The sequence below is a fragment of the Gymnogyps californianus genome, chromosome 1, assembly GCF_018139145.2.
Source record: "Gymnogyps californianus isolate 813 chromosome 1, ASM1813914v2, whole genome shotgun sequence".
Classification (NCBI taxonomy): domain Eukaryota; kingdom Metazoa; phylum Chordata; class Aves; order Accipitriformes; family Cathartidae; genus Gymnogyps; species Gymnogyps californianus.
The window spans coordinates 203931345-203987555 of record NC_059471.1 but is presented as its reverse complement, the minus strand read 5'-3'; the positions used below and the strand labels follow the sequence as shown (position 1 = coordinate 203987555).

General features: G+C 39.7%; 3 protein-coding genes across 8 annotated transcripts; 2 read left to right on the top strand and 1 right to left on the bottom strand.

Annotated features, from left to right (window-relative positions):
• The first annotated feature begins 17656 nt into the window (after positions 1-17656).
• Positions 17657-40632, top strand: PUS7 (pseudouridine synthase 7). Of its 4 annotated transcripts, none has more exons than XM_050901461.1 (17): positions 17657-17751; positions 19450-19528; positions 20174-20567; positions 22436-22532; positions 22642-22743; positions 23651-23795; positions 28184-28295; positions 29618-29695; positions 31406-31534; positions 31782-31907; positions 32211-32272; positions 32692-32852; positions 33725-33851; positions 34591-34692; positions 37830-37959; positions 39059-39150; positions 39887-40632. In XM_050901461.1, exons 3-17 carry the CDS (start codon positions 20203-20205, stop codon positions 40021-40023), a joined length of 1965 nt encoding a protein of 654 aa, XP_050757418.1. In that variant the 5' UTR covers positions 17657-17751; positions 19450-19528; positions 20174-20202; the 3' UTR covers positions 40024-40632. The 4 variants fall into 4 exon arrangements, with proteins under 4 accessions (XP_050757418.1, XP_050757424.1, XP_050757399.1 ...); XM_050901467.1 differs by having other exon boundaries at positions 20089-20567; positions 22436-22520; XM_050901442.1 differs by having other exon boundaries at positions 20089-20567.
• A 754-nt stretch (positions 40633-41386) lies between these two features.
• Positions 41387-53451, top strand: RINT1 (RAD50 interactor 1). Of its 3 annotated transcripts, none has more exons than XM_050899599.1 (15): positions 41387-41737; positions 42236-42429; positions 42851-43046; positions 43206-43447; positions 43618-43791; positions 43870-44019; positions 45178-45334; positions 47205-47315; positions 47510-47735; positions 48331-48468; positions 49209-49408; positions 50224-50438; positions 51101-51281; positions 51370-51488; positions 52723-53451. In XM_050899599.1, the coding sequence occupies exons 2-15, from the start codon at positions 42422-42424 to the stop codon at positions 52937-52939; spliced, it is 2334 nt and encodes a 777-aa protein (XP_050755556.1). In that variant the 5' UTR covers positions 41387-41737; positions 42236-42421; the 3' UTR covers positions 52940-53451. The 3 variants fall into 3 exon arrangements, with proteins under 3 accessions (XP_050755556.1, XP_050755563.1, XP_050755572.1); XM_050899606.1 differs by having other exon boundaries at positions 41387-41742; XM_050899615.1 differs by lacking the exon at positions 41387-41737 and adding an exon at positions 41839-41860.
• On the bottom strand, positions 51226-55400 carry EFCAB10 (EF-hand calcium binding domain 10). The gene is made up of 4 exons (XM_050899629.1): positions 55301-55400; positions 54956-55120; positions 54608-54692; positions 51226-51271 (listed from the first exon to the last, which is right to left on the bottom strand). Exons 1-4 carry the CDS (start codon positions 55398-55400, stop codon positions 51226-51228), a joined length of 396 nt encoding a protein of 131 aa, XP_050755586.1.
• Positions 55401-56211: the final 811 nt, after the last annotated feature.

The following is a 56211-nucleotide window of genomic DNA, read 5'->3' as shown; positions in this document are numbered from 1 at the left end:
GAACTAGCCATTCAGTTTCATTCTATCTGGATATGTCTATACCATATCTATACCATGTAAAACAGCCAAATGATTTTTTTAAAAGCAGAAAATGTTACAGCTAATCATTAAAATAAAAGCAGAAGTGGCTTGGCTTGTTAGCCAACCAGTATTTCTTTCCAGCCTTCACAAAGAACACTCATAAATGAACTCTGTTACTTTCAAAGAACTGAATAAAGACTGATTATCCACCTCTAGGCACGTGAAATTCCCTGCGCTCCTACTATAAGATGTGTGACATCAAATAACAGTGAAAATATTATAAACAGTCAGCTATGTTCATTCAAAGCAGAGAGAATTAATCCATTGCAATTTGGCCTTGTGCATTGTTTCTTAGAAATGAATTCAGTGGGCTTGATTTTTTGGGTTTGATTTAATCATGTTTTACACCCACTTTGCCATTCATTGTAGTAACACAAATGACTGCGGTAGGAAATATTCACATGCTTTTGCCTTCAGAGCTGCAAAATATAATAAACATTAAGAATGTAAATATTGTCACCAAAGAGTACGTCTTCATTGTAGTATTTACTGAAGCCAGGCCTTTAAAATCACTACACTGTAAAACTGCATTCACACAATATGTCCATCTATTTACAGTAACTTCTAAGTATCAGGATTTTTACCCACCTTCCAGAGCACTCAGTACTTTACTAGCTGGGCTGCCCTGATACAGAGAGGGATTAAGCACAAAACTAAAGGATTATGGTTATTTGAATTCCTAGTGAGGAAGAAATCCAGTGTAGGACAATGATTTCTTCTTTGTCCAGATACCTGACTTTAACCTGTTTTGAAAATAAGGGCTTTTATTCCCTTCAAACACTAGTTACAATAGGCATATAAATCCATTTCCTAAAATCTCCTCCTCTGTCCTAACTTATGCATTATTCTTAAAGTAAGAACACATTTGCAGAAAACAGCAGAAAAAGCAGAATGGCAAGAACCAATTGCAAAATGGTAATAGAATGCACATCTGATTAGTTGATGGTAGGATACATCCAAATCTATTTGTTTACCAATATGCTCGGTGCTATTTTCATTCAATGGAACAATGCACTGTACCATTTCTGAATGCACAGTACCATTTCTATGGGGACAGAAGCAAGAAATGATACTGTGAACTCAATACACTGCTAAATCTAGCGCATACACTCACAGCATGCCTCATCACTGAAAATTCAGGAGAACAGAGTGTGCATTTTCTGTCTCTTCCTTTGAATTGGAAATCCATGTGGAAATGTGATGGTGTCAATGGTTTTGTCCATGTACCGATTTATCTAATACTATTCTGGTTATAGCATCTTTGTCTGCCCTGTGCAAAACTTTGAATAAGGTTCCCTGTCTCTTCTTTCTTTCCCTAAAATAATACATAGTTCAAGATCAAGAATTCTGTTACAAACTAAAGTACTGTATGAAATAGTACTGGGAATCTACCTGCAAATAAGAAAAATATGCCAAAATCTTATTTGCAGTGAAATTAACAATAATCTCAATTGTAACGGAAATCTGCATTGCCAGCATACCATTCTCCTTTTCTCTAGAGCCAGCCTGGTCCTCATGTAAAAGAAGTACATCTGTCCAGGTGGTCTTCCATTTCAGAAGTTTGTGGTTGGGTATTATGCCTTAAAATCTGGAATTGCTTAGACAGCTGAAGAACCTGATGATGTGAAATATGCATCCCCTGTATATCATATACAGCCTGGTAAAGATGTGGGGGCTGCAGCTTACTGGACGTGAGGGGAAAGAGCAACTCAAGAAACTATACTTGATTTTGTAACTTGTGTATTCTAACTTTCCAGTTGTTCTCTAAATTATTGGCAACCACTTTTTCCTTCTTCCCAGCTCCTTTTTCAGTAGAACTCAAGATGCACATTACGCCTGTGTCCAAGGCTTATTTGCAGCAGGTTATCCTTGAATCTTTGTTGTTTTGGTTTTGTTTTTGTTGAGTTCTTTTAATCTTTGCTGGATCAGGGTCCTTTTCACCAAATATATATCCGATTTTGCCCACATAAAGAAAAGAAAAAAAAGGATCACCCCTGTAACACTTTGTATCATATTAAGCCTTAAATTAATATTTTATGTGCTTACTGTGCTTTCATTTCATCTCTCTCTTCTGTTTAGAAACAGTTATATCCCATGCTGCCAGTCTACAGAGCCTATAGTATTTCATGTTAATGCATTCTTACACAGAAATTGTGATGGTTGGGAGGCCCTTGCTGAGGGACTGGGATTGTCAGGTAAAAGGGATGTTTACCAGCTATGGTTTCAAACAGCAGTGCCATGATAATATATTCATCAGTTGGAGGTCCCAGATTGGAAGAAGAAACAATTTTTCCCGGCATCTGGTAGAAGACTATTATAATCTGGTGACCGATTAGCAAACCACTGAATGGAGAGAGCCAATAAGCTGTCGAACAGATACAGGAAGTTAGCGCTCTCCAGCAATTTCACTGACCACTGTGATTTTCTCATATTTCAGTCATTTGTAAGACTCATCAAGCAGGAACTGGGAAAATATACAGTTGAACATTAAAAGGATACTGAATTAGGATGCCAAGGCTAGCTAAAAATAAATCTGATTCTTATCTTTTTGGCTGGAAAGCATACTGTGAACTAAAAGTGACAGGAGACCAAATACTGCAAGCACAAAATTAATTCTTCACTTAATACAAGTGGGACTTGCCATGGACACTCCCTGGAACAGTGCTTTAATGCTAGTACCTGTATAACACTCACAGAATTCAGTAAGTATAGGTAAAAAGATAGGCACTTGATTCTCGCTAAGCACCTAATTCCAGCTTTGAATAAATTTAATAGTTACCAGTTAAACCATGGCTAGAGTAAATCATTAATTGCATAGGTAAATTTTCCCCAGTTGGAATTTATATTGGATCATATGTGCACATACCCACTAGAATAAGGGGCCCAAGGGGGAAAAGGAGACAAGGGAGCCATACAACTCCTGTCCTTGACCAAAGGAAGGGTCATACTATGCCATCTGCTATCCCCCACATTAATATCTGCTGTCCTGGTTTTGGCTAGGGTAGAGTTAATTTTCTTCCTAGTAGCTGGTATAGTGCAGTGTTTTGGATTTAGTAGGAAAATAATGTTGATAACACACTGATGTTTTTAGTTGTTGCTAAGTAGTGTTTATACTAAGTCAAGGGTTTTTCAGCTTCTCATGCCCAGCCAGCAAGAAGGCTGGAGGGGCACAAGAAGCTGGGAGGGGACACCGCCAGGACAGCTGACCCGAACTGGCCAAAGGGATATTCCATACCATATGACATCATGCCCAGTATATAAACTGGGGGGAGTTGGCTGGGAGGGGTGGATTGCTGCTCAGGAACTGACTGGGCATCAGTTGGTGAGTGGTGAGCACTTGCATTATGCATCACTTGTTTTGTATAGTCTAATTCTTTTAGTAGTATTATTGTCATATTATTATTATCATTATCATTATTTTTCATTCCTTTCTGTCCTATTAAACTGTCTTTATCTCAACCCACGAGATTTTTTTTTTCTATTCTCTCCCCCGTCCCACTGGGTGGGGGGGAGTGAGCGAGCAGCTGCGTGGTGCTTAGTTGCCAGCTGGGGTTAAACCACGACACCTGCATAGGTTATACTGTGGTGATGCTGTAATTCTATCCGTAACAAAGAACAGACCTTTTACCTGGTGGCTCTGTCATCAGTTCTGTTTCTACGTGAGTCCGTCCTTTGATAAATCCATGGTCTCTGTCCATTTCGTTGTTTTTGAGGTCTGCTCTGTATCTAGGTTACCACTTCACTACCTCTGCTGCACGAATTTCCTACAGTACAGCCCTTTTTGCCCCAATCTAAAATCTGAGACAAACTGTTCTGCCTCAAAAGCTGTTCAGTGTGAATGTGCCAGTAGATACATTTTATTTTCTTTTTCTGGCATTGAATTACGCCCTGCTTGATCCTTTCCTCCTCAAACTTACAAATAGTAATCATCTGTAAGAGTGTGCCATCCAAAATTATCTTCTTTGCTGTGCTAACCCCAGAGGACCGCTAGAAGGTTGTGCAAGTCTCCAGGTAGCTCACAGCATGCCTGGAACACAGTTGTCCCAGAGAGTCTCTTTTTGCATTGCTTGAATGAAACAGCTGTACAGAAATGGAGAAAGTAATGTGAAAACAGGGGCTTAAACTGCCATATGGTCCCTCATACTCAGGAGGTAAATGGAAAATGAATAAGTAGACAGACGAAAATAAAAGTTGTACTGAATTGTGCAGGCCCCCAGAATAATATCACAGTGCACATGCCGTAATTCATGTTCACACCGCAAAATAGGTGGGATGGATACCAAGTAAGCAAAACATGACTTTAATTTATCCCCTTAGCTATGCAGGTAAGACTAGACGCAGAGGACTTCAAGAACATTTCCTAATACGACTTTTTCAGGAAGAGATCACAAGGTATAAAAGTATAAGCCATGTTTCTTCTCCTGTCCTGTTTTTGGACATCAGTGGCCTTGTGTAACTCTTGACTTTTCCTCTCTCTGAGAAGAAATGGTTCATCTTTTCATCATAGCCTAGTAATTTTACTTTTTTGTTGTCAGGATCAAACATGCCTTCCTGAATTTTTTGTTAAATGCCCATTGCAGACAAAGATACAGGTGCAACTTGCATAAGCAGGTCTGTGTTAGCTTTAAATGAGCCAGCTTGGGTACTATAGCAGCAGCCTGTTATTGGTGACCTGTGGTTACTCTGCACTAAATTACTGAATTAATTAATTAGTAACCTAGAAAATTAGCAGGCTACACTGCTGGATAAACGCAAGCTAACTAGTTAAAGTTAGCTTAAATTTTTTGATCCTTAGTTACACAGGATCTGCAGAGCTGATAACTATTTCTGTGATCTTAGACCCTAAATTACAGTCTGTCATGTAGCAATACATTGCAGTCTCATTGGCCGGTAGATCACTGAGTTGATCTGAAATTAAGGACCCAGAATCCCCAGCTATTTCTCAGCCTTACATTGAAATGAAATCCAGTCACACTCAGCCTTCTCCACCACCTGGTTTTGATGGGTGGAATAAGAATTGGGCATGAGGCCAGAAAGCAGCTGTATTGCACTCTGGTCTGGTCTCCAATCTGGAGGAACTAAGGGACCAGGGTCAGGGTATATTGTGCAGTACAACACTTCTGCAGTTTAGACAGGACTTCAGAAAGTTTAGACCATTTTAGATTAATAATGAATTTGTTATAATAACAAAAATTCTTTTTTTCTGAATTTAATCACTGCTTAACCATGCCTCCCCAGCAGACAGTAAAAGAGCATAGATATTTCAGATTCTGTCCCTGTTTTTCTTAAAGTAGCATATAATTAATTTCCTGTTCCTTAAGAGTTACTTTTATGGGGGCTTTCTAGGCTTGACCTCTGGCTAAAGGAATAATCCCTAGTTGTATATAGCAACAATTCACCCCATATATTTAAGCACTTAGAATTTAAAAACATCTCTATTTTTACTACATTCATCCTTTAAGGAAGGTTTAATTTAATTAATGAGGTCATGGTACCCTAACTCTCAACTTCTGTTTGCAATGCCTGAAAATTTTGCAAAACAGCTATCTTAAAAGTTTCATGTTTGTTATCATGCTGCATTTCTGTTTGTTTTCTAAGTAATAAAACAAAGACATCTATTAAGGAAGACCAGACACTCAGTTAACCTCAGACATAGTTTTTTATTCAAGCAGTATTTAATTAAATTGGAAAATCATCCTTTTGTAGGGCCAAAAGTGTTGAATCTAGACAGAAATATATGTCAAATTGCTCTCCCCTGCCTAAGTACTACAGCTCGCAACACAGTCATTTTAAAATGCCAAGAAATGCTAGCACCAGAACATTTGCAAATGTCAGAAATTTTTGGTTAGGTTCTTAAATTTTAACTCTAAGTAACTTATCTCATAACTTATTTAACCTCTTTCTAAATGATAATCAAGCTTTTTTTTCTGAAGTGGAAAATTATTTATTTGTACTGAGTGCAAGCAATCTAATACTCTAAATGGATTAAAATATCTAAGTGAATCATCCCTAAAGCTACTTTAATTGCTATTTTACTCCTGTTTTAATTTTTTATATGATTCGTATTAATATTTTCTTAGCATATTTTCTAAGAAAACAAGGTTTGTATGAAGAGTTGGTCCCCATCTGATATTTTTTTAATTCATTGTCCAATTTCAAATGAAGCTAGCAGAATATTAGAAGTCTCAGAGTTACTATGAGGATACTAAGGATAGACACTATTAATGTCTCCATTGACATCAAGGGAAGGAGAACTCAGGAGCCTTCTACTCTATTTGGCAGGAGTTGCTGCATCCTCACCAATGAGTCAACCCATTCTCCTACTGTGGTCCAGGCAACAAGTTGGAAAAGGGCAAGCAGAAGGCAAAGGTGGCATCCAGAACGATGTACAAATGAACTAGAAATATTACAAGGTGGGGGGAAGTCATTTGAGATATAGAAGGGAGCTGAGGCTATTGGAAGGAAGTGCAGGAGGCAAAGAGAAAGACGGAGAATATTTTGATGGCATCATGGTGGGAAGATGTAGGGAACACAGGATACAAATTTATCAAAAAACAACCTTCATTGGTTTTACTACTCATGCAACAAAGTAGTAGTTTCATAGGCCAGCATCTTCTTAGTACTTTTTAATGGAACCTATCTGCATCTTAATTGCCAAAGTTGTTTGAAAATGGGACTTCTGGCTGGGGTTTCTACATCTTTTCTTTAAAATGTACCTGCTGAACTTAGAATCATAGAATGTCTCAAGGTGGAAGGGACCCATAAGGATTATTGAGTCCAACTCCCTGCTCCTCGCAGGACTAACTAAAACTAAATCATATGACTAAGAGCATCATCCAGACGCTCCTTGAACTCTGATAGGGTTGGTGCCGTGACCACTTCCCTGGGGAGCCTGTTCCAGTGACCAACCACCCTCTCGGTGAAGAACCTTTTCCAGTCTGAACTTGAATCAGTATTTAAAATTAGAAGAGTTTGGTATAAATGATTGTGTAATTTGGACATGTCTTGGGATTTCCATATCTTTTTCAAACTTGAGAAAATATGGTTTGAAAATCAGAGAGTTCTGGCTTTACAAATTTGATAAGTTGAGTGATCAGAAATTGGTTCAATTGCTGTCACATTTATTTTCAGCTAATGAACATGTTGTGATTTATAAGTAAGAGAGGTTTTAAAATGGACATTGAACCTTACACCTTGATTCTGATTGAGGGATGCAAGAGGAATTGCAGGGTTATGATTCTAAGATAATACTTTCTCATTTGCACCAAGTTTAGATCTTCTCATTTATTCTTTTGTGGACTAGTTGAACTGCATTCTTCCCAATGTCTAAATTCTGTTCACATTTTTACCAGTGTGTCTCAAATATACTTGAAGTCAAATAAATACAGATCTTTTGTGGGTATTCTTAGCTTGGAAAGTACAACTGTCTCTATGTCAGTATTGTGAACTGTCTACTCTTGCAATGGAATATCAGAATTTGGCATCTTGTTCTTTAAAGCAAATCATGGGTTTGTTAGTCTGAGCCGCAACTTTGCTTAAGGTGCATTGTTTCAATTGCAGCCATGCAATCAGTCAAGCTGCCTGAGTGTGTATTTATATGGCAAGTCTTGCTGAGAAAAACTAAGCGTGCATTTATCAATAAGCAGTTATTGAGCAGGGTGGTATTCATGTGACTTGCCCTTGTCATGTCTGCAGTTTTTGTAAAAGTTATGAAAAATCCTGAACCTAAATTCTTTTAACTTGGATACAGCACTGTGAGCTGGCTACCTTGAACTACCTGGAGCCGACTCAGTTTTCCTCAACCTACCTGGAGCAGAACCCTTCTAAAGATCTGTCTGCGGAGTGTTGTAGGGCATTTTTTCTCAGTATCATATCCATGGCAAATACTGTACACTGCTAGAGAATGCAGCTGCTGCTCACACACTACGTAAATGCATTTTGTAGAAATACACACTTACTATGGATTTTTTTTTTAAGGGATCTCTTCTGATTGTATCCTAAGTGAGTATGTGATAGAACAGCTGTGTAGAGGGATGCTTCAAGATGCAGGAAGAAGCTTTTGTTGTTTATTAGACTATATGGTTGTCAGCAAGAGAGAAAGCATTGGAAATACAATGCATTTGTATGAGATAATCCATGTTGTAATTGCCACTCTATCCTCAACTGTATTTCTGTAGCAGGAAAACGAACACCAAGAAGATGAGTGGAATTATTATTTGTAGACCAGTGATGACTAACAGTGGTACGAAAACTTAATGGACCTATGCAAAGAACAGACTATCCACAGAGGAGTGTGTTGTGCATAGGAAAGTCACTGTATAGAAATGGGCCACCTATGGCTGCTATGTGATGTTGCAGTGCAGCAGTGAGCCACAGTGTTTCTGTGAAGGTTGTTTACTTAGCATGGCTATCATGATTTTCGAATGGGACTTTCATACTGCACTGGAAAGAGCTTTTCACACTTTCTCAGTTTGTAAAGGGCAGTTTCAGACCCTATTGTAGGGAGGAGTGTACAGCCAAATAGCTGCTGATTAATGCCTTCTGTTTTATGCCTGATGAATTTTATGGATTACAGTGAATAAAAGGCTAATTTGTCTCCTAAAGCATATATTGATATAAATGTGATCACTTTTCTGCACTGCCTAACCTGGGTTAATGGAGTGTTGCTTCAATGTATTGTGTTTCTGGCATGTTCTGACTGTATCAATAATGTCTTTGTGTGCCCTGAACTTCCTATTCATTACAAATGGGTGAACAGCAATAAGCATTTCAACAAACCGATATTTCTTAAGCTGTCAAACTCAAAGCCTGAATAACCTAAAGAGGAGTGCAGTCAGACCTGCCAACTGTAAACAATAAACACTTTTCTAAAATGTAGAATGGCTTACAAATCAAATAAAAAAACTGCAACTCAGTTGTAGTTTATGAAAACATTAATACACAAAAGAATGAAGGCAGCACCAGTGCCTGATACCAACTGCCTGCTTTTCTGCTTTTTTCTCTTTTCCCTTCCTGCTGCTTTCATGCACAGCGCAACACACTACAGGCATATAAAGGGAAAGGGCTGCAGGGTTCCCTGAATTGTTCCAGTTAGCTCTCTTCATGTTTGACTGCTAACTCCTGTGCATAGAGATTAGAGAGAGACTTGAAGACATTTTAATGTCTTACTAAGAAGCTGAAGCAGCAGCTGAGCAAGAAGCAGGTGTTCATTGCTCCATGCAGAGGCCTGAACATGCACAGCTACTGTCCCTGTGAGTTTGGCCCCTCCCTTTAGCTTCTACCTGTGAGAAATTCTTCTGAAATTCTTGGGTCTGCGCACACTTATATCTGAATTTGAAAAGATAATGTCATTTCCTTCGTTACTTTTCCCCTGTAATCTCCTTTCTTGCAAGCTGCTTTTTCTGTTCCTTCCTCTTTTCCTGCAGTAATTCAGAATTCTCTACTGAACTTTGGACATAATGTTACGTGCCGCACATGTCCATTTGGTCTTCTGTGGCAGCATGTGCGTACTGAGGCTAGACAGGAAAATGCCCAGGCTCTCCAACCTGGAGCCTCAGATCACAATGACAGTCCGGTCATGTTTTGTGTGTATGTGGTAGAAACAGACCCCCCCACCACCTTCTACTTCTACAGAATAAGGCCATCAATCACAACTGTATCATGTTAGAATTTTTACCCTGAGCTACATCCACAGGTAGCAGGCAAATATTGTTTAACAATAGAAAAAATTCACAATATATTCTTTTGTTAATTTAGATACTATTTTTAAGAAAGGTGCCTTACTCTAGGAGAAAGCAATATGACTGTCAGTGAAACAGTTATCAGGGAACAGCAAATAAAAAGCTGAGTTTATTAGTCAAGGCTGTCTGTCTTTCATAGCAATTAATCAAAACCATGCGTATTTTGGAAGCCCCAGAATGATAAAAACGTGTCTTTTCAGTCTTGGAAGAGGAGAGTGTCCTTTCATGGATACAATGGTGCTTTTCAGAAGACCAGTGACTGTGCAACATGTCAATGGAAGGCTCATTTCAGGGCAAACCTTGCTCTACCACTTTAGGTAGCTATTGACTAACATTACTGATTGACTAAAATTCTTGTTGCATAAAAAAATCTGTAAATATCACCTCTTTAATATGAGTAAAAATCAGGGGAAAACCCAGATAAATTGCTTAAGCAACCACTTTTTGAATGGTGTCTGTTGAACCAGACTCCTCCCTCACCACAAGTTAAGGGGAGGAGAGAAGAAAACTGTCTGGACTTCAGCATTGAGGGCTTGCTTGTCTGACATACCCCAGCGGAAACTGTGACTGGCCAATGGGACTTTGGCCAAAAACACTTCACCTCTCCTTCTCTCCCCCGTTTTTCCTATTCCACGCCAACACACAGTTTCCACAGAAACAGAGTAGCACGAACAGTATGGGTTTTGGGTGCCTTTCTGCAGAAGTAAATGGTTTTTTAACAAAAGAGTCGGCATATAGTGTTGACTAATTAACATCTCATTTTGGTGAAAAGCTTTATTAAAGTTTAGATTCAGAGGTTATCTGGATACTAAAAGTCATATTTGGAATGTCTCTCTCAACATTTTAAACCTTGTGTAGTAATTCCATGGATTGCCTGGCTATCTGGCAGCAGAAATACGAAACTAATATTCTATTTTATCACTTGGTTTAGGGCTTTTTCAGATTTCTTTTCCCCCTACTATTCATCAGCAACATTGGCAAGTGTCTGACACAAGAAACAGAATCAAGCAAACCACTATGTCAGCCCACTGTATGGCTTCCACCATGCCCCACAGCCAAGCTTAGACTCAAAGCAAAATCCTCCCTAACATTGCACTAATTTCATAATTACAAGGTAATTTTGTACACGGAAAAATACAGTGAAGGTGGTTGCTCTTAGGACATACTCCATGTTCCCAGCTGACCACCAAGCAGGTACTTGAGAGACTGGGTTCACCGACAGGCATACTCTAAGTTTTCCACTGAGCCAGCCTCCTGACCTCCTTACAGACCTTCCAACTGCCTGTAAATAATTTCTCTGACAGAAAAATGTTGTCGTGCCAGTCACTAAGCTCAATGATTAATAATTGGCAAGTACCTCTCGCTCCATATAACAGGCAAACTTTGCTGGGATATTTTCAGGATTCTGGTCCTCATCCTCAGCTGCATAGGAGAGCTTATTTGTGTGCTCCCAGTACGGATGCACTGGCCCAGTGAACACCTAGCTAAACAAGCTGCTGTGAAATGACACTGTGGTGGAATATGTTCCTATTTACCTATTTTCTATTTGAAATCATTTTTACTATACTCCTTCTAGACAGTAGCCTTAAGTCACTTGTGCTCCTTTTGTGAAGTAGCCAGGAGGACCCAGGGATTACTTTTGCCAGTGCTAATCAGTTTGGACAACTCCGTAAGTGAATGAAGGATCAATAGTATTTCCAGACAGCAGGAAAGAGAAGGGTGATAGAAAGGTGGAGGATTGCCTGTATTCTGGATTTTGTCATCCACAAACTACATGAAGAATGAGGCATGTAAAGAGGGAATACTATGATGGGGCTACAGCCTAGAAGTTAACCAAACACAGGTATCAGGATTTTCTGTATGGATGATGGGGAATGAGATTTTAAAGTCATTCACAGCTATGAGTAAAAAAATACCCCAGGTATTGCCATAATCCATTTTAGTTTCATGTCTTTGACATGAAATGCTGTGACTTCTGAAGCATTTTTAGTGACCAGATCCAGTCGTACTGATCTGGCACAGGCATTTTCCCAGGAGCTTAACAGGGGACAAAGTTTCACACCAGTAACAGTGATCAAAGGCAGCCAAAAAAATTCATGGAAAACCCAGTGTGACAGCAGGCACAAGCAAGGCAGGCAGGCATATAAAGAGCACACTCTGCTACCCTGCAGGCCAGTGCTTGAGCAGCATGAGCTGCCAGGATAGCTCATTTTCTCCCTCCACCTTTGCAGCCTTCCACCTTTCCTGCTGCGTGTGAGGCAGCAGCTTTGCTGCAGGAGACGGTCCCACCCAGCACCGCTCAGCATTCTCGCCCTTCCGCGGCCCTCGTGAGAGCAGCAGGAGCAGCCAGCACTGCTGGCAGCTCACACTTCAGGCTCTGCGTCCTGTCTCAGGTGTTTTCCTCCTCCCATGCACGTGGCACTAGCCCAAATACACAGAAAGGTCTTTCAGCCCTTGGAGGTGAAAGGCGTTCCGAAATAATTGGGGGGGGGGGGGGGGGGGGGGGGGGGGGGGGGGGCAGAAATATATAATTATTCCCCCAGCTCAGATTCCTATTTCTTGTAATACTTGCTCTTCACTGTCTTTGCGAAAATTCAACGCTGCCACTCAAAGACACTTGATCTGTGGGCGATAACATCCTGTTTTGTCTACACTGCTGCAAAGCTTTACAACATCCCTGAATCAAACTTCTAACACGAAACAAAGGTACAAAAAGAGAATATATTTCACAGTTACCTCCCAATCCTATGGTTAAGGTTTTACTTAATCTTCTGTAGTCCCATACATTCTTAATTTAAAATTACCCTGTACAGCACAGTACCTGACGATTTGTTTACCGCTACCTTTATATCATTAATTTTTTAGAGAGGAACAAACTTGGTCAAAAACAACCCAGTCCTCTCTGCCTAAAATTCTCATTGTCTGTCTAGATAAGATGCTTTTCCACCTTTCTCCAATGGCAGACTAATTGACCAAGGGATTTGGAGAGATGAATTTGAAAAATAGGCAGCTTTTCATTTTAAAAAAAGAATGGGGGAGGGGAAAACGGGAAGAATCAACTTAAAGGTGATGGCCTATTAAAGCACTATAAACCTTGATAATTTGTGTTCTCTGAAAACCATTTTTTGTCATTATTTTGGAAATCTGTATGATTCTTTTTGGACTGTTTTTCAACTCCTCACTGAAATTACTTACCTTGTGCATTAAGTTCTCTATCTCCAAAACCCCCCAGTTTTTTTCATAATATTGTGCTTTTAGATTTTGCATGGTAATGAATTATCATCTCCACTTTTCGCTTCATGCAAGGCTTCAAAATAAGCATTAGATATGCAAACAACCTACATATGAAAAATACATTAGGCTTTTAATAGTTCTTTCATTTTAAGTCTCTCTGGTGCTATTAGTGACAGGTAAAAATCAGACCAGTTAAGTGCAGCTGGTGCAAAGAGGTGTAAAATTACACCTTATCTGCCTGATTGTCTGTGCCTCTGGGAGGCATAAAACTGAAGAAGAGTGAGTGCAGTTATTGCTGCTCTATTTTATTAGTTTTTTCTATGGAGTAGGAACAGCTCAACTTTGTACCTTTGGGTTTTTGAGGAGCATCTTTGGAAGAGACTGACTCAACATGCTTCTCACTTGTGTTCTTTTCCTAGCCAGATTTATGCTCCTATCTGCCAATATGTGCTATCCTGATTTCCCCTCCTGGCGAGCCTGAGAGTAGGAAGACATTATAAACTTATTACAGGCCATAACTATGGTCAGTCATAATTTTTTTCCACAAAACAAACTTCTTTTAGGTTGCATTAAATAAAGTTTCTATGGGAACGTACTGATACTCACATTTTAATTGACATTAAAAAAAAACCTTAATGATACCACCTGATGGGAATATTAGACTATTTATAATAAAGTATTTTTAATTGTTAAACCAACCAGTGGAAAAAATCAAGCTGAAGTTGCAGCTATATCATTATTTTCTTATTGTATTTTACACTCTACTTCTGTATGTAAAAGGCGCGCTTGACTAATGGAAAGAAAAAGTGGTGATGACTGCGTGCCCTTTGCCAGCCTACACTTGGAAACCACTTTAGGGGTAGACCGTAACAAAAGGTGACTGAGCATGCCATCTTTTAAGTACTGATGGTCTCTACTTGCCAGAATGACTCAGTTTTCTCTCAGAAGCAGAACTAGAGATTCCCTCCTTCCAGCCCCTGAACCATAGGAAGGATGGTCCCAAGATTTTGTCTGTAGATTCTCAGACACAGGCAAATAGTTCTTTAATATGTCGGAGATTGCTTACTGGTATTGAGAAAGGAGTAATAAACTTTGCTGAATATATCAGAAAACTTGAGAAATGCATAGTAATGATATTATTAGCTATTTACCTTGTGGTAGCACCTGCAGGTCCTTCAAAATGCTGGTTCTTCACTGTATGAGGCACTTCATACCACTCCAAATTCTATTCAATCCAAGCTAATAGTAATGGATGATAGATTAACATAGTCAACAGGGAGAACTAACAGTAGGGTAATTATCATACCAAGCACAGGTTGTAACATACAAGCTACTTAATTACTGACAAGGATTTTGTAGACAGGCAGGTACTTAATGTAGGAATTTGGAGGAGGAAAAATAAGTATTTTAGGGAACTTCTCCCGCACAAGATGAAAGCAGCAAAAAGTTACATGAGAAGAAAAGTTGGACCGATGCATGGTAGAAGTCTTGCTGAAGGATCCCCCCACCCAGATATTGTCAGCCAGATAATATGTCTTTGCCTGGGAGAGGTGAAGGAACTACCTTTCAACATCTACATACCGTGGCTGTAGCAACTGGTCAGATGACAGCAATGTTCAAACCATGCATAGCTCTTTTTGTATTGCCCCTATCACCGAGACAGCCTGGGAGTTGGACAATAGTAGTCCTAGTTCTGGATTCCTCAGTGATGCTGCAGTCTTCAGAAGTACCATACTCTGCCCTGTCAATCGCTAATGTCTATCACTGTTTCCAGTCCACTGTTGACCTGTTCACAGGAGCACATTAAACCCATTCCTGATACCCCTACCGGTTTCTAGTAGGTTATTTAAATTCCAAGTGTGGACAGGAGGTAAACTAAAGCTCTGTGATAAACACAGAGCTTTGCTCCCCTAGTACTTGATAAAACAAATCTCTATGGATCCATCTCCGCTCAGAACTAGCAACATGTGTTTCCTTGGTGTGCTCTTTCATAAGCTGGCCATAGAGCAATGCATGCATACCTGGGATTTTTTAAATCCAAACCAAAGCACTCCATTGTGCTACCTCCCTTCTTGGAGTAGAATAAGAAAGTAAGTACAAGGGATGAGAAAATAAGTCACCCATATACGTATAGCAGTTGTAAGTCTCATCACATATGAGTGCGATGAATAGAATACAACTAGAGAATGAGAAGCATGAGAAACTAAAAAGTGGTGTTAACGGCCTGGCAAAGAGGAAGGCTGAGGCTGGCTAGGATTAAGATACGACAAAAGGGTCTTAGAAGTAAAGACAAATCATACGTGTTGAAGTTAATGAAATGATGTTCTTTGCACCACTACTTAAAATAGGAGGGTAGAAGATGACATTCTGACAATGTCAGAAAAGACTCATAATACAGATCCAGCCTGGTTTTATTTAGTTTTAAAATGGTAGCATGATTTGCATAGATATGGTGTAGGTTTTGAAATGGTACTCGAACATGCCACTGTCCTGGGACTAATGCTCAATTAGTGCAATCTGTTTCAAATGTGAGGGGAGCTCAGGAAGGCCACTGTCTCATATACATGACTCCCTGCTTTGGCTATAGCTGTATTTTGGAAATTAAACTTTTTCTGTAGAGTTCCTGTTCTTTTGTAAATTCTTGTCTGCTTCCCCTAGATGCTTCAAACTGGTTTTTACTGTCAAAGGAAGCTTCAGCAGGCCAGAGGTGATGGAAGCGTGTGCAAGAGCAGCCCCTCGATGGGTACCACCTCCTCCTCTCCCGCACCCACCTCGCCCTCGCTGGAAGCAGCCGGGGCCGCCACCCCCGCCACGCACCCGCGCGGCTGGCCCGGCCTGGGAACTCTTTAATTAAACACGATTACGCTGTCGCAAGGCGCCCTGCTAATGACACCTCCGTCCTTCCGCGTTAGGACCCAACCCAGCGCTCCTGCGGGCTCCAGCCCGCGGCCAGCGCTGGGGGTTATTCGCCGCTTTTCCCTCCGGGAAGCGCGGCCGAGCCGCGTACCGCAAAGCGGCGGCTCTGCGGGGGTCGGCCGGGGGGGCGGAGGCGCTGCCGCCGGCAAACGGCTGCGGCGGGCGGGCGGCCACGCTCCCCGCCGGCCGGGCCGTGCTGGGCCGGGCCCCTGCGGCGACGGGGCTGGCCGGGGGCGGGCGCAGGCAGGAGGCCGCCTCCGCACACGCGGAGCTGGGGCGGGACCGCGCCGCTCGCTCCCGCCGCCGCCACCGCCGCCGCCTCCTTCCCCGCGGCGCTGGCGCCTGGCCCGTCCTCCCGTGCCGGCGTGCGGGTAAGTGGCACCCCCTCCCCGGCTCCTGCCTGGCGGCGGGCGGAGGCGCGCCCTCCCCCGGCAGCCGCGGCCGCCCAGGGCTCCTCGGCGGGCGGGCAGGAGCCGCGGCCTCCGCGGCGGGGCCGGCTCCCAGCTCCCGCTCCCAGCCCGGGCGTGGGGCCAGGGCGGCGGGCGGGAGCGGGGGAGCTCAGCCTCGGGGCAACTTTCTCCCCGCTTGCGCCGGGCTTTCCCCGGCCCGCTCCGGGGCTCCCGCGGCGGGCGGGCGAGCGGTAGCGGCGCCGTGCCGCGACCCCAGCGGTAGCCTTTTTCTCCTGCCTCCTCCCCGTCCTCCCGCCTGCCCCAGCGCCTTCGCTTGCTCTCGCCCTGTCCCGGCAGCCTCGGGGCTGGCAGCGGCAGAGCCGGGCCGCGGGACCTGCCGCCGCTCTTCCGGCCCGGCCCGCTGCGGCTGCCCGACCCGCTCCCCCTGCACGACATCGCCGCGTAGGTGCGGGGCCGCTGCTGCCTTCCCAGCCCGCATGGCTGGGAGCCTCTTCTTGCACCCAGGCGCGTTCCCCGCTGCCTCCTGCGCCCGCCTGAAGGGGTTGCTTTCGGGCGCAGCTGTATCATCGTGCCCTTTCATCGGTCGCCTTTTGATCCGATCTGCCTCGTCTCATGAGAAACCAGCTTCGTACCCAGCGCTGGCGTGCTCCTACTCTTTTATTTATTCTTTTAAGTGGGAAGTACCCCGTAGCCCTCACCAGCCTGTGCGTCTGCCTGACAGGTACCACACCAGAAATAATCGCTTAGCGTTTCATGCTGGGGAGAATCAAGCCCTTTATTTGTAGTAGTAAATTCCGTCTCTGCTAAAACATGGTTTCTGTTGAAATTGCTGCAGAGTTGCTGTTTATGCCGATTCTGGCTTTTATGGAAACGCCTGTTTGCTAGAAGAAGGACCGAGACGGTTGAGCAGCTGTCAAAAAATAATAGGCGCCTCTCACTAGCAATCTGCACAAGTGAGACAGTGTGTGCCCCACTCACTTCAACTTGCTCCTTCAAGTAATTATCCTGCAGAAATTTTCCCAGATGACAGCCACCATTTGGCACAGGATAGTACTTTGTTGTATGTGAGTCATTCCTCTGCTGTGAGAACAGGCCATATCTGACAGCTTTGGAGTATTTGTGGCCAACGTTGAATTCTTCTAACAGTTTGTATCATTCAATAACTAGGTATTACAATTTTATTTTAGAAACATGAGATTTATCTTGTTACCTCCTTTGGCAGGTGTCTCAGAGGATTTCATTGTGCCAAGTGGTGTTTTGTTCGCCATGCAAAGACATTCACAAGCCATCTAGAAGCCTTTTCCATGTCAGTGCTTTATAACCCAGGCTCTGTAAATTTGGGAACACAGGAGAAGAATCTGGAAATGCTGGTGAATTGCTTCTCTTGGGTGTGATTTTTTAATTTTTTTTTTTATTTTTAAAGAAGGATTTTATGTACTTGTTTTATTTGAGGACAAACTGAAATTGGTGCTTTCTGCCTGAAGGTACATTGATTTGCTAATTGTTCTGCTTTCTTCTGTGTGTGTTTTGTCATTCCTCTCTTCAGGCACCACATATACTTTTTTATAAGTCTCTCCTTATTTCCCTTTTGTCCTTTCTTTTTTCTAGCGTCCATTTTCAGTTCTTCATTTGAGCAAAACATTTCAGGTGTTTCTAAAACAGTTGTTCCTGCTTCTTTACCCTAAGTTTGTGACCTCTACAATGAAATCAGCAGTGGCTAACAGCTAACTGGTAACAGTTAGTTAACAACTCAGCACATGATGATTATTGAGTTAGTAATGAGTCTTCCTTTAAAAACATACCCTTTAAAATTAAATAGAATGTGCTATCTAGTGACTGGAGAAATGATACAGGATGATGTGTGTAGCTCTGAAATACTGCTCTGTGCCTAGATTAATTTCTTAGTAACAGTTGAATCCTATTAATTCAGAAACTTGCCTGTTGTTGTGGGCAAAACTGTCTTGACTTGGGGAATTTAATTTAATTTATTGCCAGTTAACATAAACTTTTAATTACTGATTTGGCTAGTGAGATACAAAGAAGACAACCAGTTAAACACTTGGGGAACACTCCTTTCTTGCCCCTTCCCTTCACTCCAAACACCTCCCCTCCCCTGCTTTCTTCCTCTCCCCTCCCCTGGTTGTCCCCACAGGTTACGCTCTGTCCCTTGGGCGAGGTGGCGGTGGTGCAGGAGCTTGGGATTGGTGCATGGAGGTTTCTTTCTGCTGCTCCTTCTTTCTCATTTCTTCTGCTCCCATGTGGGCCCCTCCACGGGCCACGGGCCCTTCAAGGGTGTGCCTGCCCCAGCATGGGCACCTCCACAGGCCGCAGTCCCCTCGGAGGTGTCCCTGCCCCAGTGTGGGCACCTTCACAGGCTGCAGTCCTCTCAGAGGTGTCCTTGCTCTGATGTGGAGAGCTTCCTTCCAAGACTGCATCTCCAGCCACGTCCCCAACAATGTCCCCTTCCCCATGCCTCCCCCCCGTGTCTTTTTTAGTGCGCTGTCACACACCTCCCCTTGTGCTTCCCGTTGCACTTTATGCCACCAGCAGCTCCTCCCTTTCTTAAATAAGCCGGAGCAGAGGCACCGTGCTCATCTGATGAGTTGGAGTTTTGGTAGGCAGTGGGTTTGGTCCGTTATGGAGCCAGCTGGAACTGGCCATGACCAGCACAGGGCAGTTGGTGGCCTCCTCCCATGCAGCCCCCTGCTACCAAAACCTGTGGTTTATCCCCAGCACACTGGTGTGCCAGCTGGGTGATGCTGGGAGAAAGGTCCTGTCGTTGCCTAATTATAGGAACTCTGGTCTCCTTTCATAAACATAGAAATAAAACCAAACTTCTCTGCTGTAGCTTGCTAAATAGCAATATTGTGTTATGTCACTAGGTTGGTAACACTTTTACAATTATATTTGTTACTAACTTGTCTGTCTGAGTAGTGTCTGCTCGTAAATAACTAGTGATACCTGCGTTCAGAGGCGGCCGGTTTCTGTAAGGATCACATTCATACATGTTTTCATAGTCGTGTTTTTTTAAAACTTTCTCAAAGGGTTAGTTTTCCTCTGTTTTTCAGATCTGAAGGTACTAGTTCTGCTGATGCAAACGAGGCAGCTCAGGTTGCCAGGGAAGAGTTAGAGCTCTGCTCCACCAGCGTGAGTAGTCATGTTCTTCTCAGAGATCATTTCACTTCCTTGTTGTTTTGTTTGTCCCACTCATTCAACGATTTTGTTATCTCATCCCTCTTATCTTTTGGTCTGAATTGCTGCCACCTTGACTTCTATGTGGGACTGTGTGTGTTAGAAGAGATGAGATTTCAGGTTTGGGGGAATCAAGCCATCCACTCTCAATCCTTGCGAGATGGAATCTTGGTAGAATAAGGAATAATCGAGAGTAGTCACGTTTAACAGAAGGCTTGGGAACAAAAAGTTTCTTAGACACTAAATTGCTGTCGACAGCAGAGCCTGTGTGCAGAGGGCTGGATGCAGCTGTGGTAAGAGTTGGCAAAAGTGACGACGGTGGTAAATGGTTGGTGTAGTGTTGAATCCTGCTCTTCTGTAGCCTAACATGCATGCTGCCTAGCATGGGTATTAAGTCCCCTTAACATCTCCCTTCTCTCTTCCCAAGTACATATTGTTTCTGGTTGTACAAAATCTTTACTTGATGTTTAACTTAAAAATGCAGAAAGTTATGTGGTTTTCCTGAACTGTTGCAGGGTGCAGAGTCCTTGGAGTGAAGAGACTATGTATTGATATTGCTCTTAAACAGACTGGAAATAAGCCATTCTTCTTGCTCCTCAGGGCTTTCTGTCCTACACTGTGCCTTAAACATGGAAACTGTAGACATGAATAGTGTATCCTTGAAACGTCCTCGCTCTGAGGATGATGTGGCTAATGCAGATGAAATTAAAAGACAGAAGATCTCAGAGAAGTCTAAGACAGGGAACAACTCTGGGCAGAGCGTTGAGAGTGTAACAGAACAACCTGACAAATCTCTGCTTGAGGACACGAAAAATGAAATAATCCCCAATGAGGAAAGTGAGGAGCAGGAAGATGAGGAACTAGAGGACAGTGATGAAGATGGAGACCCAGAGAGCTTTGCAGACATGATGAAGCATGGACTGACAGAAAGTGATGTTGGCATAACTAAATTTGTTAGCTCTCATAAAGGGTTTTCTGGAATCTTAAAAGAGAGGTAACTCTTTGTCTTGTTATGTATGTTAATTCCTTGTGTTAAGCAGCTGTTGTTCTCCATTTTCCTTTTCTGACTTGCAGGATGCAACTGGATTATGTGCCACCACTTGGGCGGTTCATTACTTTCTTTTCCTAGTGCTGAGACTGAAAGAAAGGTTTAACTTGGGACTTTTCTAGATTGTTTTTCTCCCCACCTCCCCCGTCAAATGGAGCTCTGAAGAAAGCAGCTGTGTATGGATAGAAATACATGATTACACTGACCTTTGCTGTTTGTCTTGCTCTCTGGCAGCAGCATACAGCATAAAACCTTATGCAGTACACCCACCTTTTGTACCACCCTTCAGTGCTAATACAAGATGCACTGGAGAATGGTATTGAAACCATCCCTCTTTGGCTCCTCTTTGTTTTTCCCTGACTTTTTTGTGCTAATGTCTTTAAACACATATATTGTCAGATGGTCCATTAGGCTTTAAATTGTAGTCTGATCAGTTGTAATGTCATTTACAAAACATAAAAAGGAATTTTACAACTCAGGGTGTGGAATTTTACATTATATACTTAATAAGATGTTTGGGTTTTAGTAGCTTTTTTTAATGAAACTTCTAGGTTTTTTAAATTAAATAACATCTTTGAATAAAACAGAATGCAAATACAAAAACTCACTGAAGTGAGAATCGTTGTTGCCCTGACTTAGCAAAGCAGTTAAGGATGCTTTGTTTACACACCAAGAAGTCCCTGTTTTTAAATGCTGGCTTCATATATAGATCATTTTACATAATAAAGTGATATGTACATATTATGTATGTATTTAATCTTTATATGCAGCATTAAGCAGCTAGCATAATCCTTCACTGGGGAACACAGTCTGTGCTGAACCTCCTTCTAGGAAATCTGCCAGTTTTGAACCAAGGTGGCCAAAGGTAGCCGGGTGGTAGAAACGTTCATGGGCTCATGGTTTTTCTTTAATCCTAGTTAATAACACCTATCATTAATTTAGTCCTGGCGTTTTTATCATACCGGTCACTAGCATGTCTAGACAGCTACAGATAATAAGAGAGGGGACACATAACACTCCTCAGGAAGGAACTCTACCAATATGATGTATGGCAAATGGGGGCTTGGGGGAGATACAGTAGAAACATTCCCATGGTGAAGTTTTATTCATCTTTCAACATTCACAGACTAAGAATTTTTTTCTTTTTTCTCCTTTACAAGCAAATGCTACTTAAAAATCATTTAGCAATTGCAACATAGACTGTCTGTGCTCTGTTAAAGTCAGGATGTTTTTATTGTTGAACATAGTGACTTGATCGAAAATGTCACAGTCAAATTCTTTGTTGCTGTCACAGAGTATGCAGAATGTTTATTTGAAAGATGTTCTCTATAATTGAATATATGTAACAAAGCTGAATTTGTCCTGCTTTCCTTAGAGTGGCTAACATGCACTTTATTCTGCAGGTTATTTGAAGTGACAGAGTTAATGCATATGTGTTCACATTGTAGCAATGCAGTAGAGTCTTAATTGTCAGTAATGACTGGGATTGAGGATATGCATTACTGATCTCTGCAAGCTAGTGAGAAAATGACTCAGAATAACTACAGCAGGTGTTTGGTTATCTGCAAAGAAGTCTGCTGTGTTTAGATATGCCAGACTTTCTTTTGTGTTTTCATGGTATCCTTCTGAGGGATGGGAATAGGTGCAGCTTTCTTTCTCACAGTTGAAGTTTCTTTTATGTGAATTGAATTATGTGAATTCAGAATTCTGGAGTGAATTCTGCTAACAAGCAGCTTCTTGGGAAAGGACTTTATGTGATGTGGGATTTTTATTTTTTTTTAATTACAAATTTAATGTGTGTTTCTTCCTATCAGATACTCAGACTTTGTTGTCCATGAAATAGGCAAAGATGGACGTGTGAGCCATTTAGATGACTTTTCTGTTCCAGTGGATGATGAGGTAAATTTTGAGGTAAAGATTTGGTAACGGCTATGCTCCTTAAGGAAAAACATTAAAAGGCTGAAAGTTGTTCCGTGAGGGTTATTGGATGTTTGTTTTTCCCCCCCCAAATATGTATTAGGACCCATCAGAAGAAACATTTACAGTTTTGTCAGACGAAGACAAGCAGCGTTTAGAGGAGCTCCAACTTCTTAAAAATAAGGAAACTAGTGTTGCCATAGAGGTAAAATTAATAAATGATATGAAGTTGGGGGGTGGGGGAGGAGGATGAGAGAGTGAATGAATGGAAGATACATGCTTTCTAGTGCATGTAAGGTATAAGAGCAGTTTGAACATGATGCAACAGGTAATACCAAAATGTTTCCAGTTTAGGGTTTAATTCTGTAAAGCCTTACGGATATACTCAAATTCATGCACATGAGTTGTCATTTTGATTTCGGTGGGACTGTACACATGAACTCAAAGACACATCTTAATTTCTGTCGTGTTAAAATTTTCTTGCAGTATTTTGGTTTTCTGTCTAGTAGTATTTTATAGAATAATTATGCAAGAAGGATTAAATAAAACATCTGTCCTGATGAAGGACTATTTTCAAGGTCAGTGTTTAGTGATTTAATAGAAAAGAAGATAAATATGCTCTTCTGTAGCAAGAAAAATAAGAACGTACAAAATGAAATTAAAACTTGGTTTTTTTAAACATCCAAATATTCCATATACTTGAAGAATAACTGTTGAGCTACATTTGGGACACAGAGATGAGTAGGATTAAATCTGGTAATTTCAAATAGGCATTCACACATTAAATAATCTTATCCAGCCTTTTTTTTTCCTTTAATGCATATAGAAAAACTTTGTTTTGCTAGAGTTTTCATTAGAAGAGAGAATTTTATTAAGCGCAGAAGAGGGGAATAAATCTTGAGAATTTTCTTTTATGAATGTTGAGACTGGGGTTTGTAGCAGAGTTCTTTATTATTTTTCAAACTAATTTTAATAAGTAGGCCAGACTTTTAAAAGTGTACTTTAGTGTGATTTGGTAGGTTTTCTTTAAGCATGCAAAATTTAACTCTGAGAGAATCCCTCCCCTTTTGTATTACTTTATTTGGTTTCTGCATGTGTGTGTATTAACACAGGTAATTGAAGACACCAAAGAAAAAAGAACAATTATCCATCAGGCTGTGAAGTCCTTGTTTCCTGGACTGGAGACTAAAACAGAAGATCGAGATGGAAAAAAATACATCATTGCTTATCATGCTGCTGGGAAAAAAGCACTGGCAAGTGAGTTTCAGTATCACAGCAGTTGGGTAAAGTAAATGCTAAAATTATTTCAAAAATAAAAATTGTTAGTAAGTACTTCAGGTGGAGTGTACCTCCTAATGTAGACTGACTTTGCTTTTTCCTCTTTGCAACTGATGCTGTGCATCTAAAATTACTAGGAACACAAGGAGTGTCTCAAATTTAAATTTCTACTTGTTTTTCTTTCTAAGTCATTCATCAAATAAAGCTGTGTTAGACGTGAGAGGATCTTTTGCTATTTCAGTGGGAATAGGCAAAATAGGGGCTTTATTTTCAGTATTGCTTGAACTTAGCTTTCATGAACTTACCCGGATGTGTAAGTGTGCGTTGTGGAAGTAAGAGGTCGTAGCTGAAATGCGTACATTACACTGACAGTCAGTATAATCTTGACTGTCTTGAAAATCCATGACAAAATTCTCAATGACTTGAGTAGAGACAAGCACCTATTTGTTTTCTCAGAGTTATAGTTTTATATAAACATAATATATTTACCATGGTCTTTAAGGCTACTTCTGCTTCCAAGGCTAATTATATTTCCAGAAAATTGTTTTTATTCATTATAAATCACAGTTACTATTTTGGAATAATCAAAGTAATGAAGGATTTTCAAAATGAAGTGTTATCCACCTTAAACTTGCCAAATACTGTTTTGGTTACTGGGGATAAATTCATGTATCCTACATCTTTTAATGTTATTACAAATTTGTTGCTACTGTAAGTTGAGAGGATTGTCTGCATGCAGAATGCTGCACATTTAACGAAAGGTATTAAGGTTTGGTTTAAACTGATTGCATTCCTATGTCATTTCAACCTGCTACAAATGACAGTATGTAAATCTAGCCCTTTCATTTTAAAGATGAAGGAGATGGAGAAAGGATAAGGAGATAAGATAATTTAAAATTGGAAATAACACTGTCTCCACATTCTATTTAGTTATTATTTTTTAAGGCTTGTTCTAAGCAAATATGGGAATGTTGTACTTTAGTACAATTATAATGTGTTTATGTATCTTGTTTAACCATGTTTAGAAAATTTGTATGTTTGCATGCTTTATGCATGGAGTATGTATACTTACCAGCACAAAATTCTCAGCCAGTTTTGTTCTCTGTTGGTTTGTAATGGTTTTACCTCCACCTTTTCCTTCTGCTGCTTCTATTCTTCAACTATTGTTACAGTCAAGTGGTTGTTATTAAGCTGACCAGTCTGATTTAAAAAGATACTGTATAACAGAATTTAAGTGTTTGAAATATGCTGAAAAGAATTTAGTGATGTGTCTCTAGGATTAAAACATTATCTGGAGCACCATCTTGTGATGCAGAGAAGCATCATCTATTTAAACTTGGATTCCTAAGTTGTGATGCTACAAACACCTGTGCATGTTGGTGGAGATGTGTGCAGTTTCAGTGAGTGTGTGTAAATGCTTATGAATGTAGGATTTAAGAGTGCAAGTTCTTTTTAGTCAGGATTATATTTATCTTTCGTGTTTATGTAGCCACTAACATGTCTTAGTCCTGAGTGGGTTCCCCAGGCAAGAAACGTTTCAGAAGTGTAGAATATTCGAATATTAGCTGAGATATCTGATTACTTTCATTGATAATGTAAAAGGTTACCAAACATTCTTTCCTAAAATTTAAAATTAGAAGCTGCTTTGTGTCTATAGTAAGTTTACACCCAAAATACTTAAAATACTGCCTTACTAAATTGTCAGTAAACTGCTGTTTCATCATTGTCCACAAATGAAGTTTGTTGCATCTCCGATTGAAGCTTTCCATATGTTCACTGTTTGCCTCTGCACGATTCCATTGCATAACTGTCTAAATTGCTGTCATCCACCACCTAACTGTTGGATGCTCCCTAAAGCATAAACAATCCCATAACCATAAACCTGCATGTTCACCTCTAAAAACCCTTCGACAGTCTAAAAATTAAATGCTACTCTTTTGTGCTCTTTATGCTATGCATTGGGACAGAGGTCAGAACTGCAACAGGTAAGAGATGTTGACATTTCATGCTAACAAAATGAAATGCCAACCATTATGACCTCCTAAATAGCGAGAAGACTGGCCAAACTAGTTACAATTCCTTAAAAAACCCTACACATAAGTAATGCTTAAAATTCCCTGAAACAGCCAAGAATTGGGCTTGTATTACCTCTTTTTCCTAGTGCAGTATAGGCAATAGTCATTCGGTGCAGAGAGAGAGTCTGCCAGTAATAAGTGATGTGAATTACCAGTTTTGACAATACTGTTTGACATCTATGGTAAATTTTCTGTTGATTTCATTAAGCCAAGCCTTTGCCCTTCAGCCTTATATTTCAGACACCACTATCTGTATTTATACAACTTTAAAATCCTGATATTAAAAAAAGACCTTCCAGCCCTCAAGTTGCAGGAAAAGGTTTGGAAAAAGGGCTTGGAAATACAATTTTACTGTCAAAAATGTAACATGACTCTGAAACATAGCAATGAGGACTGCAAACTGTCCCTCTGGTCCATGTACACAGTTGAATACTTCAAAGTATTGGGTGAGGAATGGTTAAATATCAGGACTGTAGCTGCAGCCTCCCAGTACTCAGTGTGGCGGGCAGTGTGGTGGATAGGCACATGGCTGTGATGCCCAAAGCGTGAGGAGCCCATTCGTATATATAGTATCTGTAGAGTCCTTTTAGTCTAGTCCAGATTAGGGCTCACTTTTTGAAGGGTGTTGAAATGACCATGTGTAAGATGGATTAGTTAAATTTAAAGAACAATTCTAGCTGGAGAAGACTTTCCTTGTGAATCATGCTCTGTCTTCCTCTCTTCTCTTCTAATTTCTGAGTCCTTCATGAAGGACCTTGCTCTTCAAGTTGAATGCAGTATTTCATTGACTGTGTTTAAGAGCAGTGTTGCTCAGAAGGCAGACCAGCAGGAGCATGAGGTCTCTTAACAGGCTTTGGACCATACTGCTCAGTTTAGGTCCTAGGAAACCCCATGGCAGGGGCTTTGCTTAGACACTGGTGGTACAAGGCAACTGTTGCAATAATTTTTAAGTGATTAAAAACTATGTGTATAGTATTTTATACTGTAGCATCCAAAACTGTTTTTGCAGAAGCGTGTGAATCGATGGCAGCTTCTCAAAAAATGTAAGAAGAATTATCTTTTACCAGAAAGTTTCCTGAAAATTAAACTTATTCACTGTCTGTGTGGGATATCTGGGCTTTATTAAACTAACGTGAACAAAAAGAGCAAAATTTCCCAAGAACTTCCTTCCTGCATTGGTGTTTATATACTGGAATAGGACTGGCTTTTTCAGTTAGCTTTTGCTGTTATGAAAGACGCTTAAGCCTTTTTTGTACAAAACCAGGAATGTCTGCTTGGTGGCTACCAAGAGATAAGGGACTTCTTATTTAAAACAAAACAAATCCTTAGTTTTGTTCTTATAAAACAAAGAATTGATAAACAAAGTACCTCAAAATTGGTTGCTAAACCAATTCTGTGTAGAATCAGTCCCCCTCCCCAGTAATGCCATCAGCAGTGGATGATTATGAAAGGAAAGTTTTATCTCTGGAGGCTTTTATGTGCAACACAAGCTTGACAAATACATTTACAGTTTTCTTCCCTCTCCAGAAAATGCCAAATAATGGTACAGAATTGAAAATCAGTTGTTAGTCTGCAGGAGCTGAAGTTATCTCGCCCTCTGACCTTCTCTAAACACGGCATAGTATCTGGCTTGAATTATTTGTTAATGTCTCTATTGTGCCAGATTTCTCTCTCCCATAGGACTTTTTAAAAAAAAAAATTCACCTTAAAGTAATTTCTTGTGAGTATACTTTCTTTAGGCTTTTGTAGAGATACGACCCATGCTTTTGCATGACACGCAGAAAAAATCCTACAGAAATAAAGAATATGTTAGTACTATAAATAATAATTGTAGTCTTCCCACAAACAGGGCTCCAATGTTCCTTATCTATTAATTATAGAAGGCACTAGATGAAATGTGGAGTGGCTTTTATTGCTGAAAGTCAGTGTAATGATAATGTTTTTGAGAAATTTAATCAGGCAATATGGCAGTTAAATGACTAGGGTATATTTTTAGATAATTTCATGACAAAGGAACTGTCACCATTTCATTCAAGATTTTCTAGGTGACAGAATTGATTAAAGAGAAGTTTACAGCCCAGTGGAACGGGAGAAGATCTTTTTCAATGTGCTTTGCAGCTTTTGCTGTCAGTAATTCACTCTTTTTTTTTTTTTTTTTTTTTTTTTAAAGCAGATGTGAATTAGAAGAAATTGACTCTTGCATATTTGTTTTAAATGTAGCTGCAATGGCAAAGATATTAATTAAATTTTAAAAAATGACACTTCACAAATTTTAACCTTTTGTTTTTAAAGATCCAAGAAAACACTCTTGGCCAAAATCTAGGGGAAGCTACTGCCACTTCGTACTGTACAAGGAGAACAAGGATACTATGGATGCCATTAATGTCCTATCCAAATTTTTAAGGTAAGGCTGTTGTTTCTGCCAGCCTGGCTAGCATGCAGTCCTCCTCCTGTATGTTTCATGTTACTGTAAATGTTATGCTTCAGACTTATGTAAGAGCAACACAAGTGATTACTATTGCCTAATTTGTAGCCAGTGTTTTTAAAAAAAAAAAAAAAAGTTATTTTAGAATATCAAATTTGAAACTTGAAAGTTTTGGAAGGAGGTGAGAATAGAACAAAATGATCCCAAGAAATTTAAAAGACTGTACTCTACTACTTCAATGGAAAAAGGTCCACAATTGAAGTTGGCTGATGTGAGAAAGGCTTGGCAGCTCAAAGCCTCAATGTGCGTAACCTGAATTAAAAGCCAGTTTTTTCCCAGTGTGTGAATATACGCGAGTATGTTATGAACCTGTCAGATATTGTTGTGATAATATGGTGATCAGTTCCTAAGCAGTTACAGTTGATAAACTGTTGTTCCATGTATTAATTTCTCCATGGCAACACAGTCTTAGTTCCTTTCACCCCATCAAGCGCAGCAACAAAAAGATTTGCCAAATGCGTGATGTGAACACAGTGAATTGCAGAGGAAGGACTATTTTAAAATTGGGTCAATTCAGTGATCTACTCGTAGGGAAACTTCCCCAATTCTCCCCTCCTTTTCCCTTCGCCCTTCCTTTCCAAAAATAAATGCTTGTAATCTAGACTCTAACCAGTATACTACTAGTATTTGTATTTGAGAAAAGAATGGTAGGAGCAGTTTAGTGGAATAATGTATGTAATGGCAATCCTGCTACCCCCTGGTGCCCATAGCTGGAATAACTGGAAATATTCCCTGTGTAACACAGGCTGTAAAGTACAAAGTGGAAAGGAAAGGAAATTTTCCTCTCAAGGAAAGAAATGAATCAAATTTTAAATTAACTTCTCATATTGTCACATAATGTGCGTGCATGGTATTCAAACAGACATGTTATTTGAAGTTTAAGGAAGAAATGGACATGATTTTTTTTTTTTTCGTGAAATTAGTGGTGGCTGCGCGTTTGTGCATTGAGTGGATATATATAAAGAAGTACTTCAAAGCTCATACTCTGAAAGTGCAGTTGTGGTAAAAGTGAATCTGTCCACGTATAATTAAAACAGAGAAGTTTCCCTGGGCTTTATATACTTACAGATGAGATTAGAAAATGTCACTCATATGTCAAATTGTAGCCTAGTTCTGGGGAATATATGTATATTTTCTATTTTTAATATAGAAGATTAATAAATCTAGGTAATTATGGTGAAAATTATGTTCGATCGATGGCTATTTTAATATACATAATATCTGTTACTGTTGCTTTTAAGAGTGAAGCCAAACATATTTTCCTACATGGGAACTAAAGATAAAAGGGCTATAACAGTTCAAGAGATCGCAGTTCTTAGGTAAGTGGAAGTATACTGGAGTATTTGCACTCCTACCGTGATAGCTTGAGTATCTTGCTAAATACTGTGAAGACTCAGTATGCATGTGACACAAATGGCAGATTCAGGTCCTGATCTTGTAAAGCACATGTATTAATGAAGATGCTCTAATCCTTTTTTATTCCATGGTGATTGCTAGTATTTTCAGTCAGCGGTGCTCTGAGTCATAGGCTGGATACATGTATTTGGCTGAAGCAGTGGGCCAAATTGCCTGCGTGCTCTTACACGCTCTTACGCTGCATGGCTCCCCTGCAACAGCAGAAAAACAGAATGACACAGTGAAAATTATGTCCCATTTCCTTCCTGACTTCTGTTTCCCCCTTCCTCCAGCTGGAATCCTATTTTCCTTCTCACTGAACTCTCTGAACAGCTCCAGAGAAGGCTAACCACTACCTTTGCTCATCTGTCAGTAGCCAGAAGGGGCAAAAAATGATGAGGAATTTTTCTTGCCTTAGCCTACTCCCATAAGTCGCCTACTAAGAGAAAATAAAATTTATTTTGTCATATTCCAAGATAATTATATGGTTTCTGGGCACTCGAAATTAGTGTTCCATCCATAACTGAGAATGATGGATGCCTCACAGTCATATATTACAATATCTGTTTAGCTAGCTGAAATATTCTGCCTGTACTACTGTTTACAACTCTTTGAAAACTACACTCCTCAAGTGAGGAATTCCAAGGTTTCAGAGCCAGAAATTTGATCAAATCCTTGTTAAAAGGAGGGCATCCACTACTTAATTATTCATATTTTTCCTCCCAGTGGTTTGCATGTGCATATGTTTGCACATATGAAAGGACTTACTAATGTGTGAATCGTGAGAAGCCCCAGGTTCTTGTTGCTGCATGGCAAGTTTGCAAAGTGATGACAGTTAACCAGACTTGTGGTGTAGCCATCTCAGGTGCTGTTCCGTTTACTTTTAACATGATCACATTTAAAGTTGTGTCCAAGAGGTTCAATGTGTTGTAAGCATTGACTGGGGGTAAGCGTACCGATTTGTGGTGTCTGTTCAGTAGTGCCACAGTACCCGACTCTCTTGCACAGCCTTGGAGAAGGATGGTGTAGGAGCGGAGACGTTACCATTTATCAGCCCGCTCTGAGCTGAGTACACTGGCCATGCTAGTTGATAACTTGTCTATCCTGGTATAAATTTTAGCAGAAGTGTCAAAGAGCAGCTCAGTGATGCAAAGAACAGGGTATGCTTCCAAAAGTACTAGCAACAAAAATGACAGATATCAGTGACAGATTGGATTTCATATTCCTTCATCTGTACTAAGCTTACATGGTGGCTAATTACTTAACTCTGTTTATGACTGTGCTAACTGGAGTGTATTCATGGTGTAGTTACTCAAATAAAGCGGAGTTCAGCTTGTGGGGTACAGTATACATCAATATTGCAACATACTTTTTTTTGAGTGCGTACTGTAACATAGATGTGAAAAGACAGTACTAACAGTCTTTGTCACGGTATACATTTTCTCTTGTATGAGTAGCCTTAAGAATTATCTGTTCTTTTCTTTTAGATATTTCATTAAAATACTTTGAAAAGGCAACAATAGAAAAATGGGAAAACTGGACTCACTATTTTTGTTTTGAAATGCTGGCATTTCTGTATTTAATTATCTGCTTTTCTAAGCATAGGTTGGTCACTGTTGTCTGTTTCTTTCTAGAATCACTGCACAAAGACTTGCTCATTTGAATAAATGTTTGATGAACTTCAAATTAGGAAATTTCAGTTACAAGAACCATCCGCTGAAATTAGGAGAACTGCAAGGGAACCATTTCACTGTTGTTCTCAGGTAATATGTTAGTATGTATTTAGACAGTTCTGTTAGAAATTTTTTTTTTTTCATTAAATAGGTAAGAGATATCAGTGCATCTTCTGTTACAAAAAAGAAGAGTACTTCTATTGGCAGGAGTCTGTTGAATTTGATATGTGCTATGTAATGTTGATGTTGAGCTTTAATATTACGGGGATCACAAAATAGCGTAAGCCCTTAATAATCTGTCTAACTTTTTTTTTTTTTTTTTTTTTTTAAATGCTAGAAACATAACAGGAACTGATGACCAGATAGAGCAAGCAATGCACTCTCTCAGGGAAATTGGATTCATTAATTACTACGGAATGCAAAGATTTGGAACCACAGCTGTTCCTACGTATCAAATTGGCAGGTATGTGGTGTTGTCATCTTTTTTTTTTTTTTTTTTTTTTTTTAAAGATTTTATTTTTATCCCTGTATAATTTCTAATGTATTTTTGGGAATGTTTTTCTAGCATATTGCATGTGCCAGTGTTAATTTTAGATACAAGAAAGAACTTGTTTCTGAACTTGCTTCAGCAGTATCTTGCATAATACCACTACTTTTAATATTGCATAAATCTGAACACTAATACTTCTTTTTTTGGATAAGTTGGCTAAATCTCCTTAAAATATACTTAGTCAGTTCTTAATACACTTTCCTGTTCGAATCTTAGAGCTATTCTACAGAACAATTGGAATGAAGTAATGGATTTGATATTAAAACCACGACCAGGAGGTAAGGACTGAAAAATGATACATTAAGTGTTTCTGTCTCTTCTCCTCCAAGATTGTATGTTCAGGAAAAACACTTTTAGATTCTTTTAATGTGAAAGGATGTTTGTGAGGACAGCTTTGCACGTGCTAAACTTCAGCCAGTTTAGCAATGGAGAAGCAATCTTCAGACTCTGCCTTTCTGCTTCTCTTTCCTTGCTGTGCAGTTTCTTGCAGTGGGAGTGAAAAGGGACCTGAATATTTACACATGGAGTCTGCTCAGACTTCACGTGAAGCCTTCCAACCTCAACTATTCTGTGATTCTGTTAATCTCTGTAATTACCATGACTGAAACTTTAATTTTTCAACTGTTTTAACAAAAGGTGAGATGGATACTTTTTTGGTGTGTAGTTAAAATATTTTTATTTTACATCCTCGTTCTAGCTGAAAAGGGATACTTAGTAAAATGCAGAGAAGAATGGGCAAAGACTAAAGATCCAGCAGCAGCCCTCAAGAAACTACCTGTAAAAAGGTGCGTGGAAGGACAGCTTCTACGCGGACTCTTAAAGTATGGAATGAAGAACATAATCTCTGCATTTGGCATAGTGAGTGTAAAAGTGCTGTGGGGTATTTACTTGAATAAATGCTCTTTTGATGGTATCATGATGAATTTGAAATAGACTCATAGATGCTTGATGAGTAGAAGGTTAAGTGTAAAATCTTTACGTTTATCCTGCCTTTTTGCTTGAAGTACTGCTGCATGGTAACTGACGACATCTGTAATTAATGTATGCATAATAAGCTTTCCAATTTATACAACAATCTCTCTGGTATGTTGAAAGCAATACAGTTACACTTAGTAATCACGTATAATACAGATCTGAGAATTGTGCAAAAGTTCAGTATCAGAGGTTTTCTGTTGCTTTAAAAGTATAAATCAAACTGATAGTGTGCTAATGAATCAGCTTGGCGTAGAGGTGGTGGATTCACTGTCGTTTTCAGTACTGCAATCAAGTTCAAGTCTTTGGAGAAAATACCTCATCACCAGCAAACTACTTGGCCCATTGTAGGAGCCGAGGAATAATTTCTTGTTTATGAAGAGATAATTAGAATAACACTGTGCCTTCACATCTGCAAAGTTTACTTAAGATTTCAGGAGGTTGAGTATGAATTCAGTGTTTTGTAATAGACCCATGTGTTTGATCTGTTGAATAAAAAAAAAATTCTAAAAAAAGCTTTTTTTAAAATTTAAGCACAGGGATGTTTTGTGCAGATTTCAAATGTATGAAATCATTATTTCTTCACATACCCTTTTCCCAAATAATAAACAAAAACCAAATCTGTATACCAAGAAATTGTGTTAGTCTTGTTGCTGGAGAAGGTAACATTTCAAATATATGCTTTTTTGGTTATGATTGAAAGAAAAACCTAAAAATACATCTTTCTAATGTTTCACTTTTTTTTTCTTTACCTCTAGATACCAAGAAATAATCGTTTAATGTACATTCATAGCTACCAGAGTTATGTGTGGAATAATATGGTGAGCAAGAGAATAGAAGAATATGGGCTTAGAGCTGTACCAGGAGATCTCACACTTAAAGGAGGTAAAATCAGACAAACAAAAAGCCAGTGATGCTATGTAGTTCAAATTCCTAGGAAAACAAGGCACATACCTGTTTATATGATACTGCATACATGTTTTCTTTTCCCTCTCACCCATTTTGGTCCAGTGATTTCTGAATCCATTGGCCAGTTTTAAACAAATTTTGCAAGGAGCTGGAAGTTAGGTATTACACTTCCATGAGCTGTTGGTTTGCTTGTTTTTCCAAATAGCTGGATAGGGAAGAGACATTATGAAGGACTGATTGTTCTCAAGAGTGAACTCAAACCTAGTTGAGCTATGGAGAACTATGGAAGGATGTTAGGAGTGTTTTAACTACAGAAGTTTTTGTTTGCATTAGTATGTTGTAGAGGCTCCACTCAGTTAAAACGTTCTTCACTTGGATTTGCTCTGACATTTCCCTGGGGTGAGAATATCCACAGTATTTCTCCTTCATGTATGCCTGGTGCCTGGTTAGAGGACTGTTCATGTAGCAGTCCTTACTTCATTCAGCTTTAAAAGTCACTGGAAACCAGGCTGTGATTCTGCTGGTAACTGTGACAGCCTTGAAGACTGTTATTTCTTTCATTGGAAATGTCGTCTATTAAGTGGAGATAAAACACAGTAGTTATGCCTCTCAAAGTAGGCTTGTTTCAATCAAGTGGTTCATTTTAAATTTAGCTAATGTTAACTGTCACAGGCATCCATACTGGTAACTCTTCATTTTTCTGTCCTGATTGTAGCCACAGCTGTTCATATCGAAGAAGGAGATGTTGATAACTACACTATCCACGATGTAGTGATGCCATTGCCTGGATTTGATGTTATTTATCCAAAGCATAAAAGTAAGTCTGACTGTTAGCTTACGTACTTACTCTGAAAATGTAAGTCTGCTTTAAGATTGTTCTTAAAAGGAAGATTAGATCTATGCAACCTTGGTGACCATTAAAAAAATAAACTATTTCAGAGCTCTGATACATTACTGTCAGCCTCTCCCATTGTGATAATAATAGTCTGCATTGTAACTTGTTTGATTTAACATAAATCTGTTTCATATTTCTTTTTAGCTAGTAGCTTTTCCAAAGAAAGAAATTTTTTACTGAGGCAAAATTATTTATCTCAGCACAAGGGGAAAAAAAAAATGGTGAAATGTTAATTGAGAAGTGTATGCATTTGATTTTTAAATTAGAAAACAAACAAAACTTCTACAATTTGTAACCCGAGCAAACAGTTGAAGTTAGGAAAAAGAACCAGATCTGTTTAATTAAATATTAACCAATATGAATGTTTAAAAAAGAAAAAAGGCATATTTTTCATCTCCTATATATAAAGTGTATTGGATCTAAATTGTTTTTAATGGAATATGTTGAGTGATCTATAATTATCTGTATGCAACATGATGTTGTTATTAAGGGATAGAGTTGTAGAATCATTTTGGTTGGAAGGGACCTCAGGAGGCCATCTGGTCCAACCTTTTGGTCAAAGCAAGGTCAGTGCTGTATTCAGGCCAGCTTGCTCAGGGCTTTGTCCTGTCAGGTCTGAAAGTTTCAAGAACAAACAGTCTCTAAGTTCTCCTCTAAGTCTTCTCTAAGCTAAAAAAGCCCAGTTCTCTCAGACTCTCCGCACAGGGCATGTGCTACAACCTCTGGCCATTGGAGTGGTCCCCCATTGGACTCATTCAAGTTTATCAGCATCTGCTTTGTACTAGGCACACTATTCCAAGTGCAGTCTCATGAGTGCCCAGTAAAGGGCAGTAACTGGTTTTCTTGGTGTAGCTATTGGCTAAGCTCCTGTTGCTATTAGCTTTTGTTGCTGTCAGGGTGCTCTGTTAAGTCTCCTTTCCACTGTAAGTCCCAGGTGACTGTCAGCAGAGTTGCTCCCTAGCCTGTACCACTGCAAGGAGTTAATCACTCTCAGGTACAGGACTTTGTCCTTGCTGAATTTCATGTGGCTTCTCTTGGCCCATTCCTCTAGCCTGCCTAGGTCCCTCTGAATGGCAGTCCTGCCCTTGGGTGTATCGACTGCCACCCCAGCTTGATTTTGTCCACAAACTTGTTGGGGTGAATTCCAGCTCCTCCTCCACGTATGCTGATAAAGGTATTCAGTACACATCCCAGTTCCTTGAGGAACTCTGCTTGTAACGAGCTTCTAGGTAGAGCTCAAACCAGTAGTGACTATCCTTTGAGACGACGAGCCAGATAGTTCTTCACCCATCTAGCAGTGCACCCACTGTCATGTTCTAACCTTGGATACAAGGATGCTGTGGGAACATGTCAACAGCCTTGCTAAAGGCAAGGTAGGCAACAGTCACTGCTCTCTCCTCATCCACAGATGTGATAATTTCATCATCGAAGGCAGTAAGGTTGGTGGGTTTTTTGGTTTTTCTTTTCTTTTTTCCCCCTTTGGTAAAACCATGCTAACTATTATTCTCATTGTGTGCCCAGAAACATGTTCCAAGAGGATTAGCTCCATTATTTTTCCCAGGGACCAAAGTGAGTCTGACTAGTCTGTAATTCCCTAGACAATCCTTCTTGCCCTTTCTGAAGATGGGTGCAACACTTGGTTTTCTGCAGTCACCTGGGACCTCCCCAGATCTCCACAATCTTTCAGAGATGGTAGAGAAAAGCTTTACCATGATGTGAACCAGCTCTCTCAGCCTGTATCTTCTTCCACTACTGGTAGTCCCTCTCTTTCCTGAACCTTGCCTCTAGGAACAGAGGCCTGGCAGACCTCGCTGGTCAAGACTGAGGCAAAGGAGGTGCTGAGACCATCAGCCATATGTCTGTCACTAGACCACCCACCCCATTTAGCAGCAGGCCAACATTTTCCTTGTTGTATTATTTTATTCCTGATGTTGCAGTTTAACTCTGGTTGCTCTTGATGTCTGTTGCAGATTTCAACTCTAGCTGAGCTTTGGCTTTCCTAACACCATCCCTACATGCCTGGACAATGTTTGTGTATTCCTTCTATGTAGCCAGCCCTAGCTTTCACCTACTGTATGTGTCCTTACATATGAGCTTGGTCATGAGTTCCCTACTTAGCCAAACCAGTCTCCCAATACGTATGCTTGTTTGCCTCACTATTGGGTTGAACTGCTCTTGTACTTGGTTGTCCTTAAAAGACCAGTCAAGTCTCTTGAGACTCTCTGCCTGTCAGAGCTAAGTCCCAGAGCCAGGATCCCATTTATCACCCATCTCTGAAACGCTTAGAAGGTAAAGATCTGTTTGTGATGAGGTGTGGCTCTGAACCACATTGAGTTAAAAGATCGGAAAGAAAAGCTGCAATTTTTTACATTCAATATATTTATACTGGGATTTGCCCACAGTAAGCTTAACTTATTCCTGTTTAAAATTCCCAACTGCGTGAAGTAATGCTGGCAATTGCACTGCAAATCAAAGGCACCAGACGGTATTTTAGCTGCAGTATATTTTTGTATTTTAATTGCCTTCACTGTCTTCTTCAGGTGTGCATGCACACACCCTTACTTAAGGATACAGGACTGTAATAGAATTGCTCCTTCTGTTGGCAGTGTACTTAAAGGTCCCTATCAGTTAATTTCTTCAGAGGGCTCTCTTAACTCATTTCACTCTGCTGCTTTTTCAAAGATAGAGCAATGGGTAGTCTGGCCCATTTTTTTTTTTTTTTTTTTTCCCCCCTCCATCTACCTGAGATTGGTCTTGTGAAGTTTAGATAATTGGAAAGCATGTATGAGATGTCAATAAAATATTTTGTAAATTTTGTTTTCAGCTGAAATTTTGGTTTGCTAAGATTCTTTCTTGGTTACTGCCTCTACTAATCAGGTTGTAGAAGCAAACATTGTAGGTAATAAGATTTGCAATAAGTAATTTTAAACTTCTGTGTAACATTTATCCCATATATGCTGAAAACTACTAAATATAAGGGAAGTAATGGTCCATGAAAATGGGCTGTTTCAATTGGCCGCACTATGCTCTCTCCTAGTAAATATTTTCCTCTCTTGCAGTTGGTGAGGCCTACAAGGAAATGCTAGTAGCTGACAATCTTGATATCAACAACATGAGGCATAAGATCAGAGATTATTCACTTTCTGGAGCATACAGAAAGATTATAATTCGACCTCAGAATGTCAATTGGTAAGTAGGAGGATAAAAGAAATTACACTTGACAGCATAGAGTATATGTGGGATGACTAAGTACAAGAACCATTAGATTGACCCACGGGACATACGTGTAGATTGAAGCATAGGTAGGGAGGAATCTCTGTGTGTTTCCCTCACGTTTTTTATGCAGTTGAACCATAGCCTTACTTCTTCCTCGGTCCTCTAGTTGTGTGATTCATGACTGTCAGGACATCTATCTCGTTGTTACGCTCCTTGCAAGGGCTTGCCTGAACACTTCATAGATAATTATTTATGTTGAAACCATGATAGATAATATTCAAAACAGGTTTTTTTGTAGTCTTGCTATAAGAAAGTTGGTCTCCAGTTACCTGTCTGTCAATCAGAAAGATTTGTATCACTTAAACCTACTAAATCACTGTTGTTAGAGATACAACCTAGTTGTCATATGGCAACTGAATAAATACCTTTTAAACAGGTGACTGTACAAATGTGCAGAAGGACTTGATCACTGATGCATAGGAAAAAATATAGACAGTTTAGGAGGGAGACAAAAAATACAGGTATTTACACTTTATTTTAATTAGTGCTGATGTTTAAAGCTTATCTACTTCCCAGTTAGTTACTTTTTCAGCCTTGTCATTACATATGGAACTTCTGTTAAATGAGTGGCAGAAAGAGTAGAATATGGATTTAAGCCCTGTCAAAGAAGTTTAGATGGCTTTCTTCAAAATGAAGGCTTTTCTGCCCCCCCTGCCCTTCTCAGAGTTGACATCCTTCTTCCCATAATTTCATAACCTATACTTCTTGTGTAGCTGGAAATCTTGACAGCCCATGAGAGAAAACAGATGAGTTATGCAAAGAAACTTTCTAATTTTTTTTTTTTTAATAATCTTCATCAAACAGAGGCGAGTCTTCTACATAAAGCTTTACCAGTTATTGCACCATAAATGCTGTCTTACGTTATTTTATTGGAAAATCAGTTCCATTTCAGTTGTAACTGCCAAATTGGAATAATAAAAAATAATATAATAATAAATATAAATGTATGTAAAATAATAAAATATATAAATTTTATTCTAAATAATTAAAACATGTTCTATATATTTTAAAGGGAGGTCGTTGCATATGATGATCCCAGAATCCCATTATTTACTACGGATTTGGATAAGCTGGAAGGAAAACCATTACCAGTTCTTCCTACAGGTGAGCTGATTTTTCTGCTGATGTTTGCAAAATAGAAGTTTAATCTGGCTGTTGCTTTGAACTGCAACATATTGAAAGCTCTTTGAAGGAAGAGCTTTCATTTAACTAGACTGTTAAGCAATGGTATTAAAGATATCCAAAGCTAGGTGTCTGAATAAGGACCCTTATTTCTCAAGAGTTCAAGCAATTCTTCCAGCAGTCTGTATTGACTGTTACATTTTCTTATAGGCATCTGTAAAATCAAGTAAATGCTTAGCAATAAATGTCTGTGAAAGGCGTGATGGTGGAATTAAGCCACAAATTGTCTATATGCTTGAGCATGTGTTATTTGTGCTGAACACAAGAGACTACTCAAATACTTAACCGAATTCAATGGAAATTTTTTTTATATAACTCTGGTCACAAGGTCTTTTGGCAGTGTTTTTTTAGAAAAAGTGGAGAGGCTAGGAATTCAGTTTTGAAAGAACAAAAGTTTATTTTGCTTTCAAAAGAAGAAAACCCCCAAAACACCACTTCCTGCTGAGAGAAAATGTTAAAAAGAAGGTTTTTTTATGAAATTCCACTGTGGATTGTAAATTGGAGTGTGCCGGTGGTGGTTGTTTTGCTTTATGGTTTGGGGGGGTTGATCGTGGAAAATTTTAGTCCAGTTTAGATGGCATCCAGAATAAGCATAAGCATTACTTATGCCATTAACAACTCTTTCTTGCTTTGTGTCTCCTCTTACCCCTTATGATAGATGGTAAATTCAGGGCACTAAAGATGGAGTTCTCCCTTCCCCCATCCACTTACGCTACCATGGCGATTCGAGAAGTTTTGAAAATGGACACAAGCATAAAAAACCAGACACAACTGAATACTACTTGGTTACGCTGAATGAACTGCAAAAATGACTTAGATTTTAACATATATAAAGTGTTTTCCTATTTACATGTTCTGTACAAATCTTTAAAGATTGGTAGTAAGAGATTTGTATTTTTTTAAGTTTTTATTAGTGCTAGCATTTAACTTCAGTAGTCATTTGCAAGATGGTGGCTGTGATATAATATAGGTCTTAGTGACTGGTGCTTTTTAATGAATAAGTTGCTTGAGCTGTAACATGGGTGCATCTTTAAGAAATGGGCTTATAATAGTTTCAGACCTGGAAGAATGTTTAGCTTGCTTTTTTTTTTTTGGCAAGCACCGAATGTTTTAATGAGTTCAGCACACCTTGAAGTCTCTTCAAATACACTGAATTACAGCTTAGGAAAAAGAGTTACAACAAAACTAAGATACTGATGAACATTTATATCGCAGGAGTTGTTGTTGGTAGCATTTGCACTGATGCGGTAGAGGATTCTGTTAGCAAGGCTTTTTACGTGCTGTAAAGGTGTACAGCTGTTTTAATTAGTTGGTCTTTTCATTGAGAAAATACTTGTGCATATTTTCCAGCTTTACTAATACCTGTACCAAAGAACAGGTACCGAAAATAAATTAACCTAAAAGTCTAAGCATGTATCAGTAACTACTTCCTTTACGCATCTTGTCTGTCTGTTGCTGGCAGGGGATGAGCCAGGCTTCTGGCAGAAAAAAAAATAATATTATAAAGCTGTTCTAAAAAGACATTACATAAAAAGCTTGTGTTGCTAAAATCATGTAAATAGAAGACGGTCACCGCTGCTGCATGCCGTGCTGGGTGGAAGGCCCTTCGCGCCCGTGAGGTACCTCAGGAGAGGACGTGTCTCGAGCAGCACGAAGCAGTGAAAGCTCCTGCACCAGCAGGACTACGCTTTCCACACGGGAACAAAATCAGCTGCTCCTCGACCCCAGCCGAGCCCAGCCTTCCTAAAACCGCGACCCACCGGCCGCCCGGGGCGGTGTGAGGGCCGGAAGACCGTGCGCGGTACCGGGGCCGCCCGCCGCACCGAGCACCCCCCCGCCGCCCTCGCGCACGCGCGCTGCTGGCGGAGGGCCGCCGGCACCGCCCGCCGCGCGCGCCTCGCCCGCGCTCCGCGAAGAGGCTGCGGGAAGGGGGCTGGCAGTGCGCGTGCGCCCTGCGCTCCGCCGGCCCCGCCCACCCGCAGGCGGCGCTGCGCGCACGTGACCCGCCGCCCGCGGGGGGGTGTGGGCTGCTGACGTGGCAGGGGTGGGGCTGCAGTGTGTGAGGGAGCTGCCGTCCTGTCAGCGGGGCAGGCCAGCGGCTTCCCGGGGCAGCGGGTGCGTTCCCCCCCCGCGGGGAGGGCGCTGAGGGGACCGGCGCAGGCCCGGGGGCCGCTGCGGGGACCTGACCCTGCAGCTGGCCCTCCGGCGGGTAGCGGCCGGGCGAGGGGAGCCCTGGCCTGCCTCGGCGGGCCCGTGTGAGCTCCGCTGCCTGCGCCCCCTCGCGGGGCCCTGCTGGGCGCCGTCCAGCCTGCGAGGGAAGGCGCCGCCTCGGGGGCAGAGCCCGGAGCGGGGAAGAAGGGCTCACCGAGGCGTCAACGGCTCGCGGGGAAAGGGGCTGCTTCGTCGCCTGTCCCGGGCCGGGGGCGGCCGGGGGCCTCGCCCACAGCCTCTCCGGGGCCCGCAGAGCCTTCTAACGCTCCTGGAAACGGCCTGGCCCTTTCAAGGTCAGGTAAGGTGGGTGCAGAGCTGCGTGCTTGAGCAGGGACATAGTTAGAGGATGCTCCCCAGTGCCCTGTTCCTCTCTTCTCCTGTATCCTGATCCTTTCCTCTAGTAAGAAAAGAGCACCACTTGGTGAGTAGTCTTCTGCGGTATTAGTTGTTTTCATTGCTGCAAACAGCATGGTGCTTTTTACTACTCTGTTTTCTTTATTCACTTCTTCCTCAGCAACACCCTAGGTCTCCCAGTTTGTTCTTCCTGGTGCTCTGTATTGGTTTTCCAACTTTGGCTTGTCAGCTGCACCATTTTCTCACTCTTTCCTGTTGTCTGTTTAATAGAGTTTTTCGCTTAATTAAAGCTTGTAGCAGATAAAAGTGCGAATGTATAAATTTCATTTTTAAATACTGTTGAGAATAAATGTTTAAATAAAGTTGAGAATTGAACTAGCCACTCACTCATCATCGTTGCCTTTTTTTGTTTCGCTGTACACGATCGTCCTCTCAATTTCAGGTCTGGTTTTCTTTGAGTGCTGCCAAATGTGTGGATCAGCAAGTGCCTCTTCTGTTACATTGTGTGGGTTTTCTTACAAATATTTCAGTGATGCTCCTACTTTACAAATCATTGCAAGACCTGAGTGGATACTTTGTTAGTAATATGTCAGTCAGCAATTGATATCTCTGGAACATCCTAAACTGTATGAAAAGGTAAAGCGGAACATTATTTTCCTTTGTATTTCACAAAAATGTTTTTCCAGTATTTTTCATGAAGTTTTTTATATCACATATGTAGAAGCTGCATATATATTGAACTATTTTTAATAAAATTCACACTTTTGGGGAAAGGAAGAAATTAACAGGCATATTTCTCTTCAGTAATTAATGTATAATTGAAAATCCTATAATTAAAAAAAAAATCCAACCAGCTGGATGTATAAGCAAGGTTTTGTCATATCTCAGCTAAGACTTAGGCCAGCAAATTGTCTCACTTAAAGCAGTATATTTCTTGAATGTCTTAAGTTTCAATTTAAATTGAACTTCCCAGCTTTTCATGGAGTTTTGTGTCCTCAATAGATCAATAGTTGTTTGTGCTGTCTTAGTGGTGACTAATTAGAAATTGTATGATCAGTATTGCAGAGAAAGAAAACATGGCAACTGTTGGTGTTAGAAAGAAAGAAGTCACTAGAGATCTAGATCATTGTGATATCCCATACTATGTTTCTGAATTTGTGGAAAGAGAAGTTGGAAATGACTATGATTCTCTGAGGAACCTAGACAACCTTATTGATAAGCTATCTGAAAATAAAAAGCAGTTAGAAGAACAGGTAAGCATCTTTTTTTTTTTTTTTCCTTCTTCTGAATATGCTGTATGACTGATTAAGTTTATTTAACTAAATTAAAGCAATGTATTAATATCTCAAATGGTAATACTCTACACAGTGCACTGTTTTTATGTCAGACTTAATACTTCTCTGTGAATGTAGGTACTTACAGTTTCATCAGAAGTCCCTAAAAGAATTCAGAATGCCTTAAAGAGTGCAGAAGATTCTAAAAAGTCTCTGAGTCGGCTTCTAGAGGAAGAAACTCTTCTATCTGATTCAATCAATAGCCACTTACTGAAAGCTCAGCCATGGATGGAGGATCTTGATGTATTGATTAGTCAAGTAGAAGAGATTGAACGACACCTGTCCTATCTTAAGTGGATTTCACGAATAGAAGAGTTAAGGTAAAGTTTTTGAGTACTGCGTATATGTTCTGAGACTGGTAACCTAGTTTGTCCCGTCATTAAAATATTCTAGATATGAGAAAGTTTTGTCTTCATTTTTCAATATACAAATGATTCTTTTCTGTTATCTTTAATGAATTTTTGGCCTTGACTTTTCTTGTATTTCATAGCGATAGCATTCAGCAATACCTGATGACCAACAATGTTCCAGAGGCAGCTAGTACCCTAGCATTCATGGCAGAACTGGATATTAAACTTCAGGAGTCATCTTGTTCTCATCTTCTTGCTTTTGTGAGATCCACTGTTAAATTCTGGCATAAAATTCTTAAGGACAAATTGTCGAGGTAAGGGATGTACTGTCACTCCCTCGTCTTTGCATTGTACTGTAAGTTCATGTTAAAAGTGCTTGTTTTGCCTTGCAGTGACTTTGAAGAGGTACTAACCCAGCTCCGCTGGCCATTTGTGGGGCCACCACAGTCTCAGGCATTTGGCCTTGCTGCACCAGCCAGTGCTCCTGATGTATACAACAATTTGGAGATGTTGTTTTGTCAGCTTCTGAAATTGCAAACCTCGTATCCTTTTAAATAGTTGTGGTGTATTTTAATAAGAATAATAAATGTCAGAGATGCACGTTGTCATGGAGAATTATTTAAAATTTTGTTCTCCCTAAAGACAGAAGATAATTTGAATTTATGTAATGTATTAACATAAGAATGTTTTTGTTTGTTTGTTTAGAAAATGCCAGGTGCCAAAGTTGTCCTTTTGTCAGTAGCAACATTGTAACTCCAAGTCATATCAGATCTAGTGATCTCATGGTAGCTGACAGTTCAGGTTTCATGAGGATCAGGCCTTACACACTTCAGCAAGATTACCCATGTTAATAAAAAAATGGTGATGTATATTTTATTTTACACAGTTCATGGTTTTCCTTTCATAGCCTCATTTGAAATCAGCCTTTAATCATTTTAATATATCCCATCCCAAAAGGAAAAGAGGGAACGCTAAAGGTACATGTCTCAGGAGGAGACTTTGCAAAAAGGGGAGACTACAGAAGGATTTTCATTGTGCAGCAATAGTAGTCTGCCTTTGAGGTTAATCAGGAGGCACTGCTGCTCATCCTGTTCATTTTTTTTGTGAATTAAATAAAGCACAGCTAAAGCTCAACCAAGCAGTTCTTCCTGGAGTGATTGTGGCTGCCTTTTTTTTTTTTTTTTTTTTTTTTTTTTTAAATCATGGAATGGGAAGATACAAGGCCATTCTACACAACCCTGAGTTGGTAACAATTTTGATCTGGCAGACTGGGTCACTTAAATCAGTTACATGAAAATGGGAAATCATGTATTGCATTTATGAATCTCATGAGTCTTTTATCCTCCTTTAACAAATACGAATAAGCGTGTCTCTTGGACAGCCCCCGCGTTTGGTATTGATGATGGTGGTTTTCTGTGTTCTTTTTTTTTAATGATAAGTCAGTTTGGTTTAGGAAACTCCTAAGTGACTTGTATTGTCATTGAATAAATAATCCCTAGCAGCCTGAATTGTATTAAATATTATATAAACTGAAATATTTTGAGTATCCTTCATATTTGAGGAATTGTATTGATTGCATAATACTGCCTTCAGCCAGTGAGGCAGAACTAAGAAATGTTCATTTTTATAAACCCATTCTATTGAAATTACGATGTTGGGAGAATTCAACATTTAAATTCGTCCTTGACTGTCACACTTAGAGATGAACTGTTAACCAAACCTAAACAATTGCCAGAAAAGTACTCTTTACCCCCATCGCCACCCATTATCCTTCCAATACAGATCATGCTGAATCCTCTTCAGAAAAGATTCAAGTATCATTTCACTGGAAATAAACAAACCAATGTTTTAAACAAGGTATGGGAGAAAGCAGTTTGATTTTTTTTTTAATTGCTTTTTTAAGCAACCGATAGATTGCTGTATTTAAATTGTATAGCTTTAACACTTTCCTTTCTGAAATTAAGATTCTTCAAAACTGTGCAGTTCTTGTGCCTACCTAAGTGTGGACAAACATCAATACAACACTTGGAGACCTTTCAGAGGCACAAGCATTTTCTCTGGGCCAGGCAATATTTCCCCGTTGCCCAGATCCTTTAGAAAGCATTACTACATTCTTAGACTGACTCCCATAATTTCAGAAGTTTTGATTAATTTCCTGTGCCTCCTTGCGAACTGTTTTGCACTGTTCCTTACTGCTTGAGCTCAAAAGCTGTACAAAGCTGTGACTTTGATTTTTTGCATTGTGTTTTGCTGCCTTCATGTAACTGAAATTGTTGGATTCTGCTATTAGTATATAAAATGTGATTAGTCTAAAGGCACTGTTATATAATTAGTTTTCTGGGTTAAATTTTTGAATTGACATACAACATGAGATGTCCAGTTTACCAGTTGGAAACTGACTTTTTGTATGAATTGTCTTCAAAGACTGAGGATTTTTATCTGAGAATTATCATTAGAACAGGTTTCAATGCATTAATGCTGCTGTAATACATCTGGAGCAGAGTTTGAGAGCTGTTTTGTAACAGTTTAGTTGCACAAGTCTGTGTGCTTGTGTTGACAATCTTGGGTAAATGTAAATATATTTGCAATCTTAATAGTTGTTACTACAGTACTTTTCAAAATAAAGTTGTATATATTATTGGGTAAGAGGGTTTTTTAGACATGAAAATAATTATTTCATAAGCAAATGGTAAAATTATGTTTGAGATGAAATTTGTGAACTCCAATAGGTGAACAACTATTTTTCTAAAAAGCTTGTGAAGAAAAGTTTACAGGTAATATAGCGTCAGATCAGAAAGATATTCCAACAAGGCCTTGCTCAAATTTGGGTTGCTTTTTTTGTTTTGGTTTGGTTGGTTTGTTTGTTTGTTTTTTAATAATAACTTGGATAATGGAATAAAGAAAATACCCATGTAAAATATTTGAAAGACATCAACCTGGAAGGCGTTACAAGTATTTCAGAGGACAGGCTCAGAGTTCGCAATGATCTTGGAAAGTTGGGGAGGGAGTGTCAAAAAACAAACAAACAAATGTGATGAAATTCAGTAGACAGTTGAAAATTAATACAGAAGTGAGAAACAGACACACAAAATGTGGAGAATGTGAGTGCAGTTCAACAGAAGGTTCTTTGGCTATTGGGAGTGAGGAGGACAGAAACTGCTTCCGCTTGCACTAACATTGAAAGAAGTGTTCATCAAAAACTACAGCCCGTATATTTAGGTGTGGGAACTGAAAAAGCTTAAAGGCATTAAAATGTGAAATGAGAAGGTAATAGATTCCCCACTTCCAGGGGGAAGGTGGGGTTGAGGTTGGGTACAGCGACAGTAAGAACGGAGCTAGTGGGAAGAGTTTTCTCAGGAATGCATCCTTTTTGCTGTACCAAGAAATAAAGATCACACAGAAGAACAGGAGAAAGTATACAAAGCAGAAAAGAGGACCTCATGAGTGAGAAAGCAGTAGAGAAGGGGGAGATAAAAAATGGAGCTTTTGCTTGAGAAGAAATGGAATAATTGGTGCATTTAAGACAATTCAAATCCAGAAATACTTCTGATACTGCTTTTATGAAAATCAAAGCTAAGTAAAACACAGTGAAAGACTTGTGTGATCTGAGATCAAGAGAAGGCAGGGCAAGAGACTGGTATTTTTAGAACTTTGTCTTAAAATATTAGTAGCACTTGAATAAATGTTGTCTGGATCCATTTAATATTTTTTTTCTTTTTTAAATAAGCCTGAGTGGTATTTAACACAAGTACTTATGTGGATTGGAAATCATGCAAAGTTCCTTGATGACAAAATCCAGCCAATACTTGACAAGGCAGGATCTTCAGTGAATGCTGGGGTAAGCAGTTTCATGGTTTTATATATATGAACGTGTAAGTCAACTTCCGATAGATATTTGTGTAAGCCCACTTCCACTGATTTCACTAAGTGTGTGGTGAGACTTAACTCAGTTTAGTAGCAGTTTTATGTACATGTTTGCACATGTTAATACTTCCTACCTCTGACGTTTTATTCACTTTTTTCTTTCAAAAGCTTGAATTCTCTCGTGCTCTAGTAATGCTGATTTTGGAGAAGCTGGCTGCTGATATTCCATGCCTGTTGTATGATGATACACTCTTTTGTCACCTTGTGGATGAGGTACTTCTATTTGAGAGAGAGTTATACAGCGTTCATGGTTATCTCAGCAGCTTTCCCAGTTGCATGCATATTCTGTCAGAAGAATCGTGCTTCCAAAGGTGGCTAACAGTGGAAAAAAAATGTAAGACTTCCAGTGGATTTTGTTGGCCTTTGTATTGCACAATCAGAAAGTATGTGTATACTTACACAAATAGCCTTCTCAAATAGGATAAGTCGCTTGGACAGGGCTACTACATAAGAGATATATATTTTTGTACTCTGTGATTATTTTGACTAAAAATTGGTTAGACTCTAATAGTGCTTCTGTAGTTTGTAGGACTCTTGCCCCTAAGCTGTATGGAATCCAGTAGGCTTATTTTCAGACAAATGTTATATTTATGTGTGTGCAGACAAGGATGGACTTTAAATTGAAATAGGGGAAGGGTATTAATTTTTGAGAAATGAAGAGGAAATATATTGGAAAGGAACAGGCCAACTATTAAAAAAACAAAACAAAACCCCTGTCAGCTCTGACATAGCTGTTAACAGCATTGCAAATGCAGATACATTGAAGCTGGTTTTGCATGAAGCCAGTCATCGGTAGTTTTTATAACCTGAAAATGTAAAATTAACTTACTAGAGATAAGGCTTTTATGTTTATATATTTTAGAGGGGGTTTTGTTAGAATTTTTTTTTTTATTAAAACTTAAACAATTTACAAGTTTTGTGCATCTCAGTTGCTCTTCAGAAAATGGACTCTATGCTTTCATCAGAGGCTGCATGGATATCGCAATACAAAGATATCACTGATGTAGATGAAATGAAAGTCCCAGACTGCGCTGAAACTTTTATGACTCTGTTGTTAGTTATAACAGGTAATTCCTAATCTATGGGCATTGCTCTTGTTTGTAATGAATAGTAAAAAAACTTCAGCTAACAGATTTCTTTACTAAATATCCTTTGTCAGCAGTCGTCACCAAATAATGTTGCAAAGTTGTGATGTTTGCAGTTTAATAAAAGCTTTCCTGTTTGTTTTGTATTTTGGACACTAACTCAAGCATGAATAATCTTGAGCTAGTGACATGTTTACAAAATAATAATTAAAAAATACATTTGATATTTAGTGTATTAAAACTTGTTCATACTTGAGAGAATAGAATTTGTTACAGTGCAGTAATAAAAAAAATCCTACTATTCCTTTTGAATCTGTGACAATATAGAAGCTATTAAGTAACGTCTGCTTTCTTGGACAGAACATAAAAGCAAGTAAGTTTTCAGGAGACTCTTAATTGCATATTCAATGGCTTTATTTTACTCTGTGTGAGTATGCTTTAGGGGCCACACTGGATGGTGTGGTATAATCACATATTGCTTCAAGTATTAGAATAGAAAATGCTAGTGGAATCAGGAGGAGGAAGAATGTCGTCTCTTTACATGTTTAGCTTTTGCATTGAGTAGTTTCCCTGAAATTGTTAAAATATGTCAGCTGTTTTAAATACTGCATGATGTTCTCACAGGTGTAAAGTTGTGTGGTAAGATGACTGTAATGTTTCTTTTTGAAAAGCTTTTATTCAGTGTTGGAAAGCCTAAAAATATTTTATTAATGTCTTTCCAGACAGGTATAAGAATCTTCCAACAGCTTCCAGAAAACTACAGTTCCTGGGCCTACAGAAGGAGTTAGTTGATGATTTCAGGATACGATTAACTCAAGTAATGAAGGAAGAGACTAGAGCTTCCTTAGGATTCCGATACTGTGCAATCCTTAATGCTGTTAACTATATAGCAACAGTGTTGGCAGACTGGGCTGACAATGTAGTAAGTAATTATTTTACTTTAAAAAAAAAAAAATTAAAAATGGACTTTGGATGTTTGTTTCATAACAAACATTTTTTTTCAGCACTGTTTATCTAAGTGTATTGAGAAGAATTAATTACTGAAAAAACAGAATGAGATGTAAATTCAGATTTAATAAAATGTATAAATAAGGACAGATTATTGTTTGAGATCTAAGCTGCATTAATTATAAACTTTCTAGGGAAATGTCTTCACAGGAAACTGTGGCTCTAGCAGAGGATAATCTTTACTTGATAGGACAGTAGCCTTCATGTTGCATAGCTGCGTCTACCTGAGTGTCTTGATCTGCTTAAAAGCAAAACCAACAAGTTGTTACCACTGTGTCACATTAAACTCGATCCATTTTCTTGCTGTTGTCAGTCCAGCAAATTTATGATTTAATTAATTGTAAGTTGTTTTAGAAATAATCATTAAAGATTCTAATTTACTTTTGCAAACATTAAAAAGGTCAAAATTGTTTTTTTTTTTTTAAGCATTCTGCTGTCAATCTTAAAGTATCTCTTTAGTATTTCTCTAGATCTATTCCCATTACCTATCTGCTGTTGGAACTGATATGGGTTTCAGATACATCACTAGGATTAAACTACCGTGTTTTGTTTTGCACTAAATCAGGACCACGGGGAAAGACAAGAAAGTGTTTTTAAAATCTTAACATTTTAAGTTTATAAATGTGTCAGGAGAGTGTTTTCTAGAACCATGCCTATTAAAGTACCAATGGAAAGTTCAAATGGTAAGATTATTTTTTGCAGTATTCATATCTGGTTTTGTTTCTCTAGTTCTTCTTGCAGCTCCAGCAGGCCGAGCTGGAGGTTCGTGCAGAAAGTAATGCTGTCAGTAAACTACAGCTAGGGCAGCTGGCTTCGATGGAGAGTTCTGTCTTTGACGAAATGATTAACCTCTTGGAACGCCTGAAACATGACATGCTGACTCGTCAGGTAGATCATGTCTTCCGAGAGGTCAAAGATGCTGCCAGGCTGTACAAAAAAGAGAGGTGATTTTGTCTGTTTACTCTCTTCCCATAGTACAATATTATTTCCTGTTAAAAATACTGAGGTAAATAAAGGCAGGAATAGCTAATAGGCAAAATTATTTTCCTGACTAGGAATGGCACAGTGTAGTAAGTTTTGGAATACTCTCTTAACACTTACTTCAAGACTATTTTAATGCTATGTTTTCTAAAGTAGCTCCACAATTAGTGGGCGTGTTATCTTAAAAACCCTAGGAAAAATTCTGGATCACTCTAGTTTGGACAAGAATTATTTTCTTCATAGTAGTATTAAAGAGTTAATATGAAATGGCATGGAATGACTGTTCTGTCTTCACAGACTCATAGGGCTTCTTGAATGTTCTTGAAAGCTCCTGAGTAGAATTTCTGAAGCACTTCATAAAAGGAATACAACTCAATGATTTTCTAGATTAGATGGAGTTCCTTTGAACGGCATGTTCAGAGATTTGTAGCTAAAGCATGAGTTTAATATTAAATGAAATTTAAACATAGCATTAGACTATGATTACTTTTAGATTTGAAATGGGAAAGGAGAACTCTCTGAACCATTGTAAATGGTAAGATTTTTTTTTTAAAGGATAATTTTAACTTCAGTTGTAATATGAATAATTTCATTATAATGACTTCAGTGTGATAATTTCTTTCAGGTGGTTGTCTTTACCATCTCAAGCAGAGCAAGCAGTAATGTCTTTATCGAGCACAGCTTGCCCAATGTTGTTGACCCTACGAGACCGCTTGCTACAACTAGAACAGCAGCTCTGTCACTCACTGTTCAAAATTTTCTGGCAAATGCTTGCAGAGAAAGTGGATATATACATCTATCAGGAAGTAGGTATCAGCAAAACGGGACCTATGCAATACAGTGTAGGTGTCGGTGACTGGCTTAAACAGTAGATACACCTCTTTGTGTTTGCAGATAATTATGGCGAATCATTTCAATGAAGGAGGAGCAGCACAACTCCAGTTTGACATGAGTAGAAATCTGTTCCCTTTATTTTCACACTACTGCAAGAGGCCAGAAAACTACTTCAAGCAGTAAGTAGGCAAACTTCTGATCTATTGGTATTTCAAAAGTCAGTGATGTCCAGATGAGTACATGTGTTTTACGTATGACCAAGATTTTTTCACAGTTAGTTTTGATCCACACTTAAAATACGTGGATCATTTATGCTTCCAGTGTTTACAACTAGGAGAGTTTTGATTCTGCAGCATGTACTCAGACAGCAACAGACTGTGGCATGTGTTCTGGAGTATTTTGTGCAGTCAGGATGTCTAGATAAATTAACTTATGGAAGGAATATAAGTAGCACAGACTTCCAAAACTGAGGCCAAAGAACATACTCAAAGATATAGTTAAAGCACAAGAAACTTTCTTCATTGTTAGAAGAAAGACTGCTTTAAACTATGTTCCCACTCAGAATTGCCTTGCATAGCAGTCTAGTTGCTTTCGTTGATGAGAAGAAGCTACCTTCTTTTGGTTAGTCTTTTTTAAATAGCCTACAGTCTTCTACAGAGTCCAGCACTAAACTCCTAGGCTAATTGGGGCAGAAATCTTAATATTTTTAAATCAATATGGAGCATGGCATTCAGTCTTGAACACTTGAAGACAAAGATTATATATTGGCATGTTTTAATTGGAATATTCACATAGCATCTTCACATTTAAGTTTTTTTTGAGCACATCACCTTCATAAAGGTAATTGATACATACATATTATTCCCAGCGTAAGAGGACACAGATGCACAAAGGAACCGTAAAAAATAACGCATAATGGGTACATGGCTATCTGTTGTATTTAAACTAGAAACAATGTGACAAAGACAGGGTATCTGACTGCTCCCTAATGATATTAATTAGGGAAAATGTTCACGTTCTAGCAACTGTCTGTTCAGTTGTGCTCTTAAAATATACTGAATAAGAAGTTCCTAATTATCTTAGGGGAAAATGTAGTTAGGGAAAGCTAGACAGATTAAGTGGTAAATTCTATTCTGTATTTTTAATACTGGTGGAAAAACTTAAGAAGCAAAAGCCATGCCGAGCACTGGGAGGCAAAATACTGATGCTTGTGAAATACACATACATAACGGAAAAGGCTTAGACAGTAAGAACAAATATACTGTTTGCCTTGATCTTAGCAGTACTTCTCAGTTCAATACTTCTGATCCTTTTCAGAAGTCCACGGAGGTTTTTTGTTAATCACTGTGTGCACAAAATTAAGTGTATTTCATGGGTGCTTCTCATATTAATCCATATAACTTTTCCCTCTAGCATAAAAGAAGCCTGCATTATCCTGAACCTGAATATTGGCTCTGCCTTGCTTCTGAAGGATGTACTACAGTCAGCTTCAGAAAATGAAGCAACATTAAAGCCAAACCAGCCATCTGCAGCAGCAGCACTAAATGAACTTGGAGTTTATAAATTAGCTCAAAAGGATGTTGAGATTCTTCTCAGTTTGAGAGCTAGTTGGCCAAATACAGGGAAATAAAAACTTCTTCAGAAATGGTTCATAACTTGGTCTAGATTACTTATTTCAAACAAAAGCAAAGCAAATATGTTGTAATATAGTTGGGTTATTTTTTTCAATCCTGTATGCAGAATGATTGGTTTAATCTAATCTTATGCCTTATTGAATACAGCTTAAAAAAAAAATTCAAAATGCTACTGACTTGGTTTCAAACTGCACAGATCTTATTTTCCATAGCCACCTTGCCATTGCATTTAGAAGCTAAAACTGTCTTTGTCTCTAATGAATATATCTGCCTTGTCAATGTGGTGTGCTGTAACATCATTCTAAGGAATACAGAGTATTTACAATGTAAATACACCTGTGTGCAATATGGACAACTCTTCCTTATGCACTGGTCCACCCACAGGTGGACCAAACACAGTCACAACTCACAGATGTTTTACATCTCTAAATCCCAGGTAATGGATGTTCTGTATTAAAATGTGTATAAACAGAACACGGAGGGAATGAAGGAATATGTTACTTTGTTTTCTTTATTCATACTAATTCCAATTTTTTCTTCTTTGCTGTACCAGAGTCTTTCCTAATTTTTTTTTAAAGTTTCTCCTCAAAAATTGCGTAAATACTGTGTTGTAAGTTTGAAAATAGCATTTTACTTGGAAGTGCTACCTTTCTTAAACTGTGGACATTTGTCATAACTTGAAGTTGGTCTTTCCTTTAAAAAAAAACAAGCCCAAAAAACAAAACCAACTTAAGAAACAGCTCAACTCTTAAAGTTAGTTTTATTCAATGGTAACGAGCCAACAAGTAACAACCCCTTACTGTAAGCTACAACATGAAGGAGGAAACTCCAAAACATTATTTTAGTTGTGTAAAAGAGATATCTACTTTTTTTTTTTTAACCATTTAATTCCATTAAGAAAAGCAATTCTCAAAAGATACCCCTCCGGTGCCTGGTAAAGATGAACAAGTTCTTGTCATTGTCCTTTTCAGCTGATTGCTCAAAGGCGGGGAGAGTAAATGAGAAAAAGAGAGTACTGCTTAAAATTGGCTATCCACAGCTGACAAACCAGAAGAATTGAGCAAAATGCCTGTTTTTAATACATATAGCAGACCACTGCTCAAACTAATACACAGCCCAGCTCTCCAGCATCTTTTTCTTCCTAAGACAGAAAAAAAAGAATTCTGGTTACATGACAATGAGGATAATTAGTTCCAGTTACCTTTCAGTGATTGCAACAGTTACCAAAAAATTACCCCTAGAACCATACCTTGACCATGAGAAATTATTTTGACTGTGAGCTTGTTTCATCTACAGCTGTGTTACTACCTCTGGCAAGGAAGACAACACTCTCTCACATTTCTAGATCAGTATTCAAACCCCTGGGCTACCTGATGACTGTCTGTCTGACCTGAGGGGTAAGCAAGCTGAGAGGTCTGCTTTGAGAGGATCCTGGAACGGAGATGGTGGAGGAAAATGCCGAGTTTGGTTCTGGTTACAGCGAGCCAAGCAAGGCTGGGCAGTAAATGACCTTTTTAAATCTTGCAGTGCAAAGTAAATGGGTTAAGCTTAAACCAGCAAGTCCTTTCATTACATAGTTTTGTAAATAAAAAATAAACCTCAGTAAAATATCTCCTGTGCATACCCCCCCTCACACCCCAAAACCCCCTTTCAATTAAACTTACACTTCTTCCTTGAATACGTCCAGTGTGATATTCACATCATCTCTAAACTGCAGATCTTCAGTGCTCAGTCCCAACGTTTTAAGAGCTAAAGTTACGGAAAAGAGAATTTCCCATGCAAGTCTTTGAAAGATAAATTTAACATCTTAAAGTGGCCTAGATATAATAAAAGGTAAACATATGTAACTTAAAAATATGTAACTTTTTAACTTTCCAAGTTCCAGGTTGTGTATTGGCAGACGTGTGGATACTTTTGAAGTATATATATGCGTAGCTTTGAAACTATTTCGGTAATTCTGTGCAAACAAACACAAACACTTCAGTATGACCTGCTGTTCAGGTGAGACGCACCTTCTCTGTACTGCGCTGGCGTTATGTGGCCTTGGCCTACAACATCCAGCAAGCTGAACATGGCAGCCAGGTTGGCCTCGTCCATGAGGTAAGGGTACTCCCCCTCAGCTCGTTTTCCAGCCTTCACCCTTTCCAGCGCCTGGATCAGGAACTCGCGTGGCCTTTCTGCAAAGAAGTAAAATCGCCCGCAGATGCAGGACAATCAGCTAGTGATCCAATCCCTTCTCCCCCTCCCCGTCCCCACCCCGCTTTTCGCGGCGGGCGGGGGCTCCACAGCTCCCCAGGCAGAGACGGGGCGCCCCGCCCGGCCCGGCCCTGCCCTGCCCCCGGGACGCGGTGCCGCACCGGGGCGGTGGTAGAGCAGCAGCGCGCCGAGGCGGTGGAGCAGCTCGGGGATCCGGTGGCGCTGCAGGTAGTCGCGACACTGCTGCTCGCCCGCCGCCATCCCGCGTTGCTGGGAGACCGCGCGCGCCGCCCCGCCCCGCCGCCCCGCGCGCCGGCCGTTAACCGTCCCCGCCCCGCCGAGAGGCAGCGTGAGGTGATCCCGGCGGGACGGCCTCTGGGAGCCGGAGGGGAGAGCGGAGGTGAGCGGCAGGGGTGAGAGTAGGAGCTGTTCGTTCACGGAGGAGGAGAGGAATCCTCGAGGAAGACAATGCAACAAGGAAACGGACGTGGGGGCTCGGCGGGAGGGAAAGCAGCTGCTCGCCAGAGCTGGCGGCGTGCTCCTTCGGTCAGCTCAGGACGTCAGGCGGAGTAAATCGGATTACTGAGACTTTACTGGCTGCGCAGCCCCTGCTTCAATGGGTACAAAGTGGGAAGCAAAAATTAATTTGCCTAGATGTCATCACGTTAGCACTAGAACAGAAAATCATCGCTTCCAGCCAAGTTACGAGTTTGTACCGCAGTTGCATTAATTAATGGGGAAAGCAAATTACATGCTATTGTTTTTAATATTTATGCAAGTCTTCTCAATTTCAGCCACATTTCCTTCCATATGCGGTAATGCAGTCTGCACCTTTTGCTTTTTCCCATACACCGTCCACTGCCTGGACTCCCTTGCTAAAGGTGGTCTTGGTTAATCTTAGTAAATGCGAGAGGATAGCAAAATGTTCAGATGCCACCTAGTGGAACGTGGTCATGTGTGCTCAGTGCTGGTATACTACACAAAACCAATGATTAGCAACTAAGAGTAAGAAAGGTTACATTTTTAAATCGTTGTTGAGGTTTGCAGCATAGCCTGTGCAAACAGAGAAGAG

Excerpts from the sequence above, each read along its gene's own strand:
- EFCAB10 (XM_050899629.1), bottom strand. The coding sequence starts at position 55,400 with ATGGCGGCGGGCGAGCAGCAGTGTCGCGACTACCTGCAGCGCCACCGG. Across the intron at positions 54,693-54,955 it reads GCCAGCGCAGTACAGAGAAG|CTCTTAAAACGTTGGGACTG; the intron begins GTGCGTCTCACC and ends CCGTAACTTTAG. Across the intron at positions 51,272-54,607 it reads GACGTATTCAAGGAAGAAGT|ATGTATATATCCACTTTCTC; the intron begins GTAAGTTTAATT and ends ACTTCCTGATAG.
- PUS7 (XM_050901461.1), top strand. The coding sequence starts at position 20,203 with ATGGAAACTGTAGACATGAATAGTGTATCCTTGAAACGTCCTCGCTCT. Across the intron at positions 32,273-32,691 it reads ATTAAAACCACGACCAGGAG|CTGAAAAGGGATACTTAGTA; the intron begins GTAAGGACTGAA and ends TCCTCGTTCTAG. Across the intron at positions 37,960-39,058 it reads CGACCTCAGAATGTCAATTG|GGAGGTCGTTGCATATGATG; the intron begins GTAAGTAGGAGG and ends TATATTTTAAAG.
- RINT1 (XM_050899599.1), top strand. Across the intron at positions 43,047-43,205 it reads AAAAGCAGTTAGAAGAACAG|GTACTTACAGTTTCATCAGA; the intron begins GTAAGCATCTTT and ends CTGTGAATGTAG. Across the intron at positions 45,335-47,204 it reads AAACCAATGTTTTAAACAAG|CCTGAGTGGTATTTAACACA; the intron begins GTATGGGAGAAA and ends TTTTTAAATAAG.